Source organism: Peromyscus eremicus, chromosome 13 (assembly GCF_949786415.1).
Source record: "Peromyscus eremicus chromosome 13, PerEre_H2_v1, whole genome shotgun sequence".
NCBI classification, from domain to species: Eukaryota; Metazoa; Chordata; class Mammalia; order Rodentia; family Cricetidae; genus Peromyscus; species Peromyscus eremicus.
The window spans coordinates 23,990,255-24,062,343 of NC_081429.1; the positions used below are offsets into that span (position 1 = coordinate 23,990,255).

At 43.5% G+C, this 72,089-nt stretch overlaps 1 protein-coding gene across 1 annotated transcript; it reads left to right on the forward strand.

Annotated features, from left to right (window-relative positions):
- The first annotated feature begins 24,349 nt into the window (after positions 1-24,349).
- Positions 24,350-38,477, forward strand: LOC131923277 (lethal(3)malignant brain tumor-like protein 4). Its single transcript, XM_059278253.1, has 3 exons — positions 24,350-24,617; positions 33,308-33,370; positions 36,928-38,477. Exons 1-3 carry the CDS (start codon positions 24,495-24,497, stop codon positions 37,093-37,095), a joined length of 354 nt encoding a protein of 117 aa, XP_059134236.1. The 5' UTR covers positions 24,350-24,494; the 3' UTR covers positions 37,096-38,477.
- Positions 38,478-72,089: the final 33,612 nt, after the last annotated feature.

Consider the following 72,089-nt stretch of genomic DNA (forward strand, 5'->3'; position numbering starts at 1 on the left):
TGTTGAGGGAAGTCAAGGTAGGAACTCTAACCAGACAAGATCCTGGAGGCAGGAGCTGATGCAGAGGCCATGGATGGGTACTGCTTACTGGCTTGCTCCTCATGGCTTGCTCAGCCTGCTTTCCTATAAAGTAGAAGACCACCAGTCCAGGGATGGCCCCAACCTCAATGGGTAACTAGAATTGAGGGCATCTCCAGAAAGAGCTAGAAACCTAGTGCAATGGAAATTCCCAGAAATCTATGAGGGTGACCTTAGCTAAACCCCCTAGCAATGGGAGATATGGAGCCTGAACTGACCATCTCCTGTAACCAGGCAAGACTTCAATGGAGGGATTGGGATACCAACCCAGCCACATAACCTTCAACCTACAATTTGTCCTGCCATCAAGATGTGCTGGGGTATAGGAGGCATAAAAATTGTGAGAATGGCCAACCAATGACTGGTCCAGCTTGAGACTTATTCCATAAGAAGGAGCCCACCCCTGACATTGCCTGGAGGGCCAGGAACCAGATGCTGGATAGCCCAGAGACTTAGGATAGAACCAAACATGACTGGTAAAAACAAACAACAAACAAATAAATAAATAAATAAATAAATATTTAAAAAAAAAAGAAAATCAATGAAATGACTCCTAATTATATTCTGCTATACTCATAGATTGGCAACACATTCTTTTTGTGGGCAGCAAAGATATATTTCAGAAGACAGTGTTTAATCTGGGCCCTATAGAGTGAGTGAAATTTCATTAAACAAGAGTCAAGCCCCCAGTAGGTGGGTTAGTGACATAAGCTTTTTCAAAGCAACCACTGCTCTGAGTGCAGGGCATGTGGGGATGGGGAGGGCAAAGAAAGAGGCCCGAGGCAGCATGCAGAGTGTGAGATTTGGTACTCCATACAGAGGAGCATTCTGTGTCCTGCAGTCAATGCAAGGGTTTAGGAATCATTTTATTTCAATGTGTAGTTGTTTGCTTACCGTTTTATTTTGCTTCTAAAGAGAATGATGCATAAGCTGTGCTTATGCAGGCTGGAGGGAAGGAATAGAAGATTCTGAAGGTGGAGGCCATGAGAAGCCATCATGGGTGTCAGAATGGCAGGATGCTAACATCTAAGATAAACGAGGCATTGACTTTCACCTGACCCTGGAAAACTGGGCAACAGCAAAGGTTAATAAATCCCTCTGCCCTGTGCATTGTGGAAATCAGTTTACTGTAAAAAGCCCCCACCCTGTGTGACTTACACAAGACTCCGTGGTGGCCCTTAGTGTGCCGGGGTCAGCCAGACACAGCCTTCCAAATACCTATTCACTCTGCATAAGTGATTACATCGACTGTTTCATCCAACAGGAACAAGATGCTTGTCAAACCACCTATGTGTCTGTCCATCTCTTTCCCAGGACTCCTAACCTGTGCCTCAACCTCAGCTGAGTTAGCAAAGAGCCCTTCAATAAGGACTCCAAGAAAACAGGCTAACCCCAGGGTATAACACTCTGCGTGAAGTCAGTATGCCTCTTCCCCACTCTGTTCCTTCTGGCCATCTGTGCACTTCTCCAGACTTGGTGGAAGCATCTCCCTATTCCAACAGCCTCCTCCCGCCTGACAGCTCTCCCCTCTCAATAATCTTGTCCAACAAAGTCTGCTTTTCTCTGCTTTTCATCTGACAGAACCACTTATTTAGGATACAGCATCACTGAAACCTGGTCACTGATGGGATAAAAATTTGAGGGCAAGAAGGGAGGGAAGAATCAAGCCAGGCTGAGAATTGGAGCTTTGGGCAGCCAGCTGAGCACGAAGTCCATCACCTCCACTCTGCTGCTGGTTCCTGCCTGCAATTTAATATGGTTTGCTTTTTCCCTTGAGGAGAGGCTAACTCCTCTATTTTAATTTTTGTAAGGAAAGTACAGTCAAAGAAAAAAAAACCTTTGTGGTCCCTATACATAATGATGCTCCCAGCTAAAGTAGTTTCTCCCATCAGTCCCCAAAGACCATGTAGCCACAAACATTGGTATCAGTGAATTTGTTTTTATTATTTCTTTTATTTTCAAGATTATAATATAATCACACCATTTCTGCCTTCCTTTTCCTCCCTCCAAATGTTCCCATCCCATATACCTTCCCTTACTGTCTTTGAAATTTGTGGCTCTTTTTGTATTGGTTGTTGTTACGTACATGTATGTACATGTGTTTACATATATATTCCTAAATATAACCTTCTTGGTATATATATAAATATGTGTGTATACATATATGTGTGTGTGTATACACATATACGTGTGTGTATGTGTGTGTGTGTGTGTGTGTGTGTTTAATGTTACCTGTATGTTTGTTTCCTTTGTATTTGGAACCTAGATTGTCCCCAAGTTCCACCCCTTAAGTTCTAAGATATCCCTGCTGCCCCTTAGCCCTGCTTCTCAACCAGCTGGTCTCCAGCTTAGCGTCTGATGACCTCTGGCTTCTGAGCCATGAAATGCTTACTAACCTCTCAGTGTCTTCAGTGCGCTCTGTCGTCTACACTTGCATCAGCCCACCTCTCACGACGTGTCAGACCCGATCCTTTCTCCCAAATCCTTGCTACTCATCAAAGTCCCCTGTCCTCCTCTCCTAGAAACTGAAAATTCAGATGAACTAAAGAGTTCCCTGTAGCCTCTACCATTGTTGATCTTACTGCAGTACAGAGCGGAAAAGTGGTTACCAGAGGGTGCAAAGGGCAAGGCTGAGATGGAGGAGAGGTGGGCCAAGGAGTGCAGATTCCAGAGCAGGGATCTGTGGGTCATGCTGTCTGCTGCAGAAGAGCCGGCTGGAGAAGCTCTCATCCCTAAGGAAGGGTCAATATGAAGTGTGCCCGTTACCCCATTTCACAGGGTGTAACCAAGCTCACATTGTATAGCAGCTGTGTGTGCAGTTCCTGTGTCGACACGAATTTTTATAAACAAGTGAACCCCATGGATCCTGCTCTTTCTCTAGCCTCCTGGCAGCCATACCCCTGACCCTTTGGGCCCTGCTTTCTTGTTCCTTTGTGACTTCATTCATGTTCCTGTGCTTGTCCCGACAGCTTTAAAAGCTGTCTTCTGAGTCTCCCCTCCATTTTCTTTGTATAGTTGGTGTCCCCCGCAGAGTGAGGGGCATCCTTGGTGACATGTGACGTGATGCTTCAGACTTCCTGAGACAGTGTGCAGTGAGGTAGATGCACATTAGAATGACTCCACAATGTGTGCTGTCTGCTACAAGCATAGCCGAATTCGGAGTTTCTGTTTTCCTTATTTCCCCAAATGAAGCATTCATATTTAAAATAATATTATAGTTTGAATCTGGACCTGGAATGTTGCCCATAGGCCCACCTGGTAAGGTTTCATCCCTAGCCCATCATGTTATTTTGGGAGGGGATGGACCATTCACGGAGATGACATATAATAGAAGGAGACCAGGTCATTAGGGCCGTCCCCTTGGAGGGAAACACTGGGCCACGGGCTCTTACTTTTCTTCTTCTGCTTCCTCCTGGCCACATCTAGCATTTTCCCATGTCATGTGAATCCACAAGCCAATGGCAAAGGGGCCAAAACATTTTATATGGAACCTTCTGGAATCGTGAAGTAAAGTAAATGTTTCTTTTTTGTAAGTTGACTATTTCAACTGTTTTGTCACCGTGACTGGTAGCTGACTGGCTCAACAGGCCATCTTGTAAATAACTTCAAAAATAGTCTCTCTGTGATGTCCTGGATTTAATTTTAAAATGTGTCCAAGTTTGAGTCCTTGCTGTCCTCGGGAGTAAAGCAGAAACCGGCATCACAGTGCAGTGGGACACATGTGATAAGAAATTTTGCTTTAATCAAACCCAGGGGCCGACTGCTGTGCTATTTCCCAAGCCCTTGATTGCGTCGTTACCTTGCTTAGCCCTGCATGGCATGGTTGCATATATACAAGGCACAGACAGTGTTTTCCAGACCCTTGCATCAAACCTGCTCTGTGTCTGGGCGCACCCGTGTGTACTAGCTGCTCTCTGAGCATACTGTTCCCCAAGCACTTGGAGCATTAAGCGTTGAGCACACCTCGGAGAGCATCAGATTCCCAGATGTGTGCTCTTGCTGCAATAACAAAATCCAAGTCACTCATCATTAGTGATAAAGAGGCTTGTCTTGGTCTGGGAGCTATTGTAGCTGAATAATGATAGAATGCACATAAAGGTATATAAATACATGGATCTAAATGTGAAACACAATATTATGATTTTTTTTTTGTATGTAAGATGAGGAAGTTAACTACTTTAAGGCTAATCCAAGACACATACCTGGTGCTAATAGATAGAGGACATTTCAGAAGGCACATTGAATCCTGCTGAAGAGAAATTCAGCTACCATTCCTAGACATACTTAAGTAAAGCCTTATATTAGTCAGCTTTCTGTTACTGTAACAAAATTCCTGAGATAATGAACTTACATGAGGTAAGGTTTGTCTGACGGTATAGATGAGCTCATCCAGGTTTAGTTTATAAACAAAAATTCTTTCAGTACCCAAAGTATGGGCATATTCTTTCAAATTCCGTGATTTTGAAAAGTCTTGTTTATTTACTGTATAGAGAAAAGGTGCTGTTATGAGCCTGTTTGCCCCAGGCAGAGCTTTATTCCTATTGTATCTGGAATATTCTCTCCATATGAAAAGTTGTAATGTCTTTGGGATTACTTGGATGGAGACATGGATGTTGTGTGGAAAGAATATGGGTCCACAGGTTTCTTGCGCCATATACCCTGATGGAAGCCCAATAAATAGAAAAGGCCCTAGGCCAGTGGTGTGGGCTTCCCAGAACCTTACAACACAGTTGGTTTCCCACAACACTCATTTTACTCTCAATACCAACTGTACTTCTACATCCTCAGTTCCCAGAGTGATTTTTCCAGATCCCAAATCCCTTAGATTTTCTTATGCTTGAAGCTCTACCACACTCCCCATGAGACTGACGGCCATGTTCCCAATGTTTAGTATGCTCTTGAGATTCCATGGTCTACACCCACCCGCCTACCCTCTAGTCTTATGTTTCACACTTCCTGAGTATCCTCTTCTTGCCTTGGATATACCTCTTGGCTACCACAACTACTCAGGGAGGTGTTCTTCTGCCCTGAAGGTGCCAAGTCCCATCATAAGACTGTTCATTCATCTGAATCCAGATCAAGGATCTCATACTTTGGACAATATTCCCTCTCTTCTTTGGAGTTCAGTCATGATTCTCCCTTTGCATTTATTATATTTCTACAACTAACCCTCTCATCTTGCATTTTCTGCTGGGCCATGAGATCATAAGGACAAAAATGAGCCTGTCCTTTATACCTCAAGTACCTGGTAGGGCACTAGATGAGCAGATGCATTATCAAAACCTAGTGTGCAGGACTGGGCAATAGAGGGTCCTATTTCCCGGCTGTAGTCAAAGCTAATGTGGGAAGAGTATAACATAAGGTCTTTGTTGGTTCTAGTACAGACAAAAATGCTGGGTGTCAGATAACTATCTTGCTGTATGAGTTATAGAACGTCATTTGAAGTAACCTAACAAAACTGTACTTACTAATAACAATGCCCTATAAATTTTGAGAGATGTATAAAAGACACTGCCCTGAAGAAGCTTGGTGCCCATCCACTCAATGTTTAATGTGTATCCACTAATTCTCTACTGTGTGCAAGGCATTAGGCTAGGAATGGGTGTCGTGTATAAGGTCTACAGATAAACAAGCATGTTTTTAACTGCATCTTGTGACAAAGGTAACATGGAAAATGGATAGTGTGATGTCTGAGGTACCTGGAGTCACAGAGACCTGTCTGTGTGATCAGCGACTCCTCCTCTAGAGGAGGGAAGAACACCCAGGATATTCTTAGTCACTTTTCTATTGGGATGACAAAACACCATGACTAAGGAATTTACAAAAGGAAATGTTTAACTTGGGACTTGCAGCTCTAGAGAGTTAAGAGTCTATGGCCATCTTGCAGGAAGCATGGCAGCAGGTAGGCAGCCATAGTGCTAGAGCAGGAGTTCAGAGCTTATACCTCTTAAGCCACACATACAGGCAGAGAGAGTTAACTGGGAATCACACTAGTCTTGAAAGCTCAAAGCCCATCCTATCCCCAGTGACATACCTCTTCCAATGAGGCCATATCTCTTAATCCTTCCCCAACAGTGCAACCAACTGGGGCCCAGTATTCAAATATACAGACCTATCGGGGTAGGCATTTTTATTCAAACCACCACAAGGAGGAAACAATCAATCAAAGAGCATATGACCTGCAGGGATGGAGAGAAGCTGCTGTGGCTAGGGATGAAGAGGCCCAGAAGGAGAGCAGAGAGGTGGAGATATAGATGAGGAAATTCAGAGAGAGAAAAAATGGTATTGATCCAAACATAGGTTCAAGTTGCTTTGTACAACTGTTGTGTAATCTCCACATACAGGACTCATTACTACTAGCACATCCAGGCACTCTTGGTGAACACTGAAACAGTCTGTTAGGAATAAAACAACCAAAACCTGCATCACAAGGGGGTCCAGGTGTCTGCTAGGCTTTCAGGGCCCAGAATTCACCCCAACTCTCTGTGGAGAGTTATGTTAATCTTTGCCATCTAAAATGAGACCTTTTATAGAGAAGGAAATTAAGGACTCACAGAAGTTAAGCCATGTGTCGGGGGTCACACAGCTTGACTCTGATCAATGAAACTGGAACTTAGGTCCATGGCCCTAGATCTTATGTTTTCTCAGTTCACATCAATGGGCTTCAGGCAAAACAAAGTGAATCCTCATGGCAGAAACATGCACTGTTATGGAAAAGTATGTCAGGCATCTTTATTATTTCCAGCCAAGAAAGCACAAAGAAGTCAGGACCTTCCTAAAGATGGTGCGTCAGACAATACTCAATGGCATAAGTGTTCAGCTCCTGGATGCTATGTTGCTATGCAATCTCCCTGTCCTAGTTAGACACAGGACTCTGTCCTGGGTTGGTCATAGCTCAGCCTTAACTCATTCTCATTTAATAAGTGTGATCGATTGCTATCCATGCACATGAGCAAAATTAATAACTATGGGTGTTGGGAGTATAGATTAGCCTTTGCCTACACTAGCCCTTTTTTTTCATATAGTAACAGGTTATTCTGACTTTGCATCTAAATTCCATTTGCTCAGAGGGGAAGCTGTTCCATTTTATTAAAGATAAGGCATCCCTGTCTACAACCTAGTTTTGGTGCATCCCAGAGCTTCCTTTCTGAGATAATAGCATACCACACACTGCCTCTTTGTACTGCAGTTTTCTTCAGGTTCTTCCCTGAATCCTTTCAACTAAAGGCTCTCAGAAATCTATACCAAGGCACTTGAGCAAGAATAGTGCAATGGTGATTGCTGGTCTTGGGGATTTGTCTCCTGTTGAAGGAATGGCAAGTTGACAGTACACAAAGGCTCTGACTTCCCTGCAGTTCCCAACAGGGGGCCCTGGCAGAGGACCCCCCCCTCAGCTGTTTTAACAGCATCTCTACCCAGTCTCTCCATGTCCCTCTTTGACTTACTTTCCTGCTGGGAAGTCTTTCTTGCTCCCACAGCCAAATGGACTTTCCCAGTGGCATGCAGAGCCCTTGCTCTGAGCAGCCTCAACCTTTTTCTAAGTCCCTACAGGGAGACTGCATGGTTGACTTACTGCTGCTTGATGAAGTGTCCTTTTCTCCCACTGGACTGTAAAAACAGTGTTTCCTTGTCTTGCCATTGTACCTTCTGGTGATGGTCCTGAGATATCCAAATCGATTCATTCCCTCTGTCACTCATCCGGCCATCTCCCGTACTTCTAGTGTGTGCCAGGTGACCAGGGTGCTGTCCTTCAGAGAGCAGCCTTTCTAGTTTGCTACCCTCCAGGTTGCCACAGCCTGCCAGGGTTCTCCATGATGTTGCCCTCTAGGGGATTGTTCTCCAAGGCACTGCCCTCCGGGGGCTGTGGACGGTAACTTAGCATCACTGGAGAACTTATGAGTACCACAGAACCAGCTCCCAACACCGCAGACTGTGCTTGAAGCAGATCCTCAATGAAGTGTGTTTTGGGAGCTGGTTGGGAAGTGTACCCCCAGCATGGCAGCTACACACTCATAGAAGGGTGGCTGGACGCAAAAGTAGACTATGAGTCTTGCTTCTGTTTATTTTAAAGCAGGCCTATTCTTATGGAGCACATTGCCCTTCATTCCACCAGCTTTTTAGTATACGTTTTGTTGATATATCCTGAAAAAAACATTACTAAGCATCAAATAATCCAATAGAGGTTTATCTATAATACTTAAAAAGTAATTTTCCAGACATTGCTCATGTAGCCTTCTGCAAATATTTGTCTTGTGTTTGTAAGCACAGTAACATGATTACTCAGAGATTGTTCACTGGCACATTGTAGGGCATGTAATCACATGTGATTATTTGACCAAGACAATTTTCATAAAATTTTAATTCATCACAAACATTCATAAACGAAGAGATCCTGCCCCCCACCATTCAAAGCAGATTTCTGAATTCTATTGAAAGTTGAGCTGTCCAAGATGCATGCTCCTGACTACAGTAACTGGAGCTGGGGGTTCTTATAAATGTAGACTTTGCCTCCAGTTCCCTCCTGGCCCAACCTCACTGTCTTTAGAATGAGCCCCGTGGAACCCACATGAGGATGGGGAATCCTCAAAGTTCAGCCATCTTGGCTTGTTTCTAGTTCCTTGCTCTCCTCTAGTTACCAACGCCCACCCCCCAGGACTTTCTCCTCCATACTACTCCCTGGGAGGAGAGAAGGAGTAAATAACGGTTAATAAGGACAGGGACGGGACCCTTGACTGAGACATTGGAACCCTCAACCTGAGCATTGTCACAATTAAACTATCTACATGTGATTGTAATCCAACTTGATAACCAATGATCTAACCCTCTGCCCCACTTACAAAAACCAAGGTATGTCAAAGTGATTTTTAAAACGTGTGCACATACCTACATCTCTTCACATCAATGGGAGTTATTTTGAAGCCTCATTGCTGTGGGCAGTGGTGACCAATCATTGTGTTCAGTCATGTAACGATTACTCTCTTATCTATAGAAAGAGTGGAGCAAACAAATGAGTCGTGTAAGCAAGATTACCTTAAAAACACTTTATAGAAGCTAGTTCTTTGATTTTAATTTCTAATGCCGACTTACGCTAAATATAATACACCATCTGTATTTCTTTTGAAAACGGAAGACATCACAGTCATTGTGAACTATCACTCAGGCCCCTCCCACAACTGTAGAATGTCTTTTATTGCCTGGTCTGTTGGCACACACCTTAAAATCCTACTGGTGTTTTAGTTACTTTAAGATAATTACTCTGAGTGTTGAAATTCAGCCATTTGTGCCATTCAAGGATGTCCTTAGAGGTTGGATTCTGCTGGGGCTGCAGCCCAACACACCACCCACCACCCACCACCCCAGTGCCAGGACTTGGTGCAGTTTGGCAGTGTCCTTACTGAAATCTCTGCCATTTCAGGAAGATCTTGATTAGGGGTCCGACCAGCACCAGAGGAATCTGTACCATAGCTTTGTGCAGAAACAACAATTATTTCTATTAGTTGGCAGTGTTGAGTAGTTTAATATGATCATGTCTAATGGTTGACGATAATATTCATTGGCTATGTCCCTGGGTCAGAGTCAAATTTATAGCTAATGGAAAATTTTCCTCTTTTTAAGCAAAAAAAAAAAAAAAAAAAAAAAAATTAAGTCTCAAAATGAAACTGAATGCAAATCCAGCAAGCAGTCTCTTGCCAGAGAAAATAACAGTGTAATAGGTTGAATGGCCTACTTTATCAGTTCTTGTTGCTATATCTCAAATCCTGCTCTGGGGGAGAATTTTTTTTCAGAAGTTCTGTTTCTCCCCTTTCCACTAACCTACTTTTTTTTTTTTTTTTAGTAATTTTTGTTTGTTTTATAAGTCCTACTAAAAGGCAATCTGAATGAGGTAGACATCAGGAAGGAGAGCAGAGGGCATCATTTATAGTCACTGCTGAATACAGGGAGAGGGGGTGGAACCAAGGCCCAGGTGAGGCTTGGGAATTTCACTAATCTGTGCTGCCCATTGTGGGTGGATGCTAAAGATAGACAGACAGCCGACATGCAGCTGACTCCTTGGTCCCCTTGGGGTTGTTTCTGAGTACATCCCCACGCTCCAGAGCGTGGGGAAAGGCATGCTGCAGATGTGTTTAGATCGACATGGATTTGTTCAGTCTTACATGTCATCTACTTTCAAGAATAAGGTCCTCTCAGAATACCCTCCATTCTCCTTGCTCCCTCTCTTTTCAGAGCACACTTTCCCCTCCCCCAGGGAAGTCAAGTGAGGTAGGAAGAAGAGGAACACTGGGGTCCTCAGAGCTTCCCCTACCCAGAGCCTCTTGCAAGCAGAGAGACAGCTGCTCTGCCAGAGCCCCCTGGAGACTTGTTTACCTGGAGCCTGACATCCCAGACTGCTCAGCACCCCTGACAGCAGGAGGGAGATATCTGTCTGCTCCATCTGGGAGTTCCCCAATTCCCTGGCTTTGAAGGAAGCACAGAAAATAAATGTTGGTGGAGGTAACTGTTGCATCCTTGGCTGCCCTCTGTGGACACATAAGCTCAGAGCTACAGTGTACCCTTCCTGAATCCTCAACATCATCTCTCAAACTGATCCCGCCAACCGTAACTAGACCATGGTCCTTTTGAATTCTCCCCTCTCCAGGGCCCCCTTCTCACATACTCTGCTCTCTGCTTCTCATACTTAACTCCTGTTCTTCCTGGTCCTATGTCCTCTGAAAGACCACCCTAGTCAGATCACATCTGAAAATTTTGTATCTCCCGGGAAGATGAAGATGTGATTCCCTTGGCTCTCAGCTCTATACCAAGTTTTCCCCATTTGTGAGCAACATTCCTGTAATGGCCTGTTTGGGATGAGCCCCCTTGGCCAAATACAGGCAAAGAGGCACAGGAAACAGCATCAGAGTGTCCTTCCCAGTGCTCTAACCCATTCTTCACCTATTTGGCCTCCATGACTATTCAGGTCAGCCTTGGGAGAACTGTCCTCTGGCTTCCTACAGGTCCCTTTCAGTGTTCTTTAGCATGACTGCCTTGGATTCAAGTCATCATGTACTTTTTTCCCCAGCTTGTGTTTCTCCTTTGTGTCTTGACCTTAAACCTAGCTCTCTCACTCAAACCTGGAGTGGTAAAGAGTTTTTCACTTAAATTTCAGAGCAGCTTATAAATATTCTGCTTAGATTCAGCCAGTGGGTACGAGCAATCATTAAATTGTTCCTTTTTCCCAGGGAGCTATTCTGTGAAGCTCTAAGAAAAGAGAGCAGGGTTGAGGGGGAGAGTGATACTTTGCCATCATTAAAACAGGATGGCTGGAAGACCAAGCAGCGGTTTTTAAAATACATCTGCCTAAACTCCACCAGGATGATTTTAACCAATGATCTAGCATCTCCCACAGGAAAGACCTCCTAGAGACACCAAGATCATTATCCAGGATTCAAGAAAACTGAATTGCAGAAGGAATTCAGAAACAAGGTTCAATTCCACTCTCAATGCAAATGATCCTACAATGTCCCCAAGAAAGAAATCAGGACAGAAGCAGCCAAAGCTAGATATGCAGACTCCTGTTCTACCCAAAGTCTGAACCAGAATTTGCTGCAATATGTCTGAAAGAGCCTTTCCCTGGAATATTCGTCACATAAAGGTCCTTTATCACATACATAATGTTTTCTTTAACTGTCTATTCTTATATGATCCTGCCTTTGGAACAAGAGGAAACCCTGAAAGAGAAGCTTCGGTCTGCAGAGTGATGAGTCATAGACTCCGGATCGTACTCGGCACGACTCTCCCACAGCACAGGGCCACAAGTGCTTATCTTTCTATCCCCAGAGTCCTGCTCTGGGATGTCCTAATACATATAAATGGCATTTAAAAACATTTCAGATGGTCCTACTGTCCCAGGGTTGAATGAAATTGAGGAATGGGTACTCCAAGTCTATCAGCCTGAAGGGAGATTGAAAATGAGAGGCTGCTTTAATTCCCTGAATAACTCACCTCCCCCCCCCCCCCCCGCCCAGTTATTTGGGAAGTAGGAGGGAACACCCCGGCCACAGAAGCATGCTGTTTCCATTTATTTCAGGTGCATCTTCCCTGTTGCTCTTATTTCTGTCACTCCTCAGCCTTTTCTTCAGGACTGCCTCTTTCAAATGCACTATTAAGAGCTCCAAGGAATGGTTCTAATCTTCACCATCACAACCAGCAGTGTTTGAAAGCGTCATGGCAACACACCTGACTCACTCTTGTGCAAACAGGAGATTTAATAAAATTCCTTCACAATTCCTTCACTCTCTAACTCTGTTTTTATTAAATTCCCACCCCCCTCACACACACACATAAATAGTAGCAGCTTGCCTTTTAGAACTAACAATTAGGAGTCTTCATGTTGCCTTAGGTGTCGACGCTTGCTGCCTGCCTTTTTTTTTTTTTTTAATAATTCTTTAACAGAGACCTGGTTAGCCTGTGTGTGGCGCGGTGGGTCCTTCAGTACGCCCTCCTCCTCGCTAAAATGTAACTCCATCTGAGACTTCACTTCCAGAATGTCTTCCCAGGGAAAGGAAGCATGCAGAGAAAATTACCAATTCTAAATGCAGTTATTTTCAACAGCAGTGGAAAAGCTGGGTTTGGATACAAGTATCATTTGCTAAAGAAACAAGCTGACTGTATCATTACAAGCAAGGAGTCCCGCTCACGTGGGCAATGAAGGCCTTAATTTATGGCACCATGTTCCCTTCTGATAGGATCATCTTGAGGCTCCCAAGGCACTGCCTCGCCAGCTTTTCATCTTCCTGTCAAGTGTGGAAGTGAAAGACCTAGAGAAATATTCATCTTTCTACTGAGGACCTAAAGCTTCAACCCATGCCCTCAGTTGCCCTGTGGCTGTCACTTGAATATCTGATATGATAAGTTTAATGTAGCTACGGAGAAGTAGTTAGTTGGTAGTTAATATTTACTAATACTGTGATGTTCATTCAAAGGTAGTTTTTTTTTTGAGAGTGGGTGTCAATATTTGTCTTATACTGCTAGGAACTCATAACGTTCCTGCTGCAGCCTACCTAGGTGTCGGAGTATGGCTCTTGTCCTTCCTGCCTATTCTCTTCCCTCTTACTCTTCTATGTTTTGAGGGTGGTCCTTGGAGATGATATCCTACAATAGTGTAAATGTGTAGAATTAATACCTTTAATAAATATGTGCTGTAAATCTACTTCAGTTATAAACTTCATTCTTCTGAGCTCTGTTGTCCTGATATTGATAAATTAAAAGAGCATGCTGTCCAGGGTGCGCTTCCTAAAACACATTGTGGATTTATGGGGGACATTTTTTGGATCCCTTTTGTAGGTCATGGAGTCCAGGCCTTTGAATGACTTTAGCGGTTCCCCAGGATCCATGCTTCCCCATGGAATTCTAGTTAGATGTGAATTTTCTGCAAACTCTGGGTGACTATGCTAATGTGTCACCAGGAAGAGACAAAAGCCACCACTGGGTGTGTGCCTTGCTCAGCAAGCCTGAACAGTCAGGTCTGCAAAGCTTGGGCTAGGCTACCCAGGATGAGAAAAGGTAAAGTCAGGCTGAGACTCAAGGGATGGGCATCTTGCAGGTGTGACCACCTTGTGAGTCACGTGCAGATGGGTGAAAGTGATGTCTCCACCATCAACTGGATCCTACTTTTTAAATAAGGATTTGAAATGTGGTGTGTGGCTGGTCCATGTTAGTGTAATCCCTCTGCTTCCTTACTAGTGTTTAACCTGATTCTACCATTTAAATATTTCATTATTTTAGGGGTTTTCTTTTTCTTTCCATTTTTTCAGTGATAATGCATTTAACATTTTACGTTTTCTTGAATGTTGATAAGTTGGAAAAGGTCAAACATACTATTTGTGTATGTTGGCATCCGATGTTATTTATCTAGAAGGGAAAAATATGAATGGAATAGCTTCATGAGGGTGAAACAGGGTTTCTGAATAGGCTTGAACCAGAAACCAGAATGCATAGAGTAAGCTAAAGTCTATAATTTTTTTTAAAAAATGCAATTTCATCTGCTTAAAAGACCAGTCAATTTTATTTTCAGTTCTGTCTAACATTTTCTGATCTTCACCACTTGCCATGTCTTCTGTAATTAGCAGAAGAAATGACCAGACTGAGGAGCCCAGAGGGCAGTAGGGCTAAGAGGTGGGAGGTTGGCTCACACCAGCATGCAGGAGCCACACATTTGATCCCTTTGCACCAAGCTGAAGAGAACCTGGAAAACAAAAGAGGCTCATCACAGCTAAGCTGCAGGGTGTTGGGGTCAGTACCAGATGCAGATGCCAGGCACTGGCCTTGCCCTCACTAGTCCTGGTAGATACAGTAAAAAACAAAAACCAGCCAAAGCCAAGCTTGATGGAGGAACAGGCCTTCCTTTGTGCATCTGTGTGTCTGGCATTTCTGCAAATCAGGAAAAACACCATAAATAAACAGAACTCTTGCAAGAAGAAAATGACCGTGGCTTCTTTAGTGAATCAGCCCCAAAGTGACCTATGAAAAAAGTCTACAACCTTATTATTCCTAAGTTCTTAACAGATCACAGGAAAGTATGATATGCACCTAAGTGGGTACCCTGGCTTCTAGTAAGCCCCACCCCCACACAGACACGGCCTTTGGGGCCCGAAATGTTACACTGAAGTCTTTTATGGGCAGTTAACATGTCAAAGTTAATAGGACTATCGTGCATTTTTATTAAAATAAACCAGTAGATATGATGTCGGCTTTTCAAATACCTAACTGAGGAAACCCCCTTTCCGGAACCACTTTCAGATCGGAAGAGCTGTGTGCAGAGCAGAGGGCGCACCTGTACCCGTGAAAACAGGTGGCTCCCAAGACGTGTGGAGAAGCCGCTTGGACCAAAAGCTGACTTGGCGGCTTCTGTCTGGGAACGCGTCATCGTGACCGTGAAGCGGGGAGCCCTTGGCTCCCAGTGAGAATCATCATCTGTGTTGAGTTTGCTGCCAGGGAGGAAGCGGCTCTGTGTGCCAGGGCCGGATGAGAAGGGTAAGGCAAGGTCCCATCCCCCAGAGGGGCAGGCACAGCAGCTGGGGGCGGAGCCTATGCCTCCTTTCACCTGACAGGCACTGCCTGGCACTCTTCCTCCATTGCCTTCCCTGCCCCTCCAGCAGTTTCTCTCCATCCCGGGAGCATCCTGGAATACGGTTGTTTTGAGGAAAAAAATAACAAAATAACAAAAAAAAAAAAGACAAAACAACCTGATACTCTCTGCAAGGACCTGTCTGGAATTCTGCTGCTTCAGATTACCAGATTACGACACAGAATTCCCTTCTTAAAGGAGAGGTGACACCCTCAGATTGTTACTCCAGCCTCACACCATTTAGATAGGGATGTGTGAGACTCACAGTTGGAAGGCAAGAGCATCCTGGTGCAGAGACTCTGAGTCAAATCCCAACTCTGCTCTGCTTGCTCAACTTTCTCCAGTTGGCACTGCATCCCTGAGACACAGACCTACCAGACTTCACGGAAAGTACGGCGACAGATGTGTCAAATGCTGAAACTGTTCAGACCTACGGATGCAGGAGCTGTACAGCTTGGTCCTTTTCCCCGGTGTTCATGGATCAGGGTAAGAAGTCACCGGTGAGGGGAATAATGACGTGTAAGAAGAGCCACTCTGGTCCCCTGATCAAGTTGGCCCCAGTGATTATTCAATTATAGTCTCACCTTTTCGCACAAAGGTCGGTGTTGCAGGAGATACATAAATACATGCTGGGCAATTGGATTGTAGTATTCAATCAAAGGAGTTCATTAATAATGTCTCAAGCTGTGCAAAGCAGATATTAAACTGAAAGGTCAGCCTTTAGCCATCAGAACATACATTGCACCGAAGTCTTAGGGGATGGCTAACATCAAAAGTCAATGTGGACTTTTCCTGCGTTCTTTAAAAAAAAATGAAGTGAAGGGATATTTTCTCTCCAATAGCAAATTGAGGGGTGAGTTTGACTTCACGTCATAAACAATCCCTGGCCTTTTCAGCAATGAACGCTCTTGGCCAATGAGAGAGCACAGGATGGAGAGTCATTGTTTGTGCTGGCATAGAGCTACTAGCATTTGCTCTGCATTGTCTGCCTCTGCAACAGAACACCCCAGATGGCTCCACAGTCACACTGTGCATGGAGCACCTGTAATGTGGTCACCACCTCAGGTCTGTGCCACAGGCCTCCGTGGCAGGCTCTGGACATAGACTCCACCAAAAGAGACCAAAGAATAAGCAGGGTAGCCAGTGGCAGGGTCCTCTGGGGGTCACCTAGGGAGGCAGCAGTTACAACCCAATAGAAAGAGAAAGGGCCGGAGAGCATTGAGGTCAGAGCTGGAACAACTCTGGGCCTCTGCATCTAGAAAGCCTTAGGGAAGACCCCCTGGGATCAGGGACCGCCTTAGAGGTTATTTGCTGATATAGAACCAAAAGAAGGAACTAAAATTCAACCTCAAGAGTTGAAGAATGAAGACCCAGGGCCTGAACCTGCTGCCCTAGGAAGTTCATCATGTGACACTTTGTTTGAGTGACTGCTTCCATCAGAATTCAGCCGAGTTTGGCTCTCTCTTCAAAAGAGCTTGTGTGGAGGAAGCAAGGGATGCCAGGAAGACTGTGTCCCACACAGCAGCTAGTTTGGTGGCAGCCTCTGAAAGAGAGAGGAAACGCTTACGTTCCCTCAGAATTGGCAAAGAGATGGAAATGAGTGGGAGAAAAGACTGAGGCCCTGGCAGAAGCGTCCACACAGCCCAGTGTGACTGAGTAAACTGTGAAGAGCTGGGCCACCTACATGGAAGGGTCTCTGAGCTCAGAGGCAGAGACCCTGTGCAGTTGTAGAACACGCCCATCAGGAAAGGTCTCTGGTTCTTCAGATATGTTGCTGTGAGGCTCCTCAGGAGGACAATGACAGGAATCGCCTTGACTTGATAAGGAAGGAAGCCTTCAAGGAGGAGTGATGCATGAACTGGGCATCCCCTTCTCCTCATCTCAAGAGACAGAGATGGGAGCAGAACTATAAAGATACAAGCTAGAGCCTCATGTAGGCCAAAGTCTTTCAGAAAGAATGCTGGGAAGATGGAGACAGGACCTGAGACACCAAAGCTCCCATTCCCTAGCATCCTTCTTTACAGTATTCCACTCGCAGGGTAGATGGAAGGCAATAGAGCTGTCCAACCTCCTACCTGTGGTTTGGGGGTGAGTACAACACTCAGAGAAAGCAGCTCTAAGTCTGAATGGTTCCTAACCTAGTTTTCAAAGCCACTTTTTTTGTAGTTAGTGAAAAAATATTCCTACTTTCTTCAACTGTGCCTTCATTCATTCAGCATTTCATTAATCCCAAAGTCACTATCCACTGTGTGCCAGAGAAACACCTTACTCAGTGTTGCAGCCTAGACAAGAGCTCTGAGCATCTCTCTCCAGCTCTTTCCCCCTCTAGACTGTCCATAGTCTCATATCTCTGTATCTTCTGACATTTCTGAAGCTGGGCTGGGTGGAACACAGAACACCTCAAGTCCATCGTCATTGAACTGTCCATAGTCTCGGGTCTCAATGTCTTCCGCCATTTCTGCAGCTGGGCTGGGTGGAGCACAGATTACCTCTCAAGCCCATCATCACTGGACTGTCCATAGTCTCGGGTCTCAATGTCTTCTGCCATTTCTGCAGCTGGGGCTGGGTGGAGCACAGAATACCTTAAGTCCATCATCATCAGTGTAGCAAGAATAACATTACTCTGTTCTGTTTCCAAGCCAAACTGGGTCTCAACAGAAGCCATGTCATAGCTCCTACCAGACTTGGACCACTCAAACAAAAAGAGAATGCTAGTTGCAGTGGTCATGTTTGAAGAAGGAAGGAAGGAAGGAAGGAAGGAAGGAAGGAAGGAAGGAAGGAAGGAAGAAGGGAGAGAGGGAGGGAAGGAAGGAAGGGAAAGAGAGAGAGACACAGAGAGAGGGAGGGAGGGAGGGAGGAAGGAAGGAAGGAAGTCAAATTAATTTTAGCAACATATTTTATTTAAATCAATATATCAAAAACATCCTTTCAGTATTTAAATATTTTTAAAGGATACACATTTATGTTCTTTTTAATACTATGTCATCAAAACTCCAGATATACTATAGCACATCTCAAATTGCACGCCACATTGCAAATGTTCTAAAGCTGTGTGTGTCTCCTGGCTACCCTAGCAGGCAGGGCCCAGCTCCTGGTTCTCTTGGTAGCCCAGTGCAGAGCCTCGGAAACCCCCATGGACTTTCCGTCCTTCATCATCACATTTATGTAAAAAACCAACCACAGTGAAGCGGCTGATGACTGGTAGCTACCACCTCAAGGCGCTGCCTGGGTCGACACCAGTGTTAGAACCCTAAGCAGTAAGGGCCTGAGGGACGGAGCAGAGGCATGGCGTGCATGAGTCACACTACAACGGGTATATGAGAAACAGCATGTGCTGAGTGCGCGCTCCATTAATGACTGTTCTTGCCAAGCTCACGCTCCCACACAGACACAGCCATTGTCTTGTGGATCGTGTTTGTGTTTCTCTTGGTCTATTCTGCCCTTGGTATTGAGGCACAAAGCAGAGGAAGGAACGGGAGAGAAGATACTGTCACATAGACAGGATGGGCCAGCAAATCCAAGACATGACCAGTCTTAGGAAGGAGACAGCCAGCCCAGCGAGTTGCCTTCCCAATCCAGCAGCAGGTCCCAAGGAAGCAAAGTGCCACAAACAGTAACCCTCTGTCCCTGTTAGAGAGACTGGACTGGGCCAGAGACAGTCACAGATTATACGTGGATGGGAAATGAACGTAATTGAATTTCAGGGCCAATTGCAACTTTAATTTTTTTTTTATTTCCTCTCTGTGAAGCACAGAACATGCTAGAATTGCTCCCTTTTTCATTGAAGAGAAGGTTATTGTGAAATGGGTCTCCGTTTTTAGTGGATTAAAAATAGCTGGAGGCCCACTCAGCAGACTCGTTTACCACTGATGACTCACTCGCTTCGGGTTTTGTTGTGTGTGGCTTTTCTGAAGAAACAGCCATATTTTTAAAGGACATTTCCATAAAGGATTTCTCTTCCTCTTGTGGGGGTAGAGCAGAACGGGGGGGGGAACAGCAAGAGGGGCTGCAAAGGAAGCAGGACCTACTTTCATGCTATTTTCAGATGAGTTAAAATCCTTGGACTCTAGATTTTTTTTTTTTCAAAGAAAAACAGCCTGTGGAGCTTCTGGAAAGGCAGTCCCCACATCCCATGCCACCCACAACTGGCCAGTCTGGCTATTCCCTTGAACTCTTGGGAAGACGAGCCCCCTCTGACCCGTGGTTGGAGTTTTCTGAGACTGCATCTCTTCTAGGGTGATAGTTGTTGCCTCTGTAGGGCACGTAATGCCTCAGCACCCTTCCATAGAGCGCTCCTCTCTGCATGACTCTGACGAGAAGAGAGCACAGCCAATCGTCCCAGCACTCTGGTCCAGGGTCTGTTTGGATCCTGGAGTGAGAGATGGTGGACCCTGGGGTGAGAGATGGAGCTGAATGGATGGGCCTGGGAACCTTGAGAGTGTTCCAAATCTTTCAATGTCTTTACAAAACCATTAAACACATGGTTATATTTTCTAAATTGTAAATGCCAGTTTGAGAAAAGGAAGGGAAACTAAAGATTTTTCCAAATTTTTCTACAAATGGCAACTGACTGAGGCAACGGAGGAGATTATGTCCTGTGTTTTCTGAAAGGAGAAAGTATTCTAAATGCAGAGGTAGTTTTGATTATTGTCTCTTTCATGCTGGTGTCAAAGGCAAAGCCAGGATTACACATGCGTTTCAGTTTCTGGGACAGGGGACATTTTGATTAATTAGGATGTTGAGACCTCCCTCAGGAGGCTGCTTTTGCAGGCAGAATTTCCTTGGCTGACTTCTCCAGGGAGCTGGGTAGGAGTGGCTGCTGCAGTGAGACCTTGTAACTGGGAAGCAGCCTGGATCTCAGCCCTGATAGGTGGAAACAGCTGGGATGCCCGACCCCTTGGATAAAGCAGGCAAATGAACCTTTCTGCTCTCTTCATGGTAAATGCCCAAACTGCCTCCAGATAGAATGATCAGCTGCTTTGGGGTTTAGGAGGATGACTTCTGGGAACAGTGCTTTCATGTGCCGATTAATAACCGATAAATTCTGCAAGCTGCACAGGTCAGTGATCTTGTCATTGTGCACCCATCACAGAGTGTACTTACACTTTCCTAGATGAGCTGGCTATACATCTAAGCTGTGTGGTGTGACCTGATTTACTCTAGGCTATACATGTAAACTGTATAAAATATTATATGCAATGGTAACACAGCAGTATTTACTAACTGACCGTACAAAAGACATAATAAAAATAGTAGGCAATAGGAACTTTTCAGCTCCACGATATTCTTATGTGACCATGGTCATCTATATGGCCCATTAATGACAGAAGCATAGTTATATGCAGCATGACTGTTCATATTTCCAATAATGCCTTATGATCTTTAAAGCACTGTGGGATATATATGGAGTATCTTTTATGAGATGAGTTATACTGGGCTTAAAAGAAAGTTAAAATCAATATGTTCACATCTTGAATATGCACAGAAATTTTAAGTGGATTTTTTCAAAAGTTTAACTTTATGCACATAATTTAAAATAATGCAAATCACCCTAGTTTTAAGAGTCACATAATCCCCAATCCCCTAGGCTAAGTGCATTTTAGTAGTGTCAAGGTGGTTGCCATGAATCCTTTCCCATTTGCCTGGGGAACAAATGTCCCATCCTACCTTGACAGCAACTACCGCCCTGTTTCATTCCATATTGGTGACCACCACACTGCCATTCCCAGGATCACATAGAGGTGAAATCTAAACACAGGCCTCAAGGTTCTGAATGTGTCTGGATTTCAGCCTTCAGAGGATTAAAACCTAGCCAGACTGGCATTGGGAATGTTATATATCTGCATATTCACTATTGCCACTATAAAACCCCATATATCTTATTTGAGCAGTCCTGGAGCTGGTCTAATCACAAAAGTTCAAAGGGATATAATTCTATTATTGCCCCATTTTAAGTATGAAAAAACTGGATGCATAGGAGTTAGTAAAAATGAAAAACTCAAATCACGATGTAATTGGCAGTAGTGAGAGGGGAAAATGTTGCATTTGGCAAACATTCCTCAGAACGTAAGGTTGTAAATCAATAAACACAACCCTATCCCAGTGGAAATTCTGGACTCTGGGTAGGGACTGTCAGCCCCACAGGTTGCTGTAGGTCTTTCTCTCCTATCTGTGTTAGGACCTTCTGTGGCATCTCATGTCATTCCCACAGCTTTCATGAACTTCCAAATTAAATTTTGTTCTTCTCAATTTCCAGTAACACACATTTCACTCATCTTCAGATGAGTCCCTTGGTTTGATACAGGTATACCACTTTATTCACAATCAGTAGATAACATCAAGTGTACCGTGTAGAGCTGGCACCCTCCACCTTTTTAACTCAAGACCGTCTTTCTCCTTAAGCGGATGGGAGTTACTCTTTACCACCTTCCAGAGCCCACAACCAACCCGACAACAGCCATCAGTGGGCTGAGAAACCCCAGTGCTGTTCACGTGCCGTCAGCCACACGTTAGGTGTGCTTCCAAGAGTAAGCCTCAGCACTCCAAATACACAGCCATTTCCAAAGCTGAGCTGTTCAAAAATATTCTTTCTTGGAAATGCACAGATTTTTTTCCATTCTTACTGCCTTCCGTATTTATTTGTGAAACACAAACATCGTACCTTCAAAACATACGATTCACTTTGTCTTTTCAGAGTTTTCTATATGTCAGAAATGGTATTTGATTAATTTACTCAGTTGATGAATAATGAGATCCACATACATTTGCGATACATCTGTGTTTATTTTTAAGTCCATTCTTTTCAGCAAGACAACCAATTCTGCTTTCTAGGGGACAAAAAAAAAAAAAAGCCTGCGTTTGGTCTTTGGTTCTAGTCTTAGTCCCAAATATGGAGCTTTAACTCTTGGTCTATGATGTCGGCCTTGCTGCAACTACACACTGGCACATAATGCCATGACTTTGGGGCCTTCTTTTGTACATGGTCTTGTGCCACCAGACAACTTCATTAAAGAAAATTCCCATTTGTCAACATACTGGCCTTTCCAAGAAGATGAGAAGTCTCCCGTCAGAACCTGCAGCCTAACATACTGTTGGCTGAACTACATGGAGAGAGATGATAACCTATTTACATACTAAAAAGGTCAGCTTGGACAATCGGCAGTTAGAGATGAATTTGCCACTGGTTGCAACTGGAGCATAAGAATTAGGAAGAAGCCTGCAATTTTGCTGTCTTTTTATCTAGGCAGGCAGCAAGCGTTAGTAAATATGAGGATGTCTGCTCTAATCCAGAAGAGTAGCACCATATAGAAAAGCCCGGTGATGGACAGCTTGCTCACCCTTAGAGCCTTCCTGATTCTAAACAGGTATGTGACTGACCATGTAAAGTACATGTCAGCCCCTTACACTAAAAACTGTAATAAAGAGATGGGAATATTTGCGTAATAGTTTTCCAGATTCTTAACAAAACATAAGACGTAAACCACACTGGTAGTCTCTCAGTTGTTGGCTACTTCAGCTTATGCTGCCTCTTGCTTTGGGAAAGGAGGCGTTTAGAAGGCGAGAAACATTTCCATTGTGATCTGTCTTGTAAAGTCTCAGCAGATTTCAGTTAGCTAATGTGAACTGAAAGTGTCTTCAAGGATGTCATGATAGAGGCAGAGATTTGTGCAGACATCTCTAATGTTTTTGCTCCTTATCCGTTTGGAGATCCAAGGCAATGTCATCAGACCTTCACTTTCATTATATGTGTGTTTGTTCATGTATGTGTGGGTGTGCATGTGTCTGTGCATGTGCATGTGTGTGCTCTTGTGGTGCACATTGTGTGTGTTCATGTGTCTGTGTGTGTCTGTTCTTGTATATACAGGTGCATGGGCATGTGTGTATGTACATGTGTGTGGTGATAGGCATTCTGTGTGTGTGTGTGTGTGTGTGTGTGTTCACGCATGCGCACATGAGTGTGTGCACATGGAGATAAGACAAGAACCTCAAGTGTCATCTTCAAATACTGTCTGCCTCCTTTGAGATAGGATCTCTGGTGCTTTGAGATATGAGCCTGGAGCTCATCAGTTGTCCTAGACTGGTTGAGCCATGAGCCCCAGGATCTCCTGCCCCCACTTCCCAGCACTGTGATCGCAAACACATGCCACCATGCCCAGCTCTTTCACATGGGTCTGGAAATCAAACTCAGGTTCTCTTGTTTACGAGGCTTTACCAACTGTGCTACTGTATCTCCCTCACCCCCTAAGCACCTCCCCTGCTCCCGGCTCCATCTTAACTGTTGGGATAGAACGCAAGAGTAAAGATACTTTATTCTGTGGTTTGAGAGAGTCTTACTATGTAGCCTGAGGCCAGCCAGGAACATGCTATGGAGCTGACATTGGCTCCGAACAAGATGCGTCTGCCCCCATTCACGCCCTAATGCTAGGATTACATGCCTGTCCTATCAGACCTGACTGACGTTCTGAAAGGAGATCCCACTAGTGTGGCAGTATTTATGAGCGAGGCTGAAGAGCCTCCAGATTTGATGGGGGCTCATTGTGGTGCGAGCAGCCAGTCTTGGACAAGCTGCAGCCACTGTTTCTCATGCCTTAGAATGGCGAGCCATTAGGAGTTTCTGCTTAATAAAGAAGGTGCGTACTGCTTAAGAATGTCTGAACTGAGAGTCACATTTTAGCTGAGGGCTTTTCTCCCTGAAGGCCCTGCCTCAGTGTTGCTCCATGTGAGGTCACTATGTATTGCCTGGACTCTACAGCGTCAGCTGATGCTGCACACCTTATCTTGGGAACCTTCTTATATTTTATTCAGCATCACAGGGGAATTTAGGGAGACAGATGTGAACCTGGGCTTGTTCTGTCTTTATTGGTGTAGGAAGTGGCTTCTAGGAGGAAACTGCTCTTTGTGTACACATAGATCCCAGATGGTTCAGCATGCCTGTCTGCTCAATATTCACATTCTTTGTGGCTCCGTAGCTCATCTGACTCTTGGTGTAGAAAGAGGAAAGAAAGCCAGGGATAACCTAGCCCTTCACCTGCCATCCAGCAGAACCTCATGGAGAGTATCTGGGCTTGGCTAATGATCAGACAAGCCTAGGCCTTCCACGATGAGTTTTACATGTCTCCTGGCCTAAATTAGTTAACTGGCTTTCTAACAGTGTTGACTGGGTGTGCATCTTACCCATCAACCAAAGGCCCTCCTCTGAAGAGATGACAGCTGCCCCGACCTGCAGCATCTGTGCTCCGCTCACTCCACACTGCTCTCTCTTTCAGAATACTCAGCTGAACAAGCCCAGCGAGTGCTTCCCCGGTCGGTCTTCATGACATCCATGTCAACTCACCCTTTCCGAGACCTCCCCCTGGGCTGGGAGCAGCACTGCAAGCTGCTTCCGGGTGTGGCTGATATCCAAGCCAGCCAAGTGGCCAGGTGGACAGTGGACGAGGTGAGAAGAACCATACTGGGGACCCTGGAGTGAAACCAGCCCACCGCTGGCGTCTCCTAATATCTGGGAAAATGTCCCCTGCATGTCTCAGACTGTACATCTTCTCTATAAAGCTTAACCATCAAATTGGAGCAGGAAGTCAGGCATGTCTTTGAAGAAACTGGGGAAGTCCACTGTCTGCCTTTTTGCTGCTGTTCTTGCCCACCCCGCCCTTACCCTAGTACCAACTCCTGGGTCTTGCCACCATCCCCATGCTAAGTAGAGCAGAGGAACCAGTCTTCCAAATCCACACCCCTGCTCTGATGGAGAAACGGCAAAGCATGAGCTCCTGTGCTTAGAAACCTCTTTGGGAAAGCACTGCCCTGCCCCAGACATGCTAGACCCTGAGCAATCCTGTGTGCTCCCCTTCAGAGCAAGTGTCTGCCCCCATGGTTTCTTCCTCCATACTATAGGATTACTAGTAAACCTTGAGTTAATTTTTAGTGGATCTATTGTTAAAACATTGGGTAAGATGTTTTATGGTGGGGAGAGTCAGGCACGACTTTACAATATTGGTTTTTAATATAATCATGCCTTACAACATTGCTTTTCAGCATAGGTCAGTTAAGCCTCATTGCTTGCTATAGTGCTGGAGTAATACCTCCTATTTAACAGGTTCATTTTAAGGGAGTACATTGTTTGACTGATAAAGATGTCATGGCACTGGCTGGCCTCAGATGATGCTCTTTCAACCTAGTCAGCCCTCGTCTTCTCTGAGGTTTGAGCTAGATCTGGAACTAAATTAGCTCCAAAACATTCATCAAGCACCTAGTCCAATCACCTTCCCTTGGTATGGATTAGGCTTCTCTTTCTCAGAGTCTTGCCCCCACGGCTGTGCAGACTTGGGAAGCCTGGAGCAAGCCCTGTGCGCTACTCCCCAGAGACCTCGACTGAAAGCCTGGGATTTTGTTTTTCCCAGGTTCCTCCTGTAACAGGCAGAGGGACAGCAGCCATTGTTCCTCAGCATGCTATGTCTACATACCTACCTCTTTTCCATTCTGTGGAGGGATGGGTCCATATTGTCTTGGTAGTAGAGAGTTGAGTCGATGGGCTAGAGAATACAGGGGAGAATAAAATAGCAGGGTTCTGTTCCTAAAAGAGTAGTTGGGTTTGTGCCTTCTTGGGGAATTGCGCAAGTTTGCTAAGTGTGCTCATGACCAAGGCAACTGATTGAAAGCCTTCTGTGTTTATGATGAAATCATATGTGAGTGGCACTGAGCAAACGGGGAGTTCCAATTGACAAGCAGTTCCTTACTACTGCTAAGCTAGTCATTTAATGTTCTTCCATTTGGAAAATAAGGCTGGAATCGGCTCCTCCCCTCTCAATAGACCCTCAGCTCATGACTCTCACATGGTCAAAAATGTATATTAGGATAACGATGGCATGGCACAAAGATGAAGACATTGAGATGGCCAAAACTTAAGTGGCTTTCTTAGGGCCATGTAGTCAGTCCCAGCCCTGAGCTGGCATTGTCCTACTGTGCACACACTGGACATAGAGGAAGCTAACCCACGACAGGGAAGAGTGGCTGTGTGCAAGGGTGACTGGAGAGGATGGCCCGGGCTCAGTCAAAAGCTGTAGTCTGCTTGGTTCTTGGGCACAAAGTCACTTTCTAAGCAGGATGATTCAGGGAGACGGGAATAGTTTTCTTCAGAGAGAGCCAAACCAAGGAGAGGAAGATGCCCACTGTGTTGGTTAGGAGGCCCCCAGAATGGCAGGGGATCTAGACTGGGTTCTGTGGTGAGAAACATCTGACTTCAGTGCTTATTTTAAAATCAGAGTCAATGCACAGGGAAGTAGACAAGACACAAAAGATGAAGAATAAAGTGAGCCGAATGTGATTTCTTTTATAGTCTCAGGACTAAATGCTTCATTAGGATAATAGCCTGAGATGTACAAGGCCAGGAAGCGTCTCTGGAAGAGTGGAGAATGGTGGTGTTTTTGGAAGAAGGATCAGTGTAGCAATAGACCGAAGGGGCTTTTCTAAGGGGTCATGAAGAATTCGGGGTGAGAGTCTATGGAGTGATACAGTTATAGATGGTAAGTGAGGTATTGCCATTAGAGGGCGTAGGCAAGGATTTGAGGGGAGTGCTTCCTGAGAGCATAATGTCCAGAGACAGCCTCTGAGGAACCAAGATTTGAGAAGGGGGTCAACTGAGGATCCAGAAGGCTCCAGAGAGGCAGGCCTGCACAGGGGTCAGTAGTCCACAGGACAAAGGCTCCAAGAGGAGGCAAGTCATGGGCTTTTTGAGAAACGCCTCGGGCCTTCAAGATATTGTGAGTTATTACCCTAAGAAGTAAAACATGTAGTGCCGAGACTGTCAGTCTGGGGACCAGAGAGTCCGATGTGAGATCTGCAAGCTTGCGTATGTAAGTGTCTCTTATAACGGAGGAAGGAATGCTTTTGTCTACTTCTCAGGAGAGATGGAGCCAGAGAGCGGAAGCCCTACCAGGACCACAAGACAGTGGAGAGGTGACAGGGAAGGAGGGCTCTGGTCTGTTCAAGTTTAGCCTTTAATGAACTTAAAGGCCAAAGGTTGGAGGTGCCAAGGGAGTGACTGTCCCATCTCATTATGATTGGGAATACTTCAAAAGAAAATGCAAGGAGGCTGAAGTGGTACAAAGGCCTGTTACAAAGGTGATTCCAGTCCCTGAATTCTCTGTCATGGAGCATGTGCATGTTCTGCCCCTCACTGCAGGAAGACACGTTAGGGCCTTTAGATTAGTGGAAAAGTCACAGGGAGGCCAAGTGTCTTGTCTCAAGTACCCCTGCCCCTGGCTCTTTCTGGTGCCCTGTAGCCATGCTTTCCACAGGGATGTATTCTAGAGATGCCCTTCACATGACTTGCAAAAGCCCAGCCTTGACAGCTACTAGTAAGATGCGCTTGAGAAAAAGAACAGCCAAGACTTACTTCTGGGCCCCTAATCACCGTGCACATTTCCCCAACACTGAAATATACCCTCAAGCATGATCTTTGATGGATTTAAAATGTGAGTTTAGTGGTATGTTCTGTGTCTTTGAAAATGAGGCAGTTCTCTCAAGGGATCCGCATGGTGGGGTGGGGGCATTCAGTAAGTTCCGTTACCAGTAGGTACCATTATCAATAGGATGTGAGGTGGCTCTGGACACCACAACAAGAATGGCAACCGAGGAGGGTTCATTTGAAAAGGCAGTCCAGGTCTGACTGCATTAAGAGAGCTGTTTCTGGGCTTTGTTACCAGTGGACATGATAGAGGGGAGTCCCCAGGGACAAGGTATGCTACAATGAACTCAGGCACCCTGTGTTAAGTGCCATTCAGTGAGATCCAGCATGGGCCATCTATAGAAGAAGCTGAAGAGAGAGAAGATTCCCTTTGTCTCCACCCTGGCCCGGGAGGGGGACCTCTGCTCCACATAACGCTGCCTGTGAAGAGAAGCCAGCTCGGGCCCTTTGTCACTCTCCACAGAGCTGAGAGCCGGCTTCACCTCTGTTGTCACCATCCCTGTCTCTGCTGCCACCGCACTGTCTGCAAAGTGTGGGGAGGCTGTGAAGTCGATTCAGTGGCTATGAAAGCAAAGGCAAGAACACGTGGCGATATATTATATGTCATAAATGTGATGGTTTTGTAACACTACATTAGAGGTGAGGGTGTGGGAACACATTATCTACTCTGGAAGCCATATTTCTCACTCTGGGACAGGCACATAGTCTGCATAAGAGTACAAGATGGTTGGAATAAGGACTAATATTTTTTCTTTTTTTTTTTTTTAGTATTTTTTTACATCTTCATAACAAAGCTTCGTACTCAGAGTAGGTGATTGGCCAGTATCTGTGTGGTGAGTGAATGAATGAATGAATGAATGAATGAATGAGTGAACGATCGGTCCTGTCCTCATACACTGTAGAGTGTACATTTACCATCCCAGGCACGGCTGAGTTTTGTTTGGCTCACATGCAGGCACTTATACCTCTTCCATTCTGAAACGGTACTTAAAGTACCACATATAAATTGTCCTGCTCTCCACCAAGTGCTCCCTAAAAGTTCATTAACTATAAAAGATGGCAGTCGCTTTAAAAGCAGGCTTTACACGGGAGGGAGGCAGTGTTTTGAAAAATCCAGGGTACTGCTGGCTAAGCATAGCAGCCTTCTGCAATTGGACCCTTCAAAAAAGGGCAAATAAACTCTGCCAAAAAAAAAAAAAATTCAAGACAGTCAGAGTGGAAACACAGTCCCCAGTGGATTTCCAGGCGGCACGATCCAGCTCACATCTCCAGGCTCAGCAAGAGAGGAGCACCATCATTCGGGAAGATGGAAGAAACAGCCCACTGCAGAAGAGATGCATGCTGAGTGCCAGAAAGGAAGCCGGGGAAAGTAGGTCATGGGGGGACGTGAGTTGGGTAAAGTCGGAGGCTGGTAGAAGAGCCCAGGCAGAGTCATCCTTCTTAGTCCCCAGACTGCTGTCTCATGCCTACAATTAACTTGCTCGGAGCCCTTCCAAAATAAAGCCAGGTTTGGGGACACAATACAGAACAGTGTGCGCTCCGAAGAACATGGAAAACAGACACCTGTCAGTTCCTGTGCCCTGGGTCATCCCTAGAACCATGACTAACAGTACGGACTCACAGAGCAAACTCCAGACCAGGGATGTGCCCTAGAATCCGAGCCAAGGGCACAAGTCTACGTAACAACTTCCCACATCATGGGTGTTCTTCAGAGTCAGCCATGGTCTGGGTCCCCACAATGTTTCCCCTGGGTACTTTTTACTTTGAAAAGTAGACCCACCTCACCGCTATCATTTGAGGGGTAGTTGCAATTTATAACTGTTTCTTCCCTCGGAGAGTTCACTGTCATGGAGCAGTAGTCCCCATTTTATCACACATTTGTAGGAGAAAGGGTCTTCGAATGGGAAAATGAAAAGGAAGGCCTTCCATATTATTCCATGGTATGTATGGAAACATTTCACCACTTACATTTGCAAAATCTGTAGCCAAACAAAGCCTACAGGTTTTGTTAAAATTCAACATACAATTTACTTTTAGGGAAAGGAAGTACTAATAATTCTGAAGAAGGCTTTTGGATGATCTGTTTTTAAGAAGGTTTTTAAGATCTGGACGAAGACTTTTTCCTCAGGAGATTTCATGGCATTGTTCTTTACCATCAGAGAGAGAGAGAGAGAGAGAGAGAGAGAGAGAGAGAGAGAGAGAGAGAGAGAGAAGAAGAAGAAGGAGGAGGAGGAGGAGGAGGAGGAGGAGGAGGAGGAGGAGGAGGAGGAGGAGAAGAGGAGGAGAAGAGGAGGAGGAGGAGGGAGGAGGAGGAGGGAGGAGGAGGAGGAGGAGGAGGAGGAGGGAGGAGGAGGAATCGTTCCAAAAAGCAGAGCCCCTGAGACAGGTGGTGAGGCCCAGGAGGCAGAGATGTCCTTCTGTATACAGAGAGCGAAGGTGGGGAGCCCGGGCCCCCAGGGAACTGTGACAGTGGCACTGGAGCAGGTATTGTCACCCCTCGGCAGCCCGTGCTCCATTCTGCCCATGCTTTGGTTTCACCTGTTACTTATCCCCATCAGAACCCTGTTTACCTTTCCAGTTGGTGGTGAGTTCTTGGCCAGCTATGCTGAAGAAGAGGAAGGAGTCCCTGTAATGCTGGCAGAGGGGGACTCGGTGGCATATGCAAATGATCAGCACAACTTGGCACCTTTTTGCAGTGAGCAGCTCTTGGCACAAGGAGTAAGAAGATGTCTTAGCCAACTGCTGCAGCTTGTCACAAGAGGCCCACTGTCCCTGTGACTGACATGCTTTCCACACACAGAGGTCATGACTGAGGTAGAGCAAAACTTCGGTCTTGAACCAAGTCCTGGTCAACCTTTTGTTTTTTTTCCTCCCATGATATTTAGTGATTCTTCCAGTGGAAGAGTCACTCCAAGCATTAGATCTATCCCCAAGGGGCCTTTGACAGCCTATGGAAACACCTTTTGGATGTCACAGCTAGAAGGCAACATTGCTATTCACAGCTAGGGATTAGAGGCCAGGGGTGTGAGCAAATGCCCCACAGTATAGAGAAGCACTCTACAGCAGAATTGCCTATCCCAAGGAATTCATGGAGCTGAGACTGAGAAACCCTCCATTCCCAGACTGTCTAGTCAGGAGGAATTGGCTTCTGTACCACCTCCTCCCTCAGCAGCCAGATCTGCAGACCTTCATGCTTTCTATTAGCTGTAGGTGATGCCCTACCCACTGACAGTAGCCTCAGGAGTCCAGGAAGACACTGAAGGCTCACCTCTCCAGCTCTCCCTGGCCTTGTGGTACCAGCCCTCACCGCACAACAGCATCATCTCTGAGCTCTGAAAATAAATGCCCAGTGCTTGGACCCAGTCCAGCTCCATTCATTTGTAATCTTGATGGCTGAGTCCATGTTCCAGTCAGGCTGCAAGCTCTGCAGGAGATGGTGATGTGTGGCCAAGCTGAGAACCTGGACTTCAGGCTCCTGGCTGCCGGCTGCTAGAAGCACAAATCCATCCCCAGAGACCACACCACCTTGCTTTACCCCATTCATCTTCTGCTCCTCAGACTCTTTACTGCTGCTCATACCTGTCCTGTTTCTGGGCTGGCTCCTGGGAATCTCACATCTGTCAATCACTTTAATCCCAGGAAATACTGTGTACATCAAAGGAGCCTCTCCTCCAGGATCTTTCCCTGACTTTCCTCGAGCTTCAGGCTTTCCATCCAAATGCCTTTGCCTCTCTCCTACAGGTCACGCATGTGACATGCTTATTATAGTGACGGGCAAGCTGTGCCTTATGTGACATTCTCCTTTCCTTCCTCTCTGGGACCTGAGCCTTAGACTCAACAGTACTTCAGTCCCATTCAGAGGTGTGCCCATCACGAAGCCCTCAGACATAGTCATGGTCAATGTTTTCAGCCAAGAGAGTAGCTTAGGGAAGGACTCAGATGTGTCAATGTCCTGGGCTCTGGAGGCCCAACTTCAGCCACCTCCACCACTGCTGACACTTGCCCCAGTTTCCCACCAATGTGACTTGAACAGTGGCCTTTCATAGTTTTTATCAATTCCCCGTCGATACCCACCATATGTCCCATGCTTCCTATTCATAGGAAAACCACCCATATTAATTGTCTGCAAACTGACCAAGATTCCTCCACCAGTGCCCTGTGGGAGCATGGAGCTTTCAGTGGATCATTAGCTGCCATGTTGATAAGTCTAGTCTGATCACACTCGCACTGGTCTTCCCACAGTGGGATGTCTGTGCATGGCAGCCTGCTGGATGCTTAGGGAAGTTTCCTAAAATTCACAACCTCCCTTCCACCTTAGAAGGATAATCACACATTAATTTTACTGAGCTAGACTTGTAGTGCTGGGGTGAGGAAGGCAGATACTGAGCACATGCCGAGTGTCCCCCAAAAGAAAATATGCTGAACTTTTCGAGTTCCCACAGACTAAGTGTGGCCAGGAAAACACAGGTGCATCTTCTGGGTGATGGTCCTCACTATTCTGAGCCCCAAGAATAGTCATCTCAACTCTTGGTGTCCATTTCTGTCCTGAGGGGAACAGGGTCCACTGATCTCTGGAGAGTCTTGGAGGGAGTAAGTGCTCTCAGGAGTCAGTGAAGGGGCAGATGTTGGTATAAGGACCTGTGCTCTTCAGCTGTCTCCAGAGCTTCTCATGAAAGGGACAGGCTGATGCTCACCACCAAGTCGAACCAGGAGGTAGCAAGGGAAAATAAGCCAGTTCCCCTAAGCTCCTAACCCCAAGAACCCATGTACTCCAACCCCAGCTTGGGGCCAGCCTATGCCACAGCCCCGCTAGATCTGTCCAAACATCATAACATCCACTTATCCAGCCCACACTTCATCTTATCTGAACAGGCAGTGTCTGTTGGGGACAGTTGGTGGCTATCTGCACTGTAAGTCAGGTCTTCAAGCTATCTCACTACAAGGAAATTAGTGTGTGAGTGTGTGTGTGTGTGTGTGTGTGTGTGTGTGTGTGTGTGTGTTATATGTGTGTAGAAGGAGATGAGTCATCGGGTAAGAGGGGAAAGTTGAAGAGAGTGATTTCCAGAACTCAGGACTTGGGAATAGGCAGCCTGAGTTCCAAATTCTCTCCTGATAAGTGGCTGAGTAGGACTATTAAGTTGTTAAGCCTCTCTGGGCTTTTATCATCATTTATGTGAGAATCTAGTTCAGCACGATGCATGGAGTTTCCATGGTTGCCATTCCTGGAGAGGTATGCTAGAGCCTCCCCCAGTGATGCTTAAAGGGGGAACTTGCTATTTCGGAGTACCTGTAAGCAAGATGTTCCTAACATCCTGATGGCCCTATGATAGCCACTCTCCACAGCCACCAGCCCCACATGATTAGGAGGACCACATATTGGAAGTCTTCCCAGTGCCAGAGCCCCATACAGATTTGGTCATCACTGTCCCTTTATCAACATACCCTGTGTAGGCCAGCCTGGTGATAAATGGACAGAAAAGACACTGTGGGGGCGGAACACAGCTAATGAGCGAGGGGGAAAAAGAGGTTATATGATTTGATAGTGACTGTTTAAATTGCAAGCGTTTGGGACTTGGAGCACATTTCATTCACACAGTGAGTTACTTCAACCTCCAAAGTATTTCAGGTGCGTGTTTTAAAATTGAGCTTTTCATCCTGTGTTGTAGGTGGCTGAGTTTGTACAGTCTCTTCTGGGCTGTGAAGAACATGCCAAGTGCTTCAAGAAAGAGGTAAGAAATGGAAAAATTAGATATATTTTTGTACTTCTAGCCAGGCCCAGGAGTGCTTTGCTTCCGTCTCTTTAAGTGTAAATAAGAGCAGTTGGATGGAGGAGGCGAGGGAAAGGGAGCACAGAAAAGCCCAGCGGTGGAGCTTGTGCTTGGCCGTTCTTACCCTTACTGTCATAGGATGCTGGGTGCTCTGCTCAGACCATTGGGTGGGAGAGTAGGTGCATTAGATAATTAGTGTCTATGGGAGCTGTGAAGGCTTCACACTGATGGCTTTAGGGAGCCTTGGGGGGAGGGATGAATTCTCTGCTCTACAGTGAGAGTGAGACCAGCCCATCCCCCTGCCTCCACCTGCTTCAGAATGGATGTAAGAAGCATCCTCATGTGGCATTGCTGCTTCCTGCTTCCTCACGGTTGGTCGTGTCCTCAATTGCTTAGCATTTTTCAAAAGCCAGAATCCATAGTCCCAGGGGCTGCAGAAAATACCGGGGTCTACTGTAGATGATAAAATAATGATGACGATTATCTGTCACGTGACCGCTACAAGCCTGCACTGCATTAAGCTTCTTACAGGGGTCCTTTGTCCTCTGAACACTGTGGAGGTGGTTTACCTTAGAGGCCATCCTCAGGAAGGCCAGGCACAGTGGGAAGGGGCAGTGTTGTAGACTCCCCTCTCGGAAGATTCTACAGCTTTAATTAGTGCTCCGGGAAACTTAGATCCTAGGGAATATTTACAGCATGACATCCCCTTTGAGTTCAGAGCTTGCACGATTCAAGGGACATCTTGAGGTCCTGGGTTCTGAGACCCTCAGAGTCCTGCAGCTTTTGATACCATCCAACAAAGCTCAGTGTTTTTGTGGTTCCACCGGAGTGCAACACAGCTTGGGTGGACCTTACCCAGGCTTGCACACAGCTTGCTCTCTTCGTTAGCAATCCACAAGACCTAGTTTGTCTCTGAGTCTTTCTGTATGATAAATATAAAACCCTTTCTGGGAGTTTTCAAGCTCGATACTTGCTGACCCCTGTGGGAAAATCACTGGAACCCCCTTGCTCCTCCCTATCTAAAACACACAGACTTACGGGATGGGACCTCCAAAGTACACCAACCAATTGGGCCTTAGTAAGCAATAGAGAGAGGACCCTTTCCTCTGGGTCCACGAGGCACTGCCTGGGACCCCAGCTTTGCCTCTGAGAAGCTGTGTGACACTGGGAACATCTTTACACCGGACATTCCAGGTTTTCTCATCTATGGTGATATTTTATTTGTATTAAAATGTTATTTGTATGTTAATAAATAAAGTTGCCCAGGGGTCAGAGCTATTAGCAAGCCATAGGAAAGCAGGGCAGTGGTGGCGTACGCTTGTAATCCCAGCACTTGGTAGGCAGAGCTGGGTAAGTCTCTGTGTGTTCAGGGATACAGCCATTATTGGATACACATGCCTTTAATCTCAATACCAATCATGGAAAACCTGGAGGCCTATACAGAAAGGCCATGACGAGGCGGTCATGTGGTTGGGTTTACAACCAATGAGAAGGCAGAACAGGAACTCTATATAAAGACTTTAACACAAGGGTAGCTCTGGTTCAGAGAGGTAGGACCACTGCAGGAGGAAGGGTAAGGTTTTAGCTCTTAGCTCTGACCTCTTGGCTTTCTTCTTTGCATTGGTTCTGTGTTTCTTATTTAATAAGAAGGTTGGTTACATCTACACTCATCTACCTCACAGGATCATCAGGAGAGTGAAACATGTACGGTAGATTATAGCAGATTCCTGCATCTCCATACACGCTCACTGTCATCTTCACCGTCACTGTCCCATTTTTATGACAACTGACCACCTGGCCAGTGCTTTTGGCCTGAAAATGCAGGTGCTGAACCCAGGTCAAGGCGGGGAAAGAGGTGTAATGCCTCTTTCCTGACTCAGAGAACAGGGATTTGATCCCCAGAAAAGCATTTTATTCTCTTAAATGGCTGTGTCTTCATCAGATAATACATCATAGAGGTATTTTTATGAGCTTTTATAAGTGTTAAAAGCCTACGCAAGAACCCCAAGTACATCATCCTTCCATCAAAGAGATCACCACCATCAAGGAGGCATTGACTGTAAGAGGTTCACGCTGTTGGGTTGGCGAGGGGGGTGGCTTGCGTGCATGGCTCTGGTTCACAGAGGGATTGCCAGAGAAAACCCTTGCATCCCAGTCTCTGGTTCTACAGCCCATAGTCAGCTGACCTAGGTAACTATATAAGTGTGTATCTCATATAGGGACAGGTGCCCCCAAGCAGTCCACAGAGACAAGCTCTGAGGTCCCTAGGCCTCCAAGAAGCTGAGAACCAACACAGTCTACATGGTGACTATTCATCATCACATATCTCAGGAAAGCTGTCCCACATCATGTAGCCACATGCTTTCCTAACTTAAAAAACATTTAACTGTCAAATGAGGATCGAGCATACTCAAAGTATACAACATGGTGTTTTATACACATCTATGCAAGTACCATATGCACATGATTACCACAATGAAGGTCATCAATACATCCATCACTCCCAAATTTGGACTGGAGCCAAGAATCATTCTCATATTGTTTCTAAATGTGCTTAAAAGTTAATAAATGAGATAATGTTACATGTTTTTTTTTCTGTTTAGTGGGTTTTGTTACAGAAAGGAAATGAAGTTATTGAAAAGCTAAAGGGATAAAATTCAGACAAATCACTATTCTGATAGCCAAAGATAACTTCTTTTGTTATTGGGGAGTCAAGGTTTCTAATATTTTCGTATCATTTTTGTATGTACGGTGTGCATGTGTGTCAGTGTGGACACATGCTGCAGCATGTATGTAGAGGTCAGAGGACAATGTCAGGTGTCTTTTCTGTCGCTCCACTGTGGGTTCTAGAGGTTAAACTCAGGTCATCAGGCTCAGCCACAGCTACTTCTTCCCCCTGAGTCCTACAGTGGCCCAGGGTTTCTGATATTTCAAATATGTGTTCATACAGATTTATTTTTAAAAACTAGAAGATCTTTGTTGTCATAATATGTATGACTGCTTAACGATTTGTGAAGTTGCACAGATCACAGAATGTTTCATTGAAACACGTGTTAAGGGATTGTGTTGTGTAGCATCCCACACTGCAGCTAAACTACAATTTTTTTTCCTTCTGTTGCTACAACAAGAGGTTGTTTCCAGTGTTCCACACCCTCAGTGATACCAGACAGAGCCTGCACATGGTGCCTTACTCTCTGGAGATTTTCTTGGTGGTACTTTTAAAGCTCTTGGTACATTCAGGCCAAAAAAAATGTTGAAACATAACAATAGAAGTCTGTGCTGGCACAAATTAATGTATTGGGTCTATATTTAACAAACTGAGAACCTTCTAATTTAATTTGGCTCCTTTATTCTGTGAGCACAATGTTGTTGATCTGCCTTGAGTCAAATGGGGGTGGGGTGATTCTAGCAAGGCCACATGGATTTAGTGTCACACACTGTACCCAGGAAGTGCTACTGGTGGATAAACAAGCTCCAGTGTGGGATAATTATATTTGTGATTGTTTATTTATTCACAGCAGATAGATGGCAAAGCCTTCCTGCTTCTGACCCAGGCAGACATCGTTAAAGTGATGAAGATCAAGCTGGGCCCAGCACTGAAGATTTATAATTCTATCCTGATGTTCAGGAACTCCCAGGATGTCACTGAAGATGATGTTGCCTCGGGCCCAGAAGCCAGGAGATAAACGTGCTCCTGAACATCCCCTGATACTGGGACTTGTGCCTTCGGAAACAAGGTTGGCCGCCAATGTCCCCATGGTCATACCCTTTAAAGTGTTTGGTTTAGGTGTATGGAAGACTTTGGCAAATGGGGAAATGCCAATGACTCAGACACTTAGTTAGGTCCAAGTATTGGTTTGGGTGCCATCCTTACTGCAACAAACAGACAGACTGAAGAAGCTGTCCACATGTCTGTCCTCTACCACCCCCCTTTTCTCTCTCTCAGAGAGAAAGAGAGAGAGAGAGAGAGAGAGAGAGAGAGAGAGAGAGAGAGAGAGAGAGAGACTCCATTCTGCAAGCATTAAGTGTCTCAAGTGGTAAAATGCCAGATAACCAATTCATTAATCCATCATTAATGTATTCAACACAAACACATCCAAGCACAGCTCACATCTATCATCTGGGTGTGGCGAGTCTAAGAGATGGGAGCCTGGTGCTTCCAAGAAGACTCCTGAGGTTTCTGTGCCCTTAACTCAGGAAAGTATGAATCTTTTATAAAGTGCTAATATGCACATTGTTTTCATGATGCTCACTTTTATTCCTATTACTATTCCTTGGTTATGGTTCCAAGCTGCCCCGGAGCCTACTCCGAGGAGTGTGCCTAGAAGTAGCAGCAGAGTAGTTGGGCATTTCAGGAACCAGATGAGGTCCTCCAGAGGACCTGCCATCGGGGCTGTCTCCAGAGTTTGTTGTAACAACGGCATTGGCCAATGACCCACTTGAATGAACTCCTTTCTGTTCCCACTCTGATGAAACAAACTTCAGAATGAACTCCTCCCTCATCTGTTGATGCTGGAGCAAGTGTGTCAGGTTCTGGTTTCATCTCCAGAGGCATGGCAGCAGGGCAGAGGACCTCCAGAGAGCAGCTCAGGATCTGTTGTTGGCTGAATTCTTCTGACCCGTTCTCAGACTTCCGTCATGTTTTAGAAGGGAGTGTGTCTGAGGTTGGAGTTGTGAAGAGACCACCTCATAATTATGAAAAAGAAGAACCCCAAGTCTACAACTGTTTCTGCTCTTTCACATAGTAGCATCTACAACTGCCTTCCTGGAAGCAAGACTCATCCTTTAGGGGTGGGAACCAAAGGGGAAGCCATGAGAAAGAAGCAGATCTGACAACATCTTTCTGCTACATTAGTAACATTCTCAATTTAACAAAGTTGATTCTGCCCAGCGAATTTCTCTAACTTTAGGTCACTGAAGAAGAAAAAAACTTGAAAGCATATATATTGCATTCTTTAAATGCTTACCTAAATGTAAATTTAATATACTATCAGGTTATGTAAATTTGTTTCTGTGATATTTTGTTTTTCTCTTTTTTTGGAGACTTCCACATGCAATAAAAATTCCTGCTTATACTGTTAAAGTTTTAATATATTTTAAATGTTAATAAACACATAAAAAGCAGCCTTTCTTTGTCTTACTGGATGTGTGGTCATAGCCTGTGCCTGCCTTATAGTCTGGGGTCTGTTTCTTTTCCTCAGCTGTGGAAGAACAAAGGTAATTGTCTGCATTGGCCAGCAGAGGAACTTGCTGGTTTTGACTGCTGTATTCTCTTAGGGAAACAGTTAAGATATTAATAGTGTGAGAGACTAAGTTGGAAAGCTTTTTAATTAATACAGGCTTTATAATTGCTCATTTTATAGAAGACCTGAGACTTGTAGCTCAGATACTTGCTACAAGGATAATTCATCAGTAATGCCCAGAATAGAAGAAATGACACCAAGTGGAACTGGGGTTGAACTATCTTTCCTGGAAGACAGTGAGATCAGGTATAGATAGATCTAGATGTATCTATATACCCAATCTCAGCATCTCCACAAAGGAAACTCATATTCCTCCACCTGAGAAAAATGCCACCATTGAAGTAGCTAACCAAGCCATGAAGTCAGTCACCTGAGTATGCCTCTTCCTGTGGTGTAAATTCTACCACCACAGCATCACTGGGGTAGAAGGAGAGGTACACAGCCAGTTCTCACATGCTACTCTCTGCAGGTCCAGTATTCTACAGGTACTCTATGATCCAGCCCGGCTCATCCCTTCTGTCCTCTCTCTCTCTTTGACGTCTCATGCTAGATTTAGACTGGACTTCTTTCTTCTAAGTTCACCATGCTCTTATTGGTGGGTACCCTCCACCATGGTACATCCTGCTTCATAGTGAGCTCAGTATCTCAGTAGTCTTTCTTAAATCTTCACTGTAGGTGACCTCATGGCAACCAGTAGCTCCTTTTCTATTATATGATACTCTTCAGTGGTATTGCTATATCTTTAACTATTTTAGTCTCTCTGGAAGAGGTGTAGATAGCCTAAAACAGTCATGTTTATTACTGACTCCCTGTGCTGAATGTAATGTCTGCCTCTTAGTGGACATACAGCTGCATGCTGTGTCAATGAATGAAGCAAGACAATCAAACTTAAATTCCAGCTTTCCATCCACCTAGATGGGGGTAACACTCCATAAAGTGGAAAATGGTGCCTACATGGGGAATTTGTTTTTAATTTTGATTTGGAGAATATATGTATGTATGTAAATGTAAGCAACACATAAGATGTTGGTATATAAAGCAGAATGGGTGTCTGCAAAGTGACAGCTATTTCTTTATGTTGGCAGTGGAATAAACTTACTACAGAAAACTCTAAGTTCCTTCCATTCAAGGCAATTTTTTCCTCCATCCACACATGCCTGCCTGAACTCTCCAGAATGACCCAAAATACTAAAAACACCAAGAGGATTCCCGACCATGGTTGTCAGGCGTGACACAGTATTCAGAAAACCACAAGTGCAGGGGCTACTCCCTACAGCCTTTCCTCCAAATTCTCACCTAGTCTGCCTTTGAGTCAAGAAGAAAACAGCAAAATTGTCAACAGGACTCCAAGAAATACAAGAATCTTTGTTATTAGAAAGAGTTCCCCCACAGGACCATTTGTACAACACAGCACAAGGCCACATCATGATGCTAGCAATTAGATCATTAGCAAGAATCCTAAGGGAGCTCAGGACTTCTCACACAGTACTCTTGGAGTGGCTGTAATTTCAGATAACTTTCGGAAAAACAAATTTCTCACTTACAATAACACTAGAACATTCAGAGAGAAACCTATCCTTAACCATTTCTACACACCTCCCCTCTTGGATTAGACACCTGACTTCATAGACTCCCCTCGAAGGGCAGCCCCAGAGGTAGACCCCATGATAGCATGGGCTTCTGAGTAATGCTAGCTCTCTCTTGCCAAATGATGACTGTCAAACATTCTGGGATTTCTAAGACAACTCAGCTTTGTCCAGAGTTCCCCCAGGCCCTATGAATCAGAGGTAGGGTCACTAAAGTACAGTAAGGTCACCTGGACTGTGGAGCAAGACCTGGGTTTGAATGGGGTCTGGCACCTTCAAACATTTGCTTGATCTCAAACTATATTCACCTTCCAGCCAAAGACCAATCTTTTTCACATTCATCTTAGGAAATTTTTCATTTGTGGATGCAACTCATAGAGGGAACTGACAAATAATCATTTTGCATGTGAAATGTTCCTGCAAATATATTCTTAATATTTGAGGATATGTTCTTCGTGAATATACTCTCTTATAAATCTATTCCTCTTAAAAATGCTTTTCTTATAAATATATGCATGAAGAACATGTTTGCTAATAGATTCTTGAATATTCAGATCCTTATAAATATATTCTTCCTATGAATACATTTATTAATGAATAATATATTAAGAAGAAATCTTTTTTCAAAAATCTATACTTGATATGTGCCCCCAGGTTCCATTTCTCTTATTCCTTCAGTTTCCAGTTGGAGTAGAAAATTGGGGTCTCTTTGCCCTTAAATGATGTGGTAAAGACCAAATAAGCATTGTTCAACTCAAACATAAGATTTAAACAAATAAATTAATTATTTGATTAATTGGTGATCAACAATTACATTTCTCAATAAAATCTTCTGCCTCCAAGGATTTGCACCACATACTCTTTTCTGGAGGATGGGGTATTTTGAATCCAGTGACCAGTCAGATATGATCCTGCTGTCAGATATGATTGTCCCAGAAGGATGCCTATGGAACCCAGGGGACATCCAAATGGCAGTGAAGACCTGACTCATACAGGACAGGATGATAGCAGAGCAGAAAGCTGTATGTATTGACACCAGACATTCTTCTCCTGGGGACCAAGATGGATTGAAGGGCAGTACTGCTGTGTCTCTGCCATAAAGAAAAGGACAGGAGAAGGATTGTAGGATGAGATAGTCTAAGAACCCCCACAGAAATGGGAATGGAAAGAGGAAAGAAAAAGTGTGAGAAATGACGGTTTAAAATATTGAGTTCGCTTGCTTCTATTTCATGAGATCAAACTAGTTGTTTGGTGCTGTTTCGATGTAGAGGACCACCCATTATTTTCCTCTTTCCTTCACCTTGAAATTAGATTCTGTTCCCTTTGATGTTGAAAGCTAGGCATCAAAGCAAATTGGTTCATGAAGAACAGAGTACTAAGAAATCCCAGGTTAAACCCAGAAATTTGGGGGCAGATTGAACTGCAATCTTTGAACTTTAGCTAAGAGCACGTGTGTGGAACTCACATAGGACTGTCTGGAATATAGGAACCTCTTTACATTGTGAAATTCTGGGATCTATAAGGTATTTCCATAGAGAAAAGTCATCAAGAGTTAGTTGACTAATATTAGCTCAATGTCATATGTTTAAAGTCCCCTGGAAAAGGATGCATTTAACAGGCCCTTATCTATCTCAGCCAGAAGAACACAGGCTGGATAATTCAGAAACCACAGATCTTTCTTTCCCAGTTTCTGAGAGTGAGACATCTGAGAGTAAAACATCGAAGAACATGCCCCATACTAGCAAAAGGTGAGGGCCGTCCCAAGGCTGAAGACAGAGGACAAAAAGCAAAAGGCTATAGGAGCCACGATCACCTTTACAGCAGTTCTGTGCCCAGGCTGATGGCATTTGGTCACTGCTCCCTAGGCCCCACGTGCAGCCCCACGTGCAGTGCTGTCCCATAAGTGATTGGGGGCCTGACACATGAACTGTGAGGGATGCCTTCCAACTGTGGGTTAGAGAGGAGGAAGGAGTCCATTTATCAGCTGGCTGCCCAAGTGGGCCTATGGCAAGTGGGTGTCTGAGAAGCATGGCATGGGGAATCCATGGGAAATATTGCCTCTGTGAACAATGGCAGCATGTGAGGATTGGCTCTTCTCTACAGTTCTTTTCAAAAAAAAAGGAAAGAAATGAAAAGAAAAAGGAAGGAAGGAAGGAAAAAGGAAGGAAGGAAGGAAGGAAGGAAGGAAGGAAGGAAGGAAGGAAGGAAGGAAATAGAGGAGTGATTCCTCCAAGAAGCAATTGACATTTCAATTGTTCTGATGTTGCCAACAGAAATGATGGTCAGGCAGCAAGACACTTCAAAGAGTCTTACTGAAAGAGAATTCAGAAAGGTTAGTGGGTGTTGATGATTGAATTTTAAATTTTTTCAGTTTTTAGTCATCCTCCAGCACAACCAACCTTTTTTCTCTTTCCAGTTGCTGTTTTTACTTTAAGAATATACTTGTCTTTCACCGGCCTTTGTTTCCAGCAGTTTCGATCTGAGGCTGTCCAGCAAGGAGATTTCCCCACCCTCCTTCCAAACCAGGACACCAAGCCTAGCAGTAAAGGGAAAATATCACAGATGCCCATCACATACCCACGTTGATTTTATTCTGACGTTGCTTCCAGATGAACCAGCAAATTCACTAGAGCAGTCTGTCTGTGTGTGTGAAAGTTTTGCAATGTATTCACTCAGTAAATGTTTATTGGGAACTTGTGCTGTGCCAAGCACAGTCTTCACAGAGGAGACAGGTATGAACAAACTAAGTAAAAATTCTTCACAAACAATGCTTACTGGCCCCAGTAAGGGGTGTGTGTGTGTGTGTGTGTGTGTGTGTGTGTGTGTGTGTGTTGTGTATGTGTGTGTGCCGTGAGTGTGAGTGTGTGTGTATAATAAAAATTGAGGAAGCTATGAATCTGAGAAGGGAGGCATGAGAAGAGATTGACTTGGGGGGAGAGAGGACTGGAAATTGTATAAATATAGTACCCATATATGAAATTCCCCAAAATAAAATATTTAAATTAAAACAAATTATTTTCATGAAGTCAGTTCAAGTTGGTGGAGCTTAAACTAAAAGATAAAAATGAAATAGCAAAGACAAAGAGAAACTTCTTGAATCCTATTTATGGATATATGACCTCTGGCACACGTATCTCTTAAGAAATGTGACCAGGCAGTGTCATTCACTAGATCCCCAAAAGGTAGTATTTGAGTCGAGGGACACTTGTTACCACATATCCAGATGTGTGCATGATCTCTTCCACATCTGTTTTCATTCTCTGACCATTCCAACCATGGAGATGTCCCCATACCCCTTCCCCTAGGGTCTAGAATGACCCGCTGCATAGAAGTCCATAAAGCTAACTTCCTAGCTAATAACTGCGCATATTATTTTAAGTACCAGGTTGACATTAGCCATTAAGTAACCAGCTAACATGAAATTTCTAGACTTTTATCCCCTTGGGTTACAAGTGACGATTAACAAAAAGTAATCAGACATATTTCCAATGTGATTAACTGAGATTATCATCAGGCAGGTAACTTTAAATACTGCCATCCTTTAAATACAGATTCAATAGTTTCAGCCCAGTGGTGTTCTACTATTTATTATGCATGTGTAACAATTTTAGAGATGAGCATGTTTCCACATAGTTAGGTTTGATAATCCAAAAGGCTTGGTAATGCAAAAATTATCCAGCAGATATTTGACTCTCAGAGCCCTCAGGGAGGGTGGCTGATTAATAGGTGATAGAAATTGAGTAAAATACTGAACTGGAAGGAGAGCATATTGACGAGCTGTGCCTGCTGGGGAGGTGGGAGGTCATGGCCCATCTAGAAGCAACACTACGCATCCATCATAGAACTTGTGCTACTGCTGTTCAGAAAGCCAGCCAGGGCACATTTCTCACATCAGTCATTTAGGTGCATGTTGACTTGAAAACTGAATTGTCTTAAGAGATGTACAGTTTTCACACACACACACAAAAAAAAACCCAAATATAATTTGTTTATATTTAGTTCATTCTATCACTATAGGCAAGTTCCCTTTAACTAGAAAATCTGTAAGCTACAGCATTTTTTTTTTCCAGATCAGAGCCTGGTCAAAGCATCCCTTTATCGTTTCCTAGAAGAAAGGTCTATTTTTCCATGTCTTGTTACTTGTTTGCAACTTGAAAAGTCTTCTGGAACTTGTGACCACTTTTAGCAGGCTTAGGCTGACAGAAACCTATTCCACAGTTCAGCCTGTGTTGTAAGTTAGAACAGGCAGACAATTGGAATGTCTGCCCTCGGGGGAAACAATAAAGAAACAAAGAACCCACTTATGTAAGAGCTTTAGGCTCCAAGGCATATATTCCAGTTTTTACGAGTTTTCAGCTAGTAAAAAAAACAGTTATTCCCGCAAATCCATTTAATTCGCATTTTTCCATTGTTCCACACACACAATAAATCACTGTGCACATCCCTGAGAACAGCGCCACAGCTTTCTCAACCTTGATGAGGATCCAGGTATGCACTGATAGACAAATAGACCATACTTGGCTACTTGGGTCATGTGATCACATTCATCTTCATTATCTCATCTCCAAAAAGTCCTTAGTAAGAACAATTACAAAATGTCCAGCAGAGACATTTCCTCAAGAGGGAAGGGTGGAGCTCCCCAAATTCCCTGCATTTCTAAGTACTAACACAATATATGCACACAGAGTTAAAAGAATTTAATGGTTCACATTTGGACGTGTTGATGAGGTACTTGACATGTAATTTTTAAAAAGCAAAGGGGAAGTAAAACTGACTGTTTCCAGACCCATCTTCATCCCTTTCCACTCCTGCATGGTATGAAACATACTGGGTCCTTTCTATTCCTATAAAGTCAGTTTACACACGGCGGAGGAGGACTTAATGTATGTTCTCATTATGTAGCCCATATGGCCTCAGATTCATGATCTTCATTCTCCAGGCTCCCTGGTGTTGGGATTACAGGCATGAACCCTCATGACACTCTCATATACATGTATGAGAGAGAGAGACTGATGAAGTCATTCTGTAGCAAGTCTTCTATGTAGCAAGTCTATCTCTGTACTGCCAGCTCCCAACTAATGACATGGAGACTTACTAGTTATGGAAGCTTGGCCTTAGCTTAGGCTTGTCCCACCAGCTCTTATACCTTAAATGAACCCATTTATTTTAATCTACATTCTGCCGGGTGGCTCCTTACCTCATCTCTCCATATTGCTCATTTTTTTTTCTCCACATCTAACTGGCTTCTCTGCCTCTCCTCTTCTTCCCTAGTCCTCTCTGTCCCCAGAAGTCCCGCCTAACCTCTTCCTGCCTAACTATTGGCCCATTAGCCCTTTGTTAAACCAATCACATTGGCACTCCTTCACACAGTGTAAAGGAGTATGCCACAGCATCACTCTTCAGTGTTTTCCTCATGAAATTGTCCTTTTTCACATTTGTTATTGTGCTGGGGTTTTTTGTTTTGTTTTGTTTTTGTGGGGGGAAGAGTGATGTGTGTGTGTGTGTGTGTGTGTGTGTGTGTGTGTGTGTGTGTATAGGTCAGGGGTCCATGTTGAGTGCCTTTCTGAATCCCTAACACCTTCCTTTCTTTTGGGACAGGTCTCTCACTGAGACTAGAGCTCACGGATTCAGTGGACTGGCAGGCCAGCGAGCCCCAGGGGTCATTCTAATCTGCCTTCCAGCGCTGGGATTACAGACACATGGCACGTCATGTCAAGCTCCTTATTTGGGTGATGGGGTCAGTTCTTCATGCTTACATGGCAAGCACTCCACCCCTACATCTTCCTCCTTAGGGTGCTTTCGGGAAGGTCTGTTCGTATTTTGTTTTGTTTTGTGTTTTTACGTTTTGCCCTGTGCTTTCACCGTGTTTCCAGTCTTTGCCCCTGCTTCCCTTCTCAGCCGTTTGTTCCACTGAAGAGCCCTCTCCTAGTCTACAAATGGTCCTCTCAAGGCCGGTTGCTGTCACTCTGACCTATGGTGGCCCATGTTAGAATTCAACGGTGCGGTAGATAATTTCACTCTCCATACACGTCAATGCTTACAAAGTCTGTCCCTGGGACACCAGGTGGGAAAACAGAACACTGTTGAGTTACGCAAGGCTGGCATGCCAGTGTGAGCAGAAGAGCCCACTAACACTCAGAGAGCTAACTCCCTGAAATGGATGTTCGGCTAGTGGTTCGTAAAATGCTACACAGAACTAGACCTTCAGGGAGAGGCCTTGGGCAAATGAAAACCCAGTATTCCAGCATGAGGATGTTAGCAGAATGCACATTTGCAATGGATTTCTTGCACCCCGTGTCCTGGGTAGCTGCTCTCCTGACTCCTCCATTTGACTCATTTCAGTTTTCTCTGTCTAATCTGAATGTCTTAGCTATAATTCTATTTCCTGATTTAAGCATATGCAACTCCCATGCTGTTGTTACATTTGCTGCAGTGCCCAGCCTTACACTGAGAATATGGAATCCCGACTGCTAATTGCACGGTTGTATAATGCTGGCTATGCAGGGAACTCTTTTTTTCTTTTCTTTCTTTAAGACCTGCCTTCCATTATAGGACCTTTCAATAAAATACCTATTTTGTAAACAAATACCTCATATATCCACCACATTTTTCTGCTTTTCCTTGAGTATCTTAGGTCAGAGCTAAGCACCCAGACCAATGTCTCCTGAAAATGACATCATTGTAACAAGAATCTGATAAGATGCAGATTCAAGCTCAGGACCCATGACCTCTGACCCAGGAAAATCAACTCTGAGACTAAAGGCCTGAGGTCCAAGGAAGCTAATAGGATGGATCAAAGACCAGGAGTCTAGCATTCTGATGTCCAATAACCAGAGAAATGGGTGTCAGGAGAAAGAGATGCCTTCATCTTTTCTCGTCTCCCATTCCTAGCTTACTGTAAAGTCTCCCCCTCACCCCCTACACACACACACACACACACACACACACACACACACACACACACACACACACAAGCAAATTGTCCCCACTAGTCTACCTACATACCCACACCCCTGATCCCCTCTGGACAGACACTCCCCCAGAATGATGCTCTGCAAGGTCTCTGAATATGCCTTCATCTAATCAGTTGACACTTAAATTACCTGTCACTGCCAGCCACCCTCCATCTCTCCTGTCTCTGCCCTTCTCTTGGCTGCCCACGTCCTTCTCTTCTGAAAACTAATATGAGGGCTTCTCCTAGATTTATCTTGGTTCTTTGCCATCTTATGTGGGCGATTTTTCATTCAGTCAATCTTTAAGGAAAGTCTTCTCAGTGAGTTTGGATATTATTGTCTTGAAGCAGACCTGTATGGCAACCATGCACTGCATGTGGTTACTTCAGTTTTACTGGTTAGATTTGTAGTGAAATAACCCAGCCCCTCAGGCACGGTAGCTACAGTTCCGGTGCTCGAATGCCTCATGTGGCTGATGGCTGCTGCATGTTCAGCACAAGCTACAGGCCATCCCATATCCCCAGGAAAAATTCTGTTGAAGAGAACTGTAAGATAGACAGACATTCCAGGTTGGAAACCCTGAATTTTGCACTGTTGCCCTTGGAAAGCCATATGAAAAATCACCACTGTAGAAGCTTCCTAAAATATACACATATAAAAAGAGAATTTAAGTACTGTTCCCTTTATCACATAATGGGGGACATAATATCCAAACTAGACATCATATGCTATGACATAAAACCAAGATTGAGTTCCATATTTTTTAATCATTTGCCAAAGGGGTCCTTTAGACCCTAAATGCTGCAGACTATTGCCAAATCTTAACCCTAATTAGGGAAGCTCCTTCTTGTAGAAGATGGGAATAAATACAGAGACACACAAATGGACAGTGTGCACAGAGTGAGAGACTTTGGAGTACCCAGTCCTACATGGGTTGTCTTTACCCCTTCAAGGCTCAAGCATCCACACTGAAGAGAAGGCAGAAAGATTGTAAGGGTCAGAGGTGGTAGGTGACACCAAGGAAACCATTTGTCAGATGCAACAGGAGTAATATACATACGATCTCACAGAAACTGACAGATGCATAAGACTCATACATGTTTACAGCAAACAGAGTCCCAGTATGGAGGAGGAGACGTGGGCACAGAGTCCCACCCCTAGCCAAGAAACCAGTTGCAATTGATAGAGGCTAGGAGAGAGAACATTTGTATTGGAGTGGTACTAGGTGTATGAAGCATAACCCTGGGCAGGCCCCATGCTCAAAAGTAGTTGGCCAACACAATTCAGACTCCATGTGTTTTGTGGGATTTCTTGTTTTGGTTTTGGTTTTCAGTTTTGTAAGAGAAAAAAAAAAACATGAAGTTGGGTGGTCAGGGTGGTTTACAAGGAGTTGGAGGAGGAGAAATAATATGATCAAAACATGTTCTGTGAAAAACTCAAAGGATAAATTTTAAAGTTTTTTTAAAAAAAAAACAAAAACAACAGTTATCTGGGGAAGCCCTGGGGTTTGCTGTCTTTTTCCAAGAGCATCTATATTTATTGTTACTTGGGAATTGGAGAGGCCCCAAAGCATGGACCAAGGAAATAGATCTTTGATTCAAGAATTTTCCAATGGGAAGAAGGAAGTTGTGGAGTCATCCAAAACTTAGTTTTCAGAATTCATTTTATATTTTTAAGAATAAATAGCTTGCTAAGTATGCACAAGGTTCAAAACCCAGTAGCCATAAATAAATAATAAACAAGGAAACAAAGAAATCTTCTGTTTTTCTCTCTGAGAAGCGAAGTAGTTGAAGAATAAGTTCCTTCCTTTGGAAGGTTCTGAGACTGGACCGCAAGGCTTGGTTCCTGCTGTGCAGTCATTCCTGCTGTGCAGTCGTTTACAGTAATAGCAACAGTACTAACAGGAACATGGCCTCCTCTTCACTAGCCTGTTCCCTCCTCACAGGGACTTTGTGCTGTGCTTCTTCTCTTTCATTTTCCAGGTAGGAAAATTAACCCACAGGCAACCTAAGTAACATACTCCAGATCACAGAGGTAGAAAACAGGATGTGAACCCAGGGACACAGCCAACCACTAAGCCGGTAGCTCAGCAACAAAGTGGAACTAAAAATAATACTGAAGAATAATACTTTGCATGCTAGTGGAAACGTAAACTAGATGACGCACTATGAAATTCAGAATAGAGGTTCCTTGGCAAACTAAAAATAGATATACCACATGATCTAGCTGTGCCACTCTTGGATATTTATCCAAAAGGACTACAAAACAATGTATCAGTGTGTTATTGCTGCACTGTTCATAGTGGAACCAACCCAGATATCTAAATGTGGTTCATGTGCACTTGTGATGTTTCCAGCCATAAAAGATGAGGTTATGTGATTTGTTAGAAAACACACACAAATATTGATCAGTACATCATATAAAATGAATTAAGCCACTCTCAGAAAGACACATGCTGTGTCTTCTCTTACTTCTGGTTCCTAGATTTCAGATACATAAAATCACATACATGTGTGTGCATAGGCATATGTATTTTTGTGCATATATATGTGTCATAAAAGTACAAGAGAAATTGTCTTGGAGAACCAAAGGAATGAAGGGGAAAGTTAGGAAGTATGGAGGAGAATACATTCCATGTACAACATATATTTGTATAAAAATGTCATTATGCAACCATGTAAATGGATATAGACAAATTTTTTCTATTTTTTTAACTAGTCAAAGGTTCCACTATAAACAACATTTGCACTTCACATTGTTTCTATGATAATGACCCACCTTAGCTAGTTGCTAAAATTGCCACTGGGGCCAGTTAACCTTGTAGAAACAACTTGATAAGGACATGTCACTCCATATGCCAGGAAGTCACCCAGCAAGGCTGCCCTGAGCAGTGCATTTATAATGACCACAGGGAAGTGGGAAAGAGTGTTGATGGTGTGGTCCCAACCCTCAAGCTACTGAAGGAACAAAAGCACAGAGCCAGTGACCCTCACGAGGGGCACTTCCAGAAAATCCATCCAAGGGTATTCTCTTGCTACACAGCATAGGCTGCTTGCTCAGGATATTCCAGGCATGCTGCAGAACCATGTATGTCCATCTTCAGAGGGAGAAGCACCATTGAGTCTTCTCCTGAACACCTACACACTCCTCTGGGACATTCTTGGCTCATGATTCTTCTACATATTGTCTCTTTGAACTACTTTCCCTCATAAAACCCCAGAGACTTCAGCAACAGGAATAGAAATTGTAGAGAGTACATGCTCAGTTCACAAGTTTTAAATGAGCCAATAAGGAAAATGTCCCGATGTCTGAACTGGGAGAAGGGTATGGTGGGATTTTTTTGATAGCCATTGTAATGGCTATCACTGCCTTTCTTCAAACAGGAACCTCACGTGAGTTGAGCCTGAGGATCCTGAGTTTAAGAACAGCCCTTCAGAGCCCCTTATCTGCATGCTGTTTTTCTCTGTTATCCAACAATTCCCAAGAGCATCTTCAAGGACCTGACCCTGTAGCTCATCACGGGGTCAGGCAGAAGTATACAGACTGCAGTGAGAGGTGGTTAGGGCTCCTGACTAGGTTGCCGTGTTTCTGTGCTGTGTCCTAGCTGCTGATCTGCCTTCCCTAAAGGGCCCTTTCATGGCTTCTGAAAGCAAAGTGAGGCTGGCACCAGGCACGCAGGCTACAATCCAAAGCTTGATACTGTTCAGAATCCCAACAAGGCTCTTCTCTTACTGTCACCACTGGTTTCTGAGCCTGTGAGGTGCTTCAGGTGTTCTTTCAAGCCTAGGTGACAAGAAGAGCCCACACAGAGCCTCCCAGGCTACCTCAGTCTGTCTGGGGCACTCACCCAGCCGCTCACTTTTCTGTTAAAGGTTGTCAATCCCCTGGCAGTTTTATAATAAGACATAAAACAGTTCTGTGCATTAAAAACTAAGTGCACACCTTTAATCCCAGCACTCAGGAGGCAGAGCCAGGTGGATCTCTGTGAGTTCAAGGCCAGCCTGGGCTACCAAGTGAGTTCCAGGAAAAGGCGCAAAGCTACACAGAGAAACCCTGTCTCGAAAAACAAAAACAACAACAACAACAACAAAAAACCAGCAACAATAAAAAAAAAACAATAGTGGGGATGGGGAGATGAATCAGCAAATTGCCTACCATACAAGCATGGGGACCTGGGTTCAGATTTGCAGCATGCATGTGAAAAAATAAACAGGCATAGTGACATGGCTATAATGTTAGCACAGGGGAGGCAGAGGCAGGAGGATTCACAGGACTGATTAGCTTAGCCAGTCCAGTCAATAAGTCAGCTGTGTTCAGTGAGAGACCTTGTCTCCATAGACAAAGTGGTAAGTGATAAAGGAAGACACCTGAGGTAAACCTCTGTCCTACACACACACACACACACACACACACACACACACACACACACACACACATGCACACACACACACACATGCACACACACACACACACGCACACACACACACACATGCACACACACACACACATGCACACACGCACACACACACACACACACTCCCATACATGGATTAATATGCACAAACACACACTTACACACATGTGAACATGCACATACATGCACACACACAGACAAATAGTGATATTAATATTGTCTTTAAGAAAAATTACAGAACACGATTGTTTTGGACTAGATCCTACGCGGTGCCCTCCATGAGACCAAAGAGAAACTCCAGACAAAGTCATGTCCACTAATGTTCTAATTGCCAGGCTAAGTGATGTGGTTCATGCCTGTAATTCCAGTTTGGGGAGGTAGAGAGAGGAGAATAATGCAGATTGCATAGAAAGATACTATTCAAAACAAAAGGCAAACAAAAGAAGGTTCCAATCACTCGTCTGAGACTGGGCTGCTTAGGTGACCCAAGAACTATGGAGACAGGAACCTTAGGAGGCAAGTTTCCCAAGCAGGCATGTTCCCCAGGGTAGGATGATGCTTGTCCCTCGGACACAGAAGCCACCTGAAGTGACCTGTGTTAAATGATCAGTCACCTTTTTGTTGGTCCGCAGAGTGACCAGCCCACTCAGCTGCTGGGCTCTGTTTTCTTCAGCCCTTTGCTGCCTCTAAAATCAACCTCTACAGCTCAGCTCATTGCAACACTTATCCCATTGTTTTGGATAAAAAGTATTGCCTACTTCTAGAATTGAAAACAGAGCCAATTAAGATCTTTAAACTAAAATTGTGATACCTTTGTCCTTCAACAACTGCAAAAGTATATTTGCCTCAAACGTAACTTTGAAGAGGTCATGGTATATAAATACATCTTCAAAATGAGTAAGATGATGACTAACACAGAATATTGGGCAAAGGACATAAATAACAAAAAGAAATCTGATATAATTGTTGGAAAAATATTCCCTATTGCTAGTATTCAAATAAAAGTTTGGAATTCAAATGGAACCAGGGTACAGTGGAGCTGTAGAGCAAATGGTTAGTGCATGCAAGGCCATGGGTATGACCCCAGCTCGCGCGTGTGCACGCGCGCACGCGCGCACACACACACACACACACACACACACACACTCAGACAATGAAATACCTTCTTCTCCACCTCCCCCTGCTCTTTTTTAAGACAGAGTCATGCTGTAAAACCTAAGCTGGGTTTGGACTCCTGTGTGATCTGGGCTGCCCTGGAACTTGCAGCCCTGTCTCAGCTTCCCCGGTGCTGAGATACAGGCACGTTCCACTGTGCAAGGCAGAATGCTCTATCTTGAGTCTTAAGTGTTTATCAAATGTTGAAAACAAAGATGGTGGAGTCAATGGATAGAAAGAGGAAAATGATCACACCAATTCTGTCCCCCATGAAGGGCTAAGTCTCTTAAAGATTTGTCTAAAGGCCTGCTTTCCTTTCCTGATCCCAGGAGAAAAACAAATGTCAGTGTCACCCCCATCCCACAGGGTCACCCATTCCACAAGATTACCCCATTCCACAGGATCACCCTATTCCACAGGATCACCCCATTCCACAGGATCTCTGTGACCAGAAATGGTGAATGAGCTGCTTGCTAAACCAACATTTTCATCATTATTTGACCTGATTTTCAAGAGACGCTGTGTGCTCACAACCCTTTTAAGCTCTTATTCCATGGACTACTTTAATATCATTGTGCCATCATAGGCTTTGGCTTGCGGCACACCTGTTGCCAGTCACACTTTGCCTGGACAAGCCATGAGACAGCCCTCTTAGAAAAGCTAACTCATCTAAAGCAAACAACATAGACACACACACACATGCACACAAAGGTACAAGCCTTTAATTCTAGCATTCAGGAGGCAGAGGCAGATGGATCTCTGTTCAAGACCAGCCTGGTTTACATAGTGACTTCCAGGCCAGCCAGGGCTACCAGTGAGATCTTATCTAATTAATAATAGTAATAGTAATGATGATGAAGAAGAAGATGATGATGATGGCAATGATGATGATGATGATGATGATGATGTGTGTCTGTTTTGTTCCTTCTTCTGTTGCTATAACCAAATTACTAGGGCTGAGTAGTTTAGAAAGAACAGAGGTTTGTTATGAACTGGAGTTCTAGAGTCCGTGGAGTACAAGATCCTGCAGCTGCGTCTGTGAGGTTCTCATGCTGCTCACACTCATGGCAAAAGACGGACAGACGGACAGAAAAGAGAGGAGGGTGTGAAAGGGGGAGTGGTTAGAAAAGGAGGAGTGGGCTCCCTTTACAACCTGAAAGCAACGGCATGAGAACAAGGACACTCTCCTTCCATGAACGTTAACCCAGCCCCACCAATGCTTCTGAAAGGCTCTGTTTCCAAACAATTGCATCATGCTCGCCCAGTTCCAGCACATGTTTGGGAGGGGACAAACCACATCCAGTCCTTAGCCATGGTCTCCTCAGGATCGGTCCTGAGGAATTAAGCAGAAACGTGAGCCAGGATTTTCCTCACAAATGTTTTTAAAAGATGTACAAGAGAAACTATTGGTGGTAGCGTAGCTGTGAGGCGTAGGAGGCGTGTTGAGGGTGATGCATCTGTGTGCAAACAGGTCAAGCATTCATCACTCTTCTGTTACTTAATAATGAGAGAAGAACACAGTTGTACGTGATAACTCAGTGATATGTTCAGTAGTTTCTAATTAGCATACAAAATGATGAGTTTCAATACTGCATTTTCTGCATAATAGGTTTTGGCTGGCTTGCCTTCTCTTTTTCCCTGGCAGGTGCCCTGCCCATCTCCTACTGGTCCCTTCCTTCTCTAGTCACTGCTCTTCTGTTTCCAGATAACGTGCACTCTATCACTTTTCTTTCCTATTTTTTCTTTATTCTTAAGATCTCTTTCCCCTCAGGCATCAAAACTATACAGAGAAACCCTGTCTTGAAAAAACTGAAAAAAAATAAAAAGATCTCTTTCCCCTACCGCAGTCCCATTTTTAATTTCATGACTGTCCTAATTAGCTTTAACTCTCAACTTGACATAGCCTAGAGTCACCTGAGAATGGAGTTCTAATTGAGAGGTTGCCTAAATCAAATTGGGTATGTCTATGGGAGGTTTTTCAGGTTATTAATTAATTTAGGGTGGCCCAGTCTACTGTGGGTAGCACTATTCCCTGGGCTGTATGAGAAAGCTAGGCAAGCATAAGCCAGCAAGCAGCATTCCTTCATGGTTTCTACCTGTTTCCTGCCTTAGTTCCTGTTCTCACTTCCCTCAATGATAGACTCTGTGACCCAGAAGTATAAGCCAAATAAGCCTTTCCTTAAGTAGCTTTTTGGCTATAGTGTTTTATTACAGCCATAAGAATGAAGCCAGAACCCATACACATAACCTATCCACACATATATGAGCATATGTGAAAATCTGGAGTCTATAGAGGAGAGAAACATGCTGTATTTGTCTCTCTGTGTCTGTGGTATTTTGCACGATGTAGTAGCTTCTATTTCCACTCAGTTTCCTGCAGATGTTCTGATTTCATCTTTCTTTACATTTGAATAAGTTTCCATTGCGTGTACCACGTTATCTTTATTCATCTGCTGGTAGGCATCGAGGCTGGTCTACATCCTGGCTATTGTGATTAATACAGTAATAAACATAGGAGTGGAACAGCTGGTCATATGGCAGTTCAATCTGCAGCTTTTTGAGAAACCTCCATACTGATTTCCATAGTGTCTGTATGGTTTTATACTCCTCCCAGCGGTGATTCAAGTCGTATAATCTTGCCAGCATTTGTCATTCTTTGCTTCCTTGATGTTAGTGACTCTGACTAGGTAAGAGTCCCCAAGCCACTTGGTCAAAGCTTAATTCTATGCAGGAAATGATAAGAAAGAAATTATACAAAATGTAGTAAGTTTTATGTATAAGTAATGGGATCATGGCTCACTTCCATTTCTCCGATGTGTTTTCTAAATGCTTTTAGTTAAATCTTAATAAAGCCTTTTAAATTTTAAGTGTGCGTATTCATACATTCTTGAGCATTCACAAACATGCACCTTTGGGTGCTCCAGTATCTGAAGGGCTGCGGTCAAGCGCAGTGGCTGCAGGGGAAGCTTTAGAGGTACATGCCCACTCACTAAAATCCTGTCCAGCATTTCTTCTGGCCCCTGTACTCCTTACCATTGAGACTACCCCAAACTTCCCCTGTCTACACACACTTAAGGGCCTCTGTCCTTCATCAAAGATGTTTCAGTCAGATGGATCTGATGGACAAGTCAGTGCTCCCCATATTCTTGGGTTGCTCCTGAAACAGGCGTGTCTCCTCATCAGATCTTGCTGTGTTTGAAGGTAACTTGTCACCACAGGTTGAAAGTTCCTGGAAGTTTGGTGTCCCTAAGTGAGGACCTTTATGAGGAAAGAGGTATTTGGGCCATAAGGACACCATCATTGTGAATGGATTAATGCTGGTCCCTGCTGTACCCTGGGTCTCACAGGAGTAAGCCTGTCCAAGTTTGGATAATTATAAAGTGAAGCCACCCATGTGTTCAGTCTCATATGTATGGCCAGACCCATCTCTGCTTCTCCACCATGCTGTGACACTGCTAGAGAGCCTTTACCAGGGTACTGATACAATGCTGCTTACAGAGCAGCCACCAGAATCAAGTGCTAAGTAAATTTTGGGTGTGTTTTTGTAGTAACAGTAAACAGAAATACACATTTTGATCAATATATAGACAATCATGTGAACGTAGGAAAAGCACTTAACTCTGCTATGGGCTTGAGCAAGGCAGATCCTTGGAGTTGAACAATTCGTCCTCAGTTATCCATGGTAATACTTATTTGCAAATGAGAAGACATGTCACACAACAAAGACATTTCACATAGCTTGAACCAGTTTGCTCAGGTTGTGGGTAGGTTAAAACTGCTGAATGAAGTGTAGTGTTTTAACATGGCCTATAACCTGTATTTTCTTTGAAAAAAATGCCAAATTTGTTTAATATCTAAAACTTTAACATGCTTATTGTCTATCTCATTTACCCAGGGCACACCTATGAGAAAAATAGAGCATTTGAGGCACTTACCATGATGTTATAAACGTAAGGACTAGAAGCCTGAATCCCACATAGACATCACCTGATGTCTCAATCCTCCACGTACTCCAGCACCACCCTTCACATCCCTGCTGTGTCCCGTTGGCAACTCTGTGGCATTGGCCATTTGCCTTGTCTATCTATGGCCCAGCACCCATCATCACTGACCCTAAGCCCCTCAAGTATGTTCCCAAGTGCTCGCTGAAGTCACAGACGACCAGCCACAGTGGGTAGCCCCAAGGTATGTCCTGAGGATGCTGATGTCTCCTCTTGAAGAATCTGCAGCTCCTGTCACAGCAGGAGCTGCTGGCACCAGTCTGGCCATTCTTTCTAGCCCACCAGCTTTCATACATTCTCTTACATTAGCCTGACCTTCCCAGATTTCTGATATGAGTCCCTAAGATGGATCACGAGGACAGTGTGAGACAGTGAGGAAGGCTGAGCCTTCCCTGTGCAGAATCACTCACCCCCTCCACTCACTCACCCTGTGTCTTAGCATTAGCCAGAAGTTCCCTGCTCAATGCCTCTTGTCTTCCAGTCCTCTCTTGCAAGGGTCTCTTTTGTTCCTCCTACAATTAGTCCTTAGCCATCTTACCATGATCCACCTGCTGGGGTGGGGGGGTCAGTTCTAAAGAAGTGAGTGTCTCTAGCCTCTCTCTGGCCTTCAGGGAGAGTTCTACCTTTCTCTAGCCAGGTTCTGCCTCTCTGTCTGCCTTGCAAAGAGATCTCTGCTTTGCTGGCTTTGGTTCTTGAATTTGTGTTCTGCAAGATGAGGAGAAGGGAACAGATAGGAAAGAGGCAGCAAGGTCAGAATTGGAAGGACTTAAGAATGAATGACTGAGGGAAAACAAGAAGGAAATAAGCAGGAGGAAGAGAAAATAATCTGGGTGTCTTGAGCTGTTTTTCAGCATGTTCCTTCTCATGGTATGCTGCTATTTCTCTGGCCTTGGGTCACACATGGACCTTGTGTGCCATGGCTTCAATACACCTACATAATTGTTGTGACTATATGAAAGGGTTTCTCACTCAATTTTCTTTTGAAATTTTTCACATAAAAGAAAATATTATGAAGTTTCACATCTATCTATAAGATTAAGTTTGGGGGAAATCTGCTAGAAAGTAGGATGCCATAAGCAATCTCAAAAAAAAAAGGAAGAAAGAAAGAAAGAAAGAAAGAAAGAAAGAAAGAAAGAAAGAAAGAAAGAAAGAAAGAAGAAAGAAAAAGGAAGGAAGGAAAGAAAGAAAGAGAAAGAAATAGCACTCTTGTGTGCTAAACATCTAAGAAACGCAGCTAGATGGATCTGAGAATTAAATTTAGTGCTAACTATGGAGACCTGTATATGAGACTTCAGATTCCTCTGCAATTTCACTGTTCTCATCAGCCAAGAGTTTGTACCATAATCTTCTCATTAAGATGTTATTTGGAACTTTCTAGTTTGCAGCTGATTTCTTGAGTACAGCCTGGGGGAAGCGGGAGGAACAGCAGTAATTTATCATTAGCTCAACTTGGAGATAAAAATACTGAGGTGCAAGAAGGTGTGAAATAACTCACACAAGGTCTTGTGGACAGAAGGAGCTGCTGCTGCTGGGGGAAAAGTTCAAAATCCAGATGAGTTAAATATCATGAGCCCTGATGAGACGCGGTTGAATGACTCAGGTGTCTTTGATGCGTTCAGAAGAGTGGGAAGACTTATTAGATGGTTGAGAAAGGAACTGTTTAAATTGATGTAGAGGCTCAGCTCTGAATCTAAAGGAATCAGGGACTTCTGGCCTAAGAATTGCATAGAGTGAGTTGCTAACACTCTGAGCTTCCCATGTTCTGTACTGACAGCTCAATCATCAAGAGGGCAGGGAAGTGTGCACATCCTTGAGCTAACTTTGGGTCTTGATAATGTTTCATAACAGTGAGCAATATTTCTGAACTCATCAACGAGGCTTGAGGACAAAGACTGAATGTTCCCAACTTCACGACATTGCTGACAGTAGACTTTACAGCTGAGGTGTTTCTTGACACCAAAGTCATTTGGAGTATGCTTTAAGAAGAGGAGAATGTCCTAAAATCTTCTCTAGTTGGTTGTTATAAAGATACAAAAAAAATGCCAGTAAATGTGGAGTCTTTTGCACTGTGACTCAAACACTACCAGCTCCGTTCTCCAGCAGGCTATTGTGTTGTGTGTGAAGAACTATATGAAGCTAGTGGAGCCCAGGTTTCTCTCTTCTGCAAATTTTCATTTTCGTTTTATTATCATCTCAAGATTGTTTGCAAAAAATCTCCTCTCAAATACATTACCAGTCAGAACTCTGGCTAAGGCCCAGTGTCCATGTATAACCTGTTACTATATCAACACACAGCATGACCTTGGAGAAGGTCAAGACATCCATGTTATACTTGCCCTACCTGAGACTCACACCTTTTTTTCTGAGGAAAGAAAGATATCTATGGACTAAGGGTTATTATGAGGATGTGATGAAAAATGAGAGGTAACCATCGACTTTCTTCATGAAGTGACCATGAGATTGCCCAGTGACTTTCCAGATAGTCACGGAGATGAAAGAAACACTCATGTGGTTTGAATATAAAATCCCCCACCCCAGGTTCATGCTTTAGTGGATTGGTTCCCATAGAGTGGCAGTATTTTGAGTAGTTCTGGAAACTTAAGGAGGGGGGACAGAACTGCAGAAAATAGGTCCTTGGGAGTGCGTCACTGGAAAGAATCTGTCTTTGCCTCCTTCTTCCTTACTTCTCTCTTCTGCCCCTCTACCCATCCTTCATATCCACTACTAGGTAAAATTCTCCTCTGCCACAGATCCTGCTGTCACTTTCTGCCCAAGGGCATCATGGGAGAAGACCATGAATTGAACCTCCTGAGACTGTGAGTCAGAATGAATCTTTCCTTTTGTTAAGCTGTCCATGTTAGGCAATTTGTCATAGTCGTGAGAGAAGTCTCTAAGACACAGAGTAATCAGCTATTCTGTCTCTTATTTGTTTGGAGACCCTTCATTCCCCCAGCACGTTTTTTCTTCCTTCAAGCTTTCCAACCCTCAAAGTCTCTCTCTGAGTTGAAACCTGACAACCAATTACCTCTAACTTACATGTACTGAATTGTTCTATGTTTATGGAAGAAGCATGTGAAATATGAGTTTGCTGACTTTTCCTTTACCTTCAAATGAAACTCAAAACATCTCTATTTTGCCATTCAAGGTTTATAAAGTTCATGGTTTTGCAGGCTGGGAAGTCCAAGAGCACAGTGCTGACATCTGCGTGGTATCTGTGAAGGGTCTTTCCACTGTTTCATCAATATGAATCAAGGGAATGCTTAGCTAAAATTCATTAAGTTTTATTAGATTGAATAAAAATATAAGCAATCCTTTATAAATGCTAGGCAAGTCTTTCCTTCCACCTTAATTTCTATATCATAAAGCTCTTGATCACTATAGCTTCTTATGACTATAGATTTTGCTATTTTATTCAATTAATACTTTTGTCCTTAAATTCTAGCTTACATCATATTTCTTCTTTTCTTTTTTAATACATCTATGTAATTTAGTTTTATGTATCATTTTTAACATGGGAACTTGAATCTAAGACCTTATGTATACACACAAGGTCGAAAAATTCTCTACCATTGACCTACATTGCCAGCCTTATTTTTATTATCATTTCACTAACTCTTGTCAGAAGCCAATATGTAGACACATTCCATAATTGTAATTTGAACTGGTATTGATAATTGCATTGTTTTTCCTAAAATCTATTTCTTTTATTTGTTTATTTATTTCATACAATATACAATATATTTTGATCTTATTTTTCCCATGTCCAAAACAAAATGAAATAAAAACCCTGCAAACAAAACAAAACAAACCGATAAACAAATAATACATGGAGTCCAATTTGTGTTGGCTATCTACTCCAGCTACCCCAAGCATGGGGCCCTGAAGTGTGCTTGATATATCCAGTGACACTTCACCGGAGAAAACCGATTTTCCCTTTCTAAGCAGGTATCAATTGCAAATAGCCATTAGTTAAGGGGTCCATTTGACAATGCTGGGATTCTGTCTGGCTTGGCTCTGTGCAGATCCTGTGTGTCCTGCCACAGTCTCTGTGAGCTCAGATGTGCATCGGTCCTGATGTATCTAGAAGACACTGTTTCCCTGAAGTCATGCACCATCTCTGACTCTTACCATCTTTCTGCCTACTTTTCCACATAAATCTCCTGAGCCTTGAGTGGAAGGATTTGATGAAGATAACCCATTTAGGACCAAGTGCTTCAAAGTTTCGAACTCTGCACATTGCCCATTTGTGGGTCTTTGTGTTGATTCGCAACTACTGCAAAAATAAGCTTCTCTGATGAGGTGAGGGCTTAACTAGCCACTGATCTATGGGTATAGCAAAACATCATGATGAGTCATGTTCCTGTTATGTTCATTTAACAGAATAAGAGTATTAGGTTTTCTCCTAAGCCTAAGACCTAATCTCAGGCTTTTGACCACTTTAGCGGTGTCTGGTATGAGTTCCATCTCAAGAAACCAGCCTTAAATCCAATCAGAAAGTACTTTATTATTCTCACAGTTGTGTAACTATTTATTGCACCAGTGTGTCTTGCCACTGTTGTAGGTCACAGGGTTTTTAGCTGGGTGATATTGATGATTACTTATAAATATTGTTGTTTTGTCTATATTACACATTACCTTTCTTCTTGATGAGGTTCAACATTTTAATTTTTTATTTATTGTTTGTGTGTGTGAGAGAGAAAGACAGAGACAGAAACAGAGACAGAAAATTAGGGTGGTGAGCATGCACATGGCACTGAATGAACGTGGAGGTCAGAGAGCAACTCTCAGAGTCCATTTTCTTCTTCCACCATAGGTTCCAAGGATCAGACCAAGGTTGCCATGTCTACACAGCAAGTATGTGTACCTACAGAGCTGTTTTCCCAAGCTCCTGATGAGACAACTTTCAATGATGACTATCTGTGGGTGAAATTTTGTGTGGTCAGTACATTCTGGAAATGTTTCCATTTTCATTCAGTCTTGAAAGATAGTTTAGAAGGGTATAAAACTCAATGTTTGGAGTTATTTCCATTAATGTGTCAGAGTTTTCAGGAAGTTGTTTTCTGCCCTCTATTGTAGGTGAAAAAAAATATCTCTATGAGTACTGTGTCTTTGCCAATAATATTCTTTTCTTCCTGCTAGATACCATTGTTTTTGTTATTTCTGACATTCTGCACACTAGTATGTCATGTCACAGATTTATCCCACCTCTGTTGGTACTTGATGGGTGCTTTCATCTACTCTGCATCTGATGTTCTCCTTCACTTTTACTCTGCCTGCTGCATTCTAGGATAATTCTTCAGCCACAATCTTTAACTCATTGGTTTTCTTTTATGTCTAACATATAATTTAACTTTTGGCTGTTTTTAAACTTCAGTAAAATTTTACTTCCAATGCTCATGCTTATTTTTTGCCATATCTTCATGCTCCTGATTTATTTTTTCATGTTTGACCTCACTATTTTAATTCTTTTATGAATATTGTTTGAGCAGTTATGTTTGCATATTCTAAGCATACCTACGTTAATGCATTTCAAAGATTGGTAGAATATTTTAATCTCTGGGATTAGCTCATCTGTTCTGTTTCCTTTCTTAGCATGAAATGTCTCTGAATTTTACAAAACCAAAACCTTTTTAACATAATGAGTCCCACCCAGTCTTGAGGTGTTCAGTTTAGTTGTTTGGGTTAGATTTTCCCCTTGCGATGGGCTCTAATTTCCTCATCTAGAACTTTTCTGACACACAGCAAGACCATAGTGTTATCTAGAGCTCTGCACAGTAACTTGTGTCATTGTTACTTTCCCAGTCAACAGAAGCTACCATGTCTCCCTGTTGCTCCACTGTATATGAGCCTTTGATGGTCTATACATTTCTGTAAACTGTAACATGCTCACTGAAATTTTTCAGAGCCTTGCCTCCTAAGAAATGGGTTAGTATACTACCCAGTTCCAGCTTAGATAACTGAGCCTGGATCAAGTCCCCATTTCCAGTGGAGAGCTCCAGTCTCCATTATCCTGGTGGTCCCAGGCTATCTGCCCCCACCTGCCTCCTATCTCAGGATGCCTCCAAGCCATTTTGCATTGCTATTCTCTTTCTTTCTAATCTAGAGTATGTTTATACTGAACTTTAGGACAAAAAATTGTATTTTTTTTCTCATTATTGTGCATGGAGCATAGAAAATACCTCATAGTGTGAGCATACTGTTCTGTCCATTTGCAATAAAAGTAAACATTCACCAAAGGCTATGTAGAATGCCTGAAGTCTGTACATCTTACCTCATTTAATCCTAGAAATATTCATGACACATGTGTTGTTCTGAATCTCCATTTTAAGGAGTAATTAGCACTTTCTAGAATTTAAATAACCTTTTATATGATAAGTGTTTCGGCAAAAAGGAAAAAAACAAGAGGATTGGAATCCAGGTCTGTCTGACAACAAAGCCCCAAGTCTTGACCTTGATGTAGTAAACACAAAGCAAGCAATCCCTCCTGACTACTTGTAGCCACTGGCTTTATGGCCTGCAGAATCTACAGGGGAGGAAGGGTAGACAAAGGACTCTGTGATACTGGCTGCTAGTTAGAATTTTTCTACTACTGGCCAAAATGACCCTCACAGAGGCAACCTATACATCCCCTATAAAGTGAGATTAGTAACCATTTTTCTCCAAATTTCTTAGGAAGATAAAAAAATGTACCGAAAATATCATGTTAATAGTCTAAGATTATGCATGGGCATACATATTTATGCGTACGTAGTATGATTTCGAGCTCCCTTCTCTTTACTGAGAGCAGAGGCACAATGAGCAAAGCTTATACTATTTCCCCTGACGGTATTGCCTTCCGCAGGCCCACGCTGGAGCTTCGTTGCTATTTCTCTACCCACTCGTGAAACCTCATGAGATCTTAGTAAGGTTTATCCTTGTCAGTTTGACATTTCACTTCCATCTTTAATTTTGGCGATCTCACTGTGTGCTCTCCAACTCAAATAACTTAGAAAACTATTAAATAATCTCTTAATATATTTCCCATCTGGAGAAGCAATCTTTTCTTCTACTTTCGGTTTCTTATTAAGGCGGTTTTTTTTTATTTATAGCAAAACAAATACTTCCCCCAACATCACGCCTTAACTGGTGGCAAATGTCTTGGCTGTTTGGGAGATTTTCCTGCCCTAAATGAGTGAGAATGTCATCGTCTACTGGAAGGGCAGATTTCAGAGTCAATCCCCAGGGTTCCCTACCTACTAGTGGCCTGGCCATGCCAGGTACTCAGGCAGCATTCTTGAATTAACTTTCTCGCTGATGCTGTGAAAATAATGTATCAGTCTTGAGAGAAGGGTGCATGGTTTTCATCAGATCAAACATACCAATTTCTTTATAGTGTCTGGCGCACAGTAGGTTTCTGATAATTAGAAATTATCTCGTTGAAATGCAAAGCCCAAAGACATTCTGAAAACGTCTGAAAAGGCATCCTGACCACAGAACCGTACTTTAGTGAGGCAGAGGGCTCACTTCCTTTTTCATGTTTTTTGTGCCATCGGGTTGAGCAAGGCCGTGGCCACTCTAATCTTCCAAGCTGATCCATGACGATGGCTCACTGCAAATCCAACAAAGACGCAGATTTCACTTCCCGTGTAAGCCGCTGAGGTTTGGACAAGGGGGCGGGGCGTGCAGGGTCCTGAAGAAGGATGGCGATTTTGATTGGAATACAGAAGTGTCCACTCCAAATCCCAAGTCAATCAGAGCCATCCATTACGAGCCATGGACAACCTATGTTTGTGACTCATTGCTGGCTGGAACAACTCGTTTACTTCATTTGGGGGTGATATTCATCGAGAATGGTTTTCTTATCTGTCAGCAAATTAGCAAATGTGTGTGTGTGTGTGTGTGTGTGTGTGTGTGTGTGTGTACTATATATAACATGTAATGTATACATAAAGGCTCTATGGGTACAGGACAAGAGAATTTCAACCCAAATAGAATGTTTAGGAAACCTTTGGCATGGGCTTTTCTAAGCAAATAAATTGTGTGTGTGTGTGTGTGTGTGTGTGTGTGTGTGTGTGTGTGTGTGAAGAGTGTACAGGAGGAGAGCAGGAAGCATCAGAGAGCCTTGTTACCATATTCTTTAGCCTTCTTTTAAAGAGGTATTTCCTCCCGCTACAAATGAGCTGCCTCACTTTGTACTGAACTATCCACTTCAAGAAAATAGCAACATAATCTAATTTTCAATGCCAATAGATAATGATTCAACACAGGCTCCAACCAACATGTAGGCTTCATTTTGCACAGAAGCAGCGATCCCCTTCCATTTCAGTTTGCTGACTGTAGGTTTCCCGAAATTTGCACAAATGACTATAATTGCTATAGGAAGCATTCTGTCTTCTGCTTCCTAGAGGAAGGGCAACATGGTTGTGGCTGCTGCTCCCAGAGCTGTCCATGCTTATTTGGTCAGTGGCAAATTTTTCTCCGAATCTCCGACTCACATATTCCCAGAACACAAAACATAAATCTCCTTTTCTTTTTATCAGGAGACTGACATTCTCATATAACATTTCATAATAATCCCTTCAAAGGGCACATTGAAAATATATGAAATGTATATGAACGAATTTGTTGAGGACTAGAGATATTATAAGCCTCAAGCTAATAAACTGGTTTAATAAAGAGCCAAGATCACTCACGGAATCAAAATTCAGACTATAGCCCAGGATGAAGTCCCTTCCTCTCATCCAATACACTGGGTTTTCTATTTTCAGGTTCTGCCTTAGGGAACAATCTTTAATATCAGATTGCTTCAAACCTTTTTTTTTTTAAATTTCCCACTTAAGTTAAAATGGGTTATGGGAAATAAGTAGCATCAAATGTAAAATATGATGACTTAATGTCTGTTGAAGCAGCCATTTCTCTTGCCTGGAGCACAGAGCAATAGAAAAAACACAAATAACTTCCCAGCAGGCTAACAGCACCTACTCATCTCTTAGCATCACTTTTCCCATGTCTGTGATGTTTCCAATGGTTATCCAGTCACACATTACGGGGTCTTCTTCAGTGAAACTAGGGTTAAGTTTCCATTATCTCTGAATTCATAAACAGGTATGAATTTTGTAAAACTAAAATGGAAAGTGTTCTGGTATTGATGTTCAGTCTTGAAAATGTTCTCTCCTCCCAGTAAAGATGTGTTCAACAACAAGATAAAAGAGATGGCTTCCCAAGTGAGTGTTAAGCCAGCCTAACGCCAACACCCTCCATATTAGACTGTACTAACATGAGTCCTTCTCTGCCCCTTCCCACCCACAACTCCCTGCAAGCTTCTAAGAGTCATGACCCAGATGTTGCTGTGGCTTTGATACTCTATTAGAACTATCTAATACTAAGTTAAATTCCTTCTGTCAGTCTAATTCCAAGAGACATGTGAGGCTTTGAGTAGGGTCTAACCTGAAAGTCTCCTACCTGAGGACTACATTTCACAGTCCTAGAAAGTGCTATACAAGCTGCCATGGGAGGGAAGCAACCAATAGTCCTACTCACCTGTGACACATAGGAACCACAATGACCAGCATGGCAAGATGTCCCTAAAGATGTAACAATGGCATTCATATCTTGATGATAATTTAGAGTGGTCTAACTGGACTTAAGGTATGCTCAATAAGCTGTGGGAAGCCATACCTGGTACTAGAAACCTACCCAACTTCCCGATGCTAATGGGATTATGGATATTAGAGTATAATCTTTTACCACCACTTAGCTCTCTAAACCATGACAATTCCTAACTGTATCCTAAATACTTATCCTTATAGTCACAGCCACACGTAGTCCTTACCATTCATCAAGAAGGCTTACCTTTGCAGTAGAAAATATAACTCGTCAAAATTCAGAGAAAAACTGATTGTGGAGTGTTTAGACTCACTGGATACTTCTATAACACAACTCCAACACCCAAGGTTCTGAGAACATTGTGGAAGAAGGAGTAGAAAGATTGTAGGAGCCAGAGGACAAGGAAGTCTGCTGTGAGACTGTGTCTCCTAGAGATGACAGTGAAAAAAAAACTCCACGAAAATGGAAATCAAAATATACAATCAAAAGGCCAACAAGGCAAAGAAAAAGTCCAAACAAATCAAAATGAGACAAAAAGTTCACAAAAATACCATTGAGTTCATCTTTTTGTTGGCCAGCTACTCTTAGGCCTGGGATGTACCCCGAAGTGTGGTTATATACTCAATGAGACTCCACAGGAGAAAATTAATGTTCCTTTTCTAGTGGTTATCAATTGCCGATAGCTTCTTGGTTAGGATTGGGAGCTCATGCCCACTCCCTCTTCTCAGGGCTAGGATCTTGTCAACTGTGAAACTGTGGAGCCCTTGAAGATGCTACCACAGTCTCTGTGAGTCCATATGTGAGTCAGTCCTATTGTGTCTGGAAGTCCTATTGTTTCCTTGGAGTCAACTATGACCTCTGACTCTTACCATCTTTCTGCTTCCTCTTCTGCATAGATTCCTGAATCCTGAGAGGAGGGGTTTGAAGAAGACATCCCATTTAGGACTGAGTGCTCTAAAGTCTCTTACTCCCTGTACTTTGTCTACTGTGGATTCTGTATTAGTTCCCATTGACTGTAAGAAGGTTTCTCTGATTATGGCCAAGAAAGCCACTTATACATAGATATAGCAGAATGTTAATAGGAGTTATTTTATTGCTATGTTCCTTGAGCATAATAATAGTATTTGATTTCTCAGAGGCAAATGTCTATCTAGTCTCACATTCTTGGCTACTTTAGCAGTGTCAAGTATGGGTTCCATCTTGTGGAGTGAACCTTAAATCCAACCAAAGAGTGTTTAGTTACTCCACAACATTTGTGCCACTACCACACCAGCATATCTTGCAGACAGGTCATTGTTGTTGGTTACAGGATTTGTAGTTGAGTTGAGGATTACTCTTCTCCTCTGGTAGCATGCAGAACAATGAATGCTAGCAGTGAAGCTTCTAGTTAAACACCAGCTTGACTTCTCCATGTTCAATAAGATATGAAAGTGTTGTCATCAGCACTAGAGCCTGTAGTGGGTAGCCATTCCAGCTTTGACCTGGAAGTTCCAACTCCCATTGAGGCTTCAGTAATGGTCATGCTTATAAAGCAGAGCTGAGAGAGGACACTGAAGACCCAAGATCCAGATGTGCGGGCTCTCTTGGTTCCTGGATCCTGGATGCTGGAGGTAGACTGAGCAGGGTTCTCCAGAGAACACCACCAGACTGCGCCACACCTTTCCCAGACCCTGTAGCCTATCCCTTCACTTTTAAGTTACCCCACAAAATAAACCTCTCTTTTAACTACGTGGAGTGGCCTTAATAGTTTCACCAATAAGAGCCTTGCCATCAGTGTGTGGACAGTAGCCAATAGCCTTGACAATAGCTGTGATGTTCACGGGTTTCCACGAAACCCCTTTGGCCAATGTCTAACAAGATGTAATCTATTCCTGGCTATTCACTGAATGTTTTACTTGGAAGCCTCTAGTTGGGGCACTGTTTCCCCCTATTACTTGGTGACATTTCTTTAAAAAATTAAAAATATATATTAGAAAAGAAAACTGTAAGTTCTCAGAAGGCTTTGAGTTTCACGGCCATGTCTATCACTGTTACCTTACTAAACTGATGTATAATTTAGATTGTCCATCACCAGGATCTTGTACTGGCCTACCCCTGCCTCCACTCTTAGTGATTGCCATCAAGATGAGACACACAGAATGTAGTACAAAAGAAAGTTAGAGTTTACTATGGAGTAATTCTAAGCATTCTAAAGGAGTGAAAGTGGGAAATAGCCAATAGGTTCCCCAGCCTACATTTTAGGTAACTTTTTCTAACTTCTCTAGAACATCCTTCACTAAGGGTTGTTTTCTTGTCAAGGTGATTGGCAGGCCCATATGGATGAACTCCTATGAGAGAGACAACTGTATGTCTCCTTTCTTTTCCAAAAAAAAAAATCTCAAAAGACAGCAAATAATTTTATAACCTTCCAAGGAATACACAATGTCATGACTCTAACCCAGGGCCAGAGAAACCACTCAGATCCCATTCTTTTGGCTGGAAACCAAAGTCCTAAAGCTTCAGTTCCTCGTTTTACCAGCTATTTATTATGAGGAAAAAGTCTATTCCCAATCACCTTCAAGACTGTCAATATCTATTGGTTCTTCAACTTACATACACCACAACAGACTGAATAATGTTATCTGTATTACAGGCTGAGAAATAATTAGTAGAGACCACATTTTAAGTACATATCTACTGATACATTATATATATATATGTATATATATATATATATATATATATATATATATATATATATATATATATATATATATATATCACATACACATTCCTGTCCCTGAATATCCTTTTGGCCACTCTTTTCCTATGTTCTCTTCTGAAAGAAGTTTCTTCCCCGAAAAGCACTCAGTCTTCTTTCTTCATTTCTACTTCTTATGCTTCCTGGACTGACCTCAGAATTCCTGCAAATAACTCTTCCTTCAATATTACAGACAGTTCTGCCCTCTCTAGGTCCTGCTGGGTGATCTACAAGCAATAGTGTTGAGTTCCAGAGGCCCTTTCTCTTAGGAAGATGCTGTGGCTATGCACACAACTTTCCCATTAATACAATGTACATTTCACCTTTGTCTTTGAAATCACTTTTGTATTGTTATCTTTTTAGCTTTTCATAAGAAATCATCAAGTCATCTTATAGTTTATGGGGCTATAGTGTCACATTTTATTGCCTTAACAAATAAGCTAATTGGTTTCTTCAATGGAAATGTGAGTGAATGGTCCATTCTCTTAGAGCTTGGCTGGTAGCAGAACTGCCTGCAGTGGACTGATGGTTATTTTCTCTTCTTTGAAGGTCCTGATTATGTTATCATGAAGCTTTCTAAGTCTCAGCAAATAAATGTAGCCTAAGACTTTATTGGTGCTTGGGACTGCTCTATGTATATACATCAGGAAATCATGAAATTCACCATATAATTTTGAGAAATGTTTCAGGAACTATGTTGATTTACTATCTCGGAATACACTAGCAACATCATTTCTGTGTCAAGTACTTAGAGAAACATAAAGAGGCCCCATTGAACACTTATTCCCTTTTATGATGGAATTCATCTTTTTTCATGAGCCAAACCTTTCAAGCCATGTTAATTGGGTGAAAAAATAAATTATCAAAAATCTATTGTTATTTTAGCAACACTTTCACACACACACACACACACACACACACACACACACACACACACACACACATTTTGCGATTCACTACAGTATCTGTTTGGCTCTCTACTCTCCAAAGACAGGGATGTTAGGGGAAGTCTCTCTGAAAAGACACTCGAGTAAAGACATGAAAATCTGGTGTGGGGTGATCAGAGGAACAGAAAATGTCAGTGTGGAAGTAGACAGTAGAACTGGACATCCAAAGGGGAGGGAGCGAGACCTGGGATTAATGAATGAACAAGAGTCAGTATTCCAGAGGCTGGTGGGCCCAGGTTGTAAGATGGATCTTAAATGGTCTTATTAATAAAATCAAACCTGAATCCAGGTATTGGGGTGAATACTGAAAGATCAGAGAGACAGAGCAAGCCACAGCTAACCTCACCTTGCCAACTTCTCAGCCAATCCTGTTTCCTCAAACTGGAAGCCTCTGAGTCCTCATCCCAATGAATCTCAGCTGAACTGTGCTGCTCAAAAGCCTAAAAGCTCAAAAAGCCTAGTTCCTGGTCCTCACGCCTTATATACCTTTCTGCTTCCTGCCGTCACTTCCTGAGATTAAAGACATATGTCTTTCCCAAGCAATACGTGAGATCTCTAGTTCTGGGATTAAAGGTATGTGCTGCTGGGCCTGGCTCTGTGTGGCCTTGAACTCACAGAGATCCGGATGGATTTCTGCCTCCAGAATGCTAGGATTAAAGGCATGTGCTACCACTGCTTGACCTCTAAGTTTAATATAGTGGCTACTCTGTTCTCTGCCTCCCAGATAAGTTTATTGGGGTGCACAATATATCAACTACATTAGATATTGCAGGACTTTGAACTGGTATCGATCTATTATAGCTGTCATGCCAAAGCAGCATGAGCTGGATGGTTTATAAACAAAAGTCATTTATTTCTTAAAGTTCTCGAGGCTGAACTCTGCTATTACCATGGTCAGATTTTAGCAAGGACTTTATTCCTGGTTTGTAGCACTCACTTCCATTTTATAACAGAAGGGTTCTATTTCCATTTCAGAGGCTTCATAACTTAGTCCCGAAGACCTCATCCATCTCCAAACATCATTAGACTTTAAACTTCAATATGTAAGATTTGAGGCAAACACAAGCATTCAGTCCATTACAGAAGTGGTAATGTATGCCTGTAATCCAGCACTTGGGGGGCAGAGGCCATAAGAGAATGAACACATGAGGTTAGGCTCAGCTACATAGAGAGACCCTGTTTCTAAAAATAAAAATAAATAATTCAAGGTTGGAAGCCTGAACTTGATTGCAAGTTATGCAAATCACAGGATTTAAACAGAGAAAGGAAACGTTCTGATTTGAGTTTTTCTGGCTGCTGTGAGAAGGAAGATTGCAAGGGAGAGGAATGTAGGTGTCTACCAGAACCTTGTGGCTCTAGTCTAGCTGGGAGATAACTGGGGCTTGGCCCAGGGTCACTAAAACTAAGGGAATCACAGGGAGGCAAAATGGGAATAGACAGCATATATGTGGGTACTATGATAGATAATGCCATATATATATATATATATATATATATATATATATATATGGCATTATATCTATCTATCTATATCTATATATATATAGATATATATTACATACAACATGAGTACCAAATATGAACTCTTGTTCATTCATAGATGGCAAGAATTAGAAGCCACTTGACATAGTCACGACCTACAGATTCAATCAACAGTGGATTGATTGGACATGTTTTGGGGACAGCTCTATAACAGACCATGCGCTGCAGCCTCACCTCCCTCCCTGTCACCTTCTCTAGCAGAACACACAGATTTTCCCCTCCATCCTTTATTCCCCAACTCACTGCTTTATCTCCGCTCTCAACTCCCTATTCAGTAGCAACAGTCAGTACTCCCAAGGAACTGATGACTGGATTTGTATGCATTTGTGTCTCTGGATGAACAGGGCCCTTTCAATGACACTGCAACCCTCTTGTGAACCACAGCTTCAAAACATTGCAGTAGAGCTTGGGGTACAGGTCAGTAACAGAGCACTTGTCTAGAATGCCAAAAGCCCTGGATTCCCTCTCCAACACTACAGGAAATAAATTAGTGAAGTAAATAAAAGTCTACATT

What these genes read in the sequence shown, in the direction of transcription:
- LOC131923277 (XM_059278253.1), top strand. Translation starts at nt 24,495, where the DNA reads ATGACATCCATGTCAACTCACCCTTTCCGAGACCTCCCCCTGGGCTGG. An exon ending in CCAGGTGGACAGTGGACGAG is followed by an intron (nt 24,618 to 33,307) that starts GTGAGAAGAACC and finishes CCTGTGTTGTAG; the next exon opens with GTGGCTGAGTTTGTACAGTC. An exon ending in CCAAGTGCTTCAAGAAAGAG is followed by an intron (nt 33,371 to 36,927) that starts GTAAGAAATGGA and finishes ATTTATTCACAG; the next exon opens with CAGATAGATGGCAAAGCCTT.